The following is a 72,089-nucleotide window of genomic DNA, read 5'->3' on the forward strand; positions in this document are numbered from 1 at the left end:
ATGATCAGTAAGGCTTGCAATTTGACCGCAGATCAGATGGATCATATCGACTCTTTTTACCATCGGCTAAGATTCCTAGCAATCATTCTCAAGGATATGGATGAGAAGCAGCAGCAGCAGCATGAGCTGAACCATGAAGCTGAAAACCTGTCGATTCAAATTTATTATGTGATCTGCAAGACAAGACAACTCATCCGTCTTTTTGATGTTGAAGTTCCAGGGCAGAGGGACAGCAACAACAACGGTGACAGTTTTTTTGATATTTTAATTGGCATAAATATCATGGAAGAGATTAAGACGATTGAGGCAAAAGTGGTGCAGTTTTATGACCAGATAAATCATATCCAACTCTTACAAGATTTCAAGAAAAATGTTTGAGGGCCACAAAAAGTGTGGCTCAAATGGCTTGAATTTGTCGAAACGACTTTTTGTGGCCCTCAACCATTGCCCAGATTTTAATGATGGAGTCCATTCGTCAACGTCAATGTCAATGTCAATGTCACTGGAGAACAGAACCATGGTAGATGAAGACATTACTATTAAAATTGATGTATATATTGATGTATTGAATGTTATATATTACAATTGGTGAGGGGCTCCTTATATAGGAGATGTAGGTGTAGTGGAGTAGGTGAAGTGGAGTAGGTGGAGTAGGTGTAGTGGAGTAGGTTTTAACAGCCCCCCGCAAACTCAAGGAGGAGAGACACAAATCAACTTGAGTTTGGAAAGAGTAACAAAATAAGAAAATAAACTAATACATAAAATAAAAGATGATAGGAGACACTGTATGGTCGTGTCAGACCGTTGGTGAAGACACTGTATGGTTGTGTCAGACCGTTGTAGGAGCTAACCGGAATCAATGTCGGGACAGTTTATGGGGTCATGTCGGACCGTTGTAGAAGCTAACCGGAATCAATGTCGGAACAGTTTATGGGGTCATGCCGGACTGTTGGAGAAGCTAACCGGAATCAATGTCGGGACAATTTATGGGGTCATGCCGGACCGTTGTAAAAGCTAACCGGAATCAATGTCGGGACAGTTTATGGGGTCATGCCAGACCGTTGGAGATGCTAACCGGAATCAATGTCGGGACAGTTTACGGGGTCATGCCGGACCGTTGTAAAAGTTAACCGGAATCAATGTCGGGATAGTTTATGGGATCATGCCGGACCGTTGTAGAATACACTGTATGATTGTGTATATAGGCTGCCCAAATATATATACATGGATATATATATCGAGCCCTCAAAAGTCGCGCCCTCAAAAGGTGCGCCCACTACATCAAAAGGCGTGCCCGACAGAAATCATCGAGCGGCGAGCCATCAAAAGGCGCACCAGACACGCGGCGATGCACGTGATCGACAGAGTGCGTGTCGTCCTCGTCGTCATTGTCAATATAAACCAATGCGGAGGCTGTGTAAACCAAACCAGTCTGAAACCTCTGAACATTTTCATTCTGAAACATCTGAACATTTGCATTCTGAAACACTCTGTAACCCATAACATCATTCTGAAACATCTGAACATTTGCATTCTGAAACACTCTGTAACCCATAACATGGCCTCTTCTTCCCATTCAGCTACCCAGAACATGGCCTCTTCTTCCCGTGGTCTGCTCACTCTCTTTCCCGACCTCAACGAGTCCACAAGAGAGATAACTGGTGCGGTGGCCCTTGAACCTCAACCAAGCGCCTCTGGTTTTGCTCCGTTGAACTTTCCGATGCGGTCTGTGGAGCAAAGAATGGCAGTGCAATCAGATATTGAGGCCAATCAGTATACATTGAAGTCATGTGTGGAGACCATGACTGTGGTCACAAACTTGTCGCACCGGCTTCAGAGTAGGACAAATGAGGTGCAGCAGTTAAACGCCCAACTGGCTCTGCTCCAGCGCATGTATAAGGATGCGCGAGCAGAGATATGTGTGCTAAAAGCGGAAAACAAGGAGCTGAAGCGGAAGGCCACCGTGATGTTCCGATTTGGAGGGCCGCCATATGCTGCGGTTGAGGAGCAGGGGGGGTGAACGTGCTCGGCGGCGTGGGAAACACGGAGGCAGCACCGTCAAGAGCCGCCCAGGACGAAGGCAAAAAGAAGAGACCGGCGGCAAAGTAGAGAAGAAAAATCCCGCCTATGTGGTTGTTTGTGTATTTGTTTGTTTGTTTGTTTTTTTTTTTTTTTTTTTGTGGTGTTGTAGAACTGTGAACGGAGTTGAGCCCCGATATGAATAAAACAATGGTGTTTGGCAAACCGAATGGCATGAATGGTACAAGTTGAGTAGAAAATCTGTTGGCGAGAATGTTTTATATATATATATATATATATATATATATATTAATGTGGAATGGAAAAAAGTAAGAAAAAAAAAAAAAAGGTTGAGCACCTCTGGAAAATCTGAATTTGGACAAAAGTGGGTAGATGGTATGGTGCAGAGTGGCATGTATTGGTGCCTGGCACCCTGTCCGAGAAGCATGCACTGGTGGGGCAAAAGTGGGTGGTGGATGTTTTGGGATAATATTTTATAATAGCATTGGAAGCCTTGTTGTGTTGTGTTTGGTGGTTCAGGGAGAATGTGCATGTGCAGAAAGAGAGAACATGTGGGTGTGAGATGACCGTTCTTTGTCCTCATCATCATGAACTACGATAAGATTTCAAGCTTTGAAGCTCGACCTGAGTGAACTGGTTGTGGAGACATGGATTTGGTTTTAGAGCCATTAATCTGGATCAACAAGGCTACCAATGTAGCCCTACAAATCTGCCACTTTCCACAGACGTAATCTGCCACTTCTCACTCCGGACAATCACGTCGATCTGATCTGATCTGATCTCGTCAACCGTTGATCGACGGAGAGAAACCCTTGGGAGCTCACCAGCTAAAGTATCCACAGATGTAGGTGTTCTTGTAATCATGGTCGCAAATGAAGCTCTTGAACGAGTTGAAACTATTTGGGTTCAAACTCCGAACAGCTTTTGATGGCGATGTTTGATGGCGATGATGTACTGGGATAAAATAAAATAAAATATAAAATCAGTGGGGAATGAGGTTTCCAGCGAGGAAGAGGAAGAGGATTACACCGCAAGACCAGGGGTTGGCCCTTGCGCCGTCGTAGCCGCCGCGACGGAAGGCTTCCGGGGAGGTGTATGCCGGAGTTCCGCAGGCGATTTGGAGCATCTCGCGGTGGAGCTGGTTTTCCGGCAAGGCGGAGAGGCTGAACTCAGAGATTCTGGTCAGAATTTGGTCAGAGTTTGCGGCGGAGCAGACCATAGTGGCACCGATTGTAGCCGTTGTAGGCGACTTCGGCCGCTGTGTGTGGCCACGGTACAAAAAGATCGTACCAAGAGTGGCAAACGAAAAATATATTTTCTCAGAGTTGAATAAGTCCCTCTGGAGCTGGAGCTGGAGCTGCCGTGGGGATGCCGAAGCTGGAGAACTTGGCCTCCGGCGAACAAGTTGTAAAGCTGCCACTGGGAGGGGTTGTTGTGGAGCTGCCGTGGGGATGAGTTTGAGTGCGTGTCAGTGTTGCAAGGGCATACACAAGATGTTGAAATGGTCTAGTGGCATCCATCAATGGATGTGTTGGTCTCGTGTAGCTATGACAACACCATCAAGGATTGAGCAGAAGAGTTCTTCGGTGACTGAGCGAGAGTAGCACGGCGGAGTTCTCCGGCGAGCTTGGTGGCGGCAGAAACAAAGGGGCAGCAACAAAATTGGATTGTCTGATCATGAATCAACGCAGATCGTCAAGTGAGTATGTGTAGAAAACTTTAGCGGGCAGCGAAGGCAAGATTGCCGGCCGACTGCCCGCCGGCGAGAAAGAAATATAGGCCTAAATCTTATAGCTTTGATACCATATTAAAATTGATGTATATATTGATGTATTGAATGTTATATATTACAAATGGTGAGGGGCTCCTTATATAGGAGATGTAGGTGTAGTGGAGTAGGTGAAGTAGAGTAGGTGGAGTAGGTGTAGTGGAGTAGGTTTTAACAATTACAGTGGGCTTTGAGGATCAGGCGTTGACTATAAAAGCGCTACTTGCTAGAGGGAAGCAGCAGCTACAAATGATATCAATTTTTGGGATGCCTGGACTCGGTAAGACTACTTTAGCCACAAAACTGTACAATGATCCTTATATCGCATACTACTTTCATATTCGTGCATGGACCTATGCTTCTCAATTACCCAGGAAAACAGATATGTTGTTGGACATTTTACGTTCTTTTAATGTCATCTTTACCGATGAAATTAAAAACATGACCGATGAGCAGCTAGGCGAAAAGTTGTACAAGCAATTAAAAGGCAAGAGATATCTCATTGTCATTGATGATTTATGGGATGTTGGTGCCTGGGACGATCTTAAAATGTATTTCCCCAATGACAACAATGGAAGTAGAGTTATGTTCACTAGTCGGCTCAAAGAGTTGTCTATGCATGCCTCACCTGATTGCCATCCTCGTTGTCTACGTTTTCTCACTGAAGAAGAGAGTTGGGAGTTATTACAACGGAAGGTGTTTCAAAATGAAAGTTGCCCTCCAAAACTGATTGAAATTGGGAAGCAAATAATGAAAAAATGTGAAGGGCTTCCACTTGCAATTGTTATAATAGCAGGACTTCTTGCAAAGAACATCAAGACACAAGAGTCGTGGATACAAGTTGCCCAAAGTGTAAGCTCATACATTGTTAGTGATCCAAACCAGTACTTGGACACACTAGCACTGAGTTACAATCACTTGCCTCGCCACTTGAAACCATGCTTTCTCTATTTAGGAGCATTTCTAGAAGACCAAGAAATCCCGGTGCAGAAATTAATTTGTTTGTGGCTAGCTGAGGGGTTTATACAAAAAATTGGGCAGAGAAGCTTGGAGGAAGTAGCAGAGGATTACTTAATGGATCTAATTCAGAGAAGTCTGGTAATTGTTGCTCAAAAAAGGTTTGATGGTCGAATTAAAGCATGTCGTATGCATGATTTGTTGCGTGATTTATGCTTGAATAAAACCAGGGAAATTAATTTCCTACAGTGGACTCGCAATTGTAAAGACGCTTCTCCTTCTTCTTCAAGTAATTATGAAACAAATAACCAACGCCGCCTGTGCATCCTTTCTTACTTCGGACCAAGATTTGATCATATTTTCTTACAGTCTTATGCCCCAACAGTTCTTCAGTCATTATTGTGGTTCAGTCATGAGTTTGAGAAAATAATTGGTTATGACGACAATTCGTTTGGTGATATGTGCTCGTTTATTTGTTGTACCTTCAAACTTCTTAGAGTGTTGGAAATATGCTATAACAATGCCTTCTTTCCAAGAGAATTAACACAACTTTTTAATTTGAGGTATTTGGCAATTAATTTGAAATACTCCTGTGAATTACCACCATCAATATCCAATCTCTCAAACCTGGAAACACTTATTATTATTTCTACAAAAAGGAGTGAAGTTATTCTGCCATGTAATGTTTGGAATATTACAAAATTGAGGCATCTTTATGCTAAAGGAGGAGCAAAATATGATGGGTCTTTATGTTCTGAAGAAGCAGTAACAAATCACAACCATCCCTCTATATTAGAAAACCTACGAACCATCGCAAACATAAACCCCTGTGGACATGTTCAGGATTTATTGGCAAGAACTCCTTTTCTTACAAAGCTGGGACTTTGTGGACATCTGTTGTCAGATTCAGGGAATTTGATGTTTCTTAATCTAGAATTTTTAAGACACCTTGAGACTTTGAAGCTACTGAATAAGTTCTTGTACCCAACCAATTTCCGAGAGGTCACGTTTCCTACAAATGTAAAGGCTAACCTTGAAATATACAAATATAGAGTGGGAGGATATTTCAATCCTTGGGATGTTGTTACCCAACCTTGAGCTTCTCAAATTAGAAAATAGTGCTGGTTGGGGACGGCAATGGGCAACAACTGATGGTGGGTTTCCTCGACTCAAATTCTTGAAACTGAAGGACTACAGTGTTAAGCAAAGGATCACCTGCTCTAGTCACTTTCCAAGCCTTCAACACTTGTTGCTGGACGGGTGTATATCTCTCGAGGAAATACCATCTAGTTTGGGGGATATACTCACTCTGCAGATGATTGAGGTAAACTATTGTCGTTCCACTGTTGTGGAATCTGTCAGGAAAATTAAGGAAGAGCAAGAGAGCATTGGACATAATTGGCTCAAAGTGCTGATTAGGAAATCTACGCTGGCCCTTTGAGTCAAAATTGTAATGATACAGCTTGCAAAGGTATGTTCTTTTTTTATATTTATGTTTAATCTTTTCTTTTCTCTGTCATATTTCTCATTTTGGATTCAACCCTACATCAAATAAAAGAAATCTATCTTGTGTATATATAACCTAGCATAAAACTGTACCGTCTTAAATAAATAGTAAAAAAATTATCTTAAAAATTAAAGTAATAATTTTAAATTTTAAAAGAAAAAAATAGTTAAAATTATGTGAATGAGTTGTTTTCATTTGAATTGCACTGAAATCGTGTTTTAATTGTTATTATTCATATTTTATTGTAAGTATTAACTAATAGATATGTATGTCATTATGTGTATCAGTAACATTTTAGATCCAAAAAAATTGAATGAATTATAAAAATTGTGTTTAGCGCACAAGATAAATATATATACTTTTATATTTGATTTTCTCGAACTAGATTTTCTCGAACGATATAACTAAAATTTCTAATTTACAATTACATAAAAATAGTTTCTTTCACTTCATTTTCATTTTTTATTTTTTAATTTAATTGAGCATATAGCATATAGCATTTTATTTTTTTTCATATTTTTTTTTTTATTTTTTAAATTTTTGTAAGCATTTTTGGTATATGTGATATGTAAGTATTAGATAACAATATCAATATGGTCAAGTATGGAAAAAAATTAGGGGAAACTACGTATAGGTGAGAGAAGGGGAAAGAAATTACCAATACATGGAGGCCTCACAACCTTTCATTTGCACCCCATCACAGACACACTTGCACCCCTGTGTGTTTGTAATTTTTTTCCTCTTCTCCCACCTGCATGTAATTCCCCCCAAAAGTTAAGGATCTTGAAAAAGGAAATAAAAAAATTATCAAAAAATAAAATGTATGGAGTGTATGCTAAAATTTGACCACACAACCAATACTCTGATATTTCTTTTGGAATTTTGGAAACACAGCTGTAGAACACGCTGCCTAGATCTATGTCTGCACAATTAGAAGAAAGACTAACCTGGTTGCTCGGGCACCTTGATGATAAAGTCAGTAAACTAATATCTCAAGATATTTCGACAGAGTAACAATACCTCAAATTAACACAAATTCATGTACCTCTCACACATGGGGGTGCCTGCTTTTATACAGAGTTGCCCTCCTCCTAGGCTAGGAAGCATGGATACTGATATGAGATACATATATAATACAATACAGATATGACAATACAACAAAATCTAAAAAAATATAATACGGGTACAATTATGATACGTTTGTGAAAAATATATTTTTTAAAATTATTAGTAGTGAGTTACACAAAAGCTAAAGAATGTTGAGAAACCCCAATGTAATTGTATAATGCAAAACATTAATCTTTAAAAACTAGCTATTAATTTATGCTAGTAGCTTGTTTACCTTTGGCTAAAAATGTAAAACCAATTTGATATATGTTTCAGGATGAAGATTGTCTTGCCATGGCTTCCCTCCTTTGTTCTGAATCAAACAGAAATTGTGTTTTCAAAGGTGCTATCAGAGAAAATATACCAATTAGAGATTGAGTGTTTGATTGTACTAGAAATTGTTAGTTAAGTGTGCTTGTATGTAATATAGCTGTTTGTGAGTGCTTATCTGTAATATATAACTTCTATTTGTGAGCAAATTGTTGGAGTATTATTCCATAACTTGTTTACTGTCAAAATGTAAAATAGGAGTAGAATTTGTGACTCCAAATTTACATGGTTTAAGCAGATGTAGGTGTTTGGTATGGTCAGCCACTTCAACTGGGAGGGACAGGGCATTTGAGTTGACAATATATCCTTCATTTTTTATATACTTTGCATACATGATGCACCACTTATTCACCATGCATTAATAGTTTTGAGTAGTGATATGCAGATAGAAAAATTGTAGAATTTTTTTGTATAGAATGATGTGGCATAGTGTGGTCCCTTTAAAAACATAATTTTCATCATCATGATCATGATTGACAAATAGTAATGATACACAAATAGAAAAATGAGAGGTTCTATTATCCCAAGAGATCAAGCACTATCTGAAAATCAGAGGTATTGTAAAAATTGTTCTATGGCTGTTATGCTTGACATGAGCTAGGCCTATGATAAAGTTGAATGGCCTTCTGGTGGCTATTATGATCAAGTTGGGATTTGCAACGCAATGGATCCGGTTGATTATGTAATTTGTCTCTATTGTATTTCATTCCTTGCTGATTAACGGGCACAAACCTTGGTTTATTGTTCCGACAAGGGAATTTGTTATCACTGTTTCTCTTTTTGATTTGTATTGAAGGTTTGTCAACTATGTTCAAAGATACTTGGGTTTGCCTTCGCATATGGGTGGGTCCAAGATGGAGCTCTTTAAATTTGTCGCAGATGGGGTTAAATAGAGGCATGCAGGATAGAAAGAGAAATGTTTATCTTTTGCAAGGAAGGTGTTATTTGAGTCGGCTGTGTACACTTTTTACCCACACTTTGCAATGCCGTTCTATAAACTACCTGATATCATTGTGGGCATACCTATCTCAATTACGAAAATGTTGTGCAATATACTACCTGATGTCATTGTGAGCATATCTACCTGAACTAAGAATACAAGAGACGATTGGACTCGGCAGTTTTCAGTGAAAAGTGAGTATAATATTTGTTGAGTTGAGGATATGAGGTTATGGTTGGAGCTACGAAGGAAAACAGTTTGTTGAGGCTATGGAAAGCAATTCCAGCAATCAAAGTTCCTGAAATAATTCTGATATTTATGTGGATATGTTGTCTTTGATATCCTACCAGTTTAGACAGATTTTGCAGACGAGGAAAATGGCCATTGAAGAAATGAGTATATAAATAGAAAAAATTATACACACTTTCTGTATAGCACAACGTAGTCAATGTGAACGATTCATTTTCAGTTATACTTGTTTAGATGGCAGACATTATTTAGTTTTAAAACATGAAAAATATTTTCCATTGAGCTTATTTAAGCTGAAAACACTTTCTACTTGAGAAATAAAAAAAACAAAAGCGTTGTAGAGAAAATCTTACCAATGCTTACATAGTACCACCATCTCACCACCACCGCCAACACAACTACTAGCATATTAGTTTCAAAGTCACAATTAGACATAAGAAAACCTAAAAAGACATTTTGACTGAAACCATGGCATAAAACTATATTCTATACCCATCCTGTGTGTCAAAAACAGATGTGTGGCTAAACAGTACAATGTTTATATGGGCCCAAGTTTACTCCAAAGTAAGGTGCATGGCATAGGTTGGTGCCATGAGCAAATTAATACTTTAATTTCTATCTTTCTATTACTAAAAGTACATAACTCAGTACAAAATAACAAAAATTGATACCGACCCTGATAGTAGTCGATTGGCAACTTAAATTACATTGATCTTTGAAACTACAAATTTAAACACAGATTTGATGCTGCTTTAAATTCATTCAACAAGGGATATACAAATCGCAACTGCCATTCCAGATATCAGTGAGGTTAACTGGAGTGCTGTACTTTTTATTGCTAAACTGCTGCCATTGTTCATTTCTGCCAGCACTCCGGCAACTGCAATGTACACAAACCCACCTGCCGTGAATCCCTGAAAACAAAAACAACAAAAACATGATTGGATTATTACTAAAACATATGATACCCTCAGTGCCAAAATGAACTTACTCAGATCATTTGTTGAAGATTCTTTACCTCAATCAAAGATGATTGACCTGGATCTTGGCCCATGACTAAAGCCTGTGTGGCAATAACCATAAAATGTGTTTATTAATTCTTCAATTATTTTGGGACGACTAAAAAAAATGGGGGAGGATTCAACTTGTCATACTAAGACAATACTAACCAATGTTGTTCCTGCTAGTGCCACTAGTGCTGAGAGAAAATTGAAGAAAAGAGCTTTTGAGACACTGAAACCAGATCTTACCAAGATTCCAAAATCTCCTATCTGCACAAGCAGGTTTAATAAGAGATATAGCTCCAAAAGAAATTACATTTTTAACTAAAAAAATGAAAAAAAAAAAAAAAAAAAAAAAAAAAAAAAAAAAAAAACTTGATGAAATACAATATAAGATTTAGTGTTGCCCAAAATATGATTAAATTCTAATGTGGTCTTCATAAGGACAAAACACAACTACACCAACATGGCAAATCTTTAATGACACACAACAAAAATGTCAACAAAATTTTAGATCAAATATTCGCTATTTAGATAAATTATGTTAACATGTTGATGAATATGAGGTCTCCAATATCATGCTAATCACACTATGAATGTCCTAGGTAAAGATCAGAAACTCCACACAAAATGTACCAAGTCCAGTTCATTTTGCACTTGTCATGTACACATAAAAACAAGGAAAAATTACACCAATAGTCCATATACTTTACCCCTGGTGTCATTTTGATCTTGTAATTTCAATTCACTCGATTTGTCTCCTTTCTTTCAAGTTGTGTGTCACACGAGAATGGCACACATATCATGTTTCAAGGGTAAAATAGTCTATTCGCCCATAACCCATCCAGCTTAGTGAATTACACTTGGGTGCCTATAAATGCACCCTAAATTTGTTGTTGGCCATCCCATTTCTTTAAGCACCCTAATCTCTGAATTCAGTTTTGTTCTTTTTCTCTGAGCACCCCAATTAACACCAACTTTATCCCCATCCATTCCAACCCCTCCACCTCCGTCGCCACCACCACCACCGCCCCATCATCTCTGACAGCACCTTTCCGGCAGCACACAGCTGCCTCCCCTTCCTTCCTTGCAGCCCGACGCTACCTCCCCTTCCTTCCCCGTCAAACTGCTACCCTAAACCCCACCTCCCCAATCATGATCTCCCTTTCTCCCAACTCCCCACTCGCGATCTTCCCCTTCTCCCTCCGCCCAAATCCAATGATTTATCCCTTCCCTACCTCCCCTCTCGATTTCCCTCCCCACCACCCGTCATAACCACTATGGCCACTTGTGATCTCCCCAGATCATTGAACCAAGATCTGCATCCTAACCACCACCAATTATTCGATGGTATCCTAACCATCACAATTTGTTCGACATTAGTTGTCCGAATCATGAGCTACAGTCTCAAATGAGGGGGAAGAGAGCAAGGCCGGGGGGAGGGTTTTGGGGTGAGTGGCTAGCAACAGCGGCAGTAACATCTGGGTGAGGAGAGTGGAGAGGTAGAAGTCTGGGTGGGGAAAAGGGATGAGGGATTGCCAGAGTGGGGTGGGGAGGGGCTGCAGGGTGAGAATTGGAGACGGTGGTAAAGGGGGGCCGGTGGCTGTTAGAGTTGCTAGTGGTGCCAACTAGCCAGGGTAGAAGATTGTGGTAAAGTTTAGGGCTTTTTGATAATTTCATTTAGGGGTATAATGGGGTGCATTTAGAGGCACCCATTACACTTAGTTAACTAATTCAAAACTAATATTTTATATATATATATATATAGAGAGAGAGAGAGAGAGAGACAAAGGAGGCAGCTGGTGGGGTTAGGGAAGGAGAAGGGCTTCAAGCAATGGAGAACAAGGGGTTGAGGATGGCCGCGCAACAAAGGAGGAGCACGCCGTGACGAAGAGGTGGCAATCTCTCATTCTGGCAGAGGCGAAGATCTTCAATGATGATATCAAAGGCAATCTCAATCGATCTCCTTCCTCTCATACCTATCTTCTCTTCCCCCTCCTTCCTATCTATCTTCCTACTTTTCTTTTTTCTTGATTTATGGAGGGTAAAATTAATTTGACAAAAGGAGGTGGTTTGCTAAAAGGAGGCCTTGGTGGTGGTTGAGAGGGGGTGATTTGGCAGATAAGGTGCTTCACAGTAATGGGGTAGTGGAAGGGGGGTTGCTGGTGGTTGGGAGGGTTGCTGATGGCTAATGGAGATGGCAGTGGAGGGGGTTGAGATTGCTAAATGATTATTTATCTTTTTTCCTTGCTGATGATTGTTGGATGATATTGATGGGTTGTGTTTCAGGCTGGTAGAAGAAGGTTTGGATGGCAAAAAGGTAGTTTTAGTGATGGTTGATTGGGGTTGGTTGATGGTAGTTGGTGGCAATGACAGTGAAGTGGGTTGAGTGGAAGAGGGTTTGGGTGTCAGAAGTGGTGGTTTGGGAGGGTGGAAGATGGTGGATGCTGGTGATTGCCAGCAGAGCAGTGATGAAAGAAGGCGGTGCATGGTGTTGATAGCCACTATTAATAGCCGATGTTGATGGAAGGTGGTGATGGTTTGCACTGGGTTGTTGGGGAGAAAGGAACAATAACTGTAGAGGGTAGAGAGATAAACAGTTAAATTGACGATTATGCCCCTGAAAATTGGTTCTGTCAAAAATTGTAACGACCGTTTTAGATTGGACTTAAGCGACACGACACAAACACGCCGACATACCAATTTTCAAAAAATGCAAAACACGACACGTGGGGGACACGCATAAAATATATAATTATATATTTATTATATGTTATATATATATGAATATATCATTCAAAAATAATACAAAATGCAATATGACACTAATTTTTATAAATTTATATGATTTTTGTTTTATTAATGTACCTTAAGTTGTTTTGTTCAAGCTTATAATTAGTTTTACCTGTGTCTAATCGATAGACACGTGTATTTAGGTGACAGACAAGTGTGTTCTCTAAGTGTCCAAAGAGTGTTAGGGTCTTTAAAAAAAATTAAAAAATAGGACACGCTTTGAAGAGTGTTGACACGTGTCGAGTAAGTGTCCAAAGAGTATTGATGTCCGACACGGATACGTCACTTTCTTAGAAGTGTATATGCTTCTTAGTTGATGGCTAATGCAGATGACAGTGGAGGGAGTTGAGATTGCTAAATGATTTTTTTTTTCCCCTTGCTGGTGATTGTTGGATGATGTTGATGGGTTGGGTTTCAGGCTGGTAGAAGAAGGTTTGGTGGCAAAAAGGGCGTTTTAGTCATGGTGGATTGTGGCTGGTTGATGGTAGTTCGTGGCAATGGGTTTGGGTGACAGAAGTGGCAGTTTAGGAGGGTGGAAGATGGTGGATGCTGGTGATTGCCAGCAGTGATGAAAGGTGGTGCATGGTGTTGATAGCCACTATTAATAGCCGATGTTGATGATGGAAGGTGGTGATGGTGTGCACTGGGTTGATGGGGAGAAAGAAACAATAATTGTGGAGGGTAGACAGATAAACAGCTGAATTGACCATTATGCCCTTGAAAATTGGTTCTGTAAAAAATTGCAACGACCGTTTTCGATTGGACTTATGCAAGACGACATGAACACGCCAACACGCCAATTTTCAAAAAATGCAAGACACGACACGTGGGGGACACGTATAAAATATATAATTACATATTTATTATATGTTATATATATGAATATATCATTCAAAGATAATACAAAATGCAATATGACACTAATTTCTATAAATTTATATTAAGTTGTTCTGTTCAAACTTATAATTAGTTTTACCTGTGTCTAATCCATAGACACGTGTATTTAAGCGATAGACACGCGTGTTATCCAAATGTCCAGCTCTTTAAAAAAAATTAAATATATAATTACATATTTGTTACATGTTATATATATGAATATATCATTCAAAGATAATACAAAATGCAATATGACACTAATTTCTATAAATTTATATTAAGTTGTTCTGTTCAAACTTATAATTAGTTTTACCTGTGTCTAATCCATAGACACGTGTATTTAAGCGATAGACACGCGTGTTCTCCAAATGTCTAGCTCTTTAAAAAAAATTAAAAAATAGGACACGTTTTGAAGAGTGTCGGACACGTGTCAGGGAAGTGTCCAAAGAATATCCGTGTCCGATACGAACACGACACGGATACATCACCTTCTTAGAAGTGTCCGTACTTTTTAGTTGATGGCTAATGGAGATGACAGTGGAGGGGGTTGAGATTGCTAAATGAATTTTTTTTTTTTTTTTTTTTTTTGTTTCCCCTTGTTGATGATTGTTGGATGATGTTGATGGGTTGGGTTTTGGGCTGGTAGAAAAAGGTTTGGACGGGATGGCAAAAAGGCGGTTTAGTGATGGTTGATTGTGGCTAGTTGATGGTAATTGGTGGCAATGACAGTGAAGTGGGTTGAGTGGAAGAGGGTTCGGGAGGCAGAAGTGGTGGTTTGGGAGGGTGGAAGATGGTGGATGCTGGTGATTGCCAGCAGTGATGAAAGAAGGTGGTGAATGGTGTCAATAGCCACTGTTAATAGCCAATGTCGATGATTGAAGGTGGTGATGGTTTGCACTGGGTGGTTGGGGAGAAAGAAACAATAATTGTAGAGGGTAGAGAGATAAACAGCTGAATTGACCATTATGCCCCTGAAATTTGGTTGTGTCAAAAACTGTAACAACCATTTTCGATTGGACTTAATTAATACAATTTAAAATTAAGAGGCAAAATCGAGTTAATTGAAATTACAATGACCAAAATGACACAAGGGATAAAATATAGAAAGTACTGGCATGATTAGCCCTCGAAACAGTGTCAATTACATTTATCATAAGAAAAGAACCAGAAATGGCGTTCATCTAATAGATCCAATTCATTTTGCACTTTTACCTGTAGTTTAGAATTTTAGCAGATGCTGCCATGCAGAGGGTTTAAGTATCAAGCCTAGCAGAATATATGCAGTTAGTTATGGAGTAAAATAACCCATCAGCTCACACGTTCTTATAGGAAACAGAACAAGGCACCTTACATATGCTTGGATCCTTCTAAAGCCCGGTCAAGAGTGAAGAATTTTAGTAGGGAAAACAATTAAGTGACAACCAAGGTTTTAAAAAGCGGCCGCAACTGTTACGTAACGGTTTTGGCGGTTACCGCCAACCGTTACGGCCGCTTTTGCAGTGTGATTGAGATTCGCAAATGTGTCAGCCGCAGCGGCTGCCGTAGCGGTCGTAACGGTACCGTAACAGCCTGTTACGCACCGTTATGTAACAGTTCCAAACTGTTTCTTTCGAAAAAACACACACAAAAAAGCTAAAAATGAGGGAAGAGGGATAGAGGGAAGAGGGAAGATAAAGAGAGAAAATGGAGGAGCAAGAGATGGAGAGAGAGAAGAGGGAAGATGAAGAACATGTTATTGATTTGTTGAAGCTGTAAGACCTATGCAATTCTATTCAGCTGCTATCACTCAACCATTTTGTTTGTGTGTGTCTATTTATATATTGTTTGAAAATAATAATAATAATAGTAATAAGTGTGGTCATTATCTATTTAGCTTGGTTAAAATATGTATATATATATATATATATTTAGGTTCTTATTTATTCTCTTACTTTTGTCATTGTTTATCTTATATATAATAGTTAGTGATTGATTTTTTGTATAATATAAAGTCATTAATTATTAAAATAAAATGTAAAAACCTCAGTTTATAGTGATTTAAAAATATGAAATATATTGGATCATACTTAAAAATTTACAAAAATTGATCAATATTTATTTTTAACCCAATAAATATGATTATGGAAAAAAAATATGCGTATTGATAAGTTTTTTTCCAATTCTGTGAAAAATAAAAAAATTTATGGTTCCGGTTACTGCAACTGTTACACAACGGCCTTTACACCCCGCAACCGCGCCACCGCCACCATTACGGCGACCGCAACTGCTTTTCAGAACCTTGGTGACAACACAAAATTAACTGATATATATGCACTTATAATAAGCAAATACAACCATGTACAGCATGAAGATCCCTTCTGAATCTTTTGAATCAACTTGCTAAAATAGCTTATTATTATGAAATTGATATCAATATTATGACATAAAATTAGATAGTCATTACTCTTTATTAAAATCTCCATTCAAAATGAAGGAACAATAGGAAGAAAGCGGACCTCTTGAGGAAGCTCATGTGCAAGCAGAAACAGATTTCTCGACCACCCACCAACTGATCCATAAAGAAGGAAAGCACTTCCCAAAGCCATCCCATCAGTAAAATTGTGCTGAAATGTTACACGTTAAATTTGAATGCTTCAGTTTTCAGTCAAATATATCAATTAAAATTGTAAAAATTTTCCCTATAGAATTGTAAAACCCTCACATCCATTAATCTATCTTCACGGACAGTAACACCAATCATAAAGAAACAACATTACCATTGACATTTTAATTTAATAATAATAAAAAATAAAAATAAAACATACTACACCATCGGAGAAGAGGTTAAGGTAACCAAACACAAGATTTGATGGAGAATGAGAAGGTTCTTTTTCGACCACGGATTTTGGCGCTGTTTGGGAAGTGCCTAAAGAGGCTATTATAGCCTAAAAAAAATTTTTAGCCAAAAAGCCACTTTTGCAAGCTTTTTCAAAAAAAAAAAAAAAAAATAGGACTGCACAGCCGGCAGTGTAGGCAGCCTACACTGTCAGCTAGAGAAAATGTTCCATCAATGAACATTTTACGATTTTACCCCTTCATAGCAATTTAAAAAAATATTTTTTTAGGGACAAATTTGTCATTTTAATTTCAAATATCATTTCAACACATTTTTTAATACAACAACTCAAATAAAATCCATCTCATCTTCCTAAATACAAAAACTAAAATAGCCTACTAAAATAGCCAAAAAGCCAAATAGCCTACTAAAATAGCCACTTCCCAAACGAGGCCTTTATATGGTCAGTGGAGCCATTTGGAGCATCTGAAATGTTACCTTCTCCAGCACCACTGCCAGTTTTTCTCTGCAAAAGTGACGATCAAAGGTAAGTTTCAATAACAATCAAGTCACAGTAATAATTTTAATAATAATGAAGACAGTCCTAGCTTTATTGGAACCTTGAATTCAAGCATTTGATATTATTACCACTTTTCTTACCAAGTAAGCTAGTGGGCGTCTTGAATGCCCAGGCAATTTACAGGATAAAGTTTTGTTCAAATATAAGGAATGCTAACCATTCCCAAATACTTGAAAGGGTAATAAATCCATGAATAAATAGATGAGTCTAATGAAAATTGTTTGCATTTTAATAATATTAATACATTGTTATATTCTGGTCAAAAGAGAACCACCCTCATGATTTGAACTACCCAACACATCCGAATCGTGTGACACCATGTTCCCATTCAGGTTCCTCAAACCAAAAGGTAAGATTGGATAATGGATTATGTATCCATGAAATAAGATACTTCATCAAATGTTATAGCATTTCAGTCAACAAAACATGTTTGATATGAAATTGTTGTGCACTAGCACAACAATCCAACTAGATATTTACATTTGTTTCTCAATGTGTTATGTTCTCAACTTTTTTTTGCCACTACTTTGTAACTTATCGAGGTCTGAATCATTATTTTTTATCTTTAACAAACAGAAAACTAAAATTAAAAATAAGAAAAGCAGCAAACCATATTTCATTTCATGCTATTAGAATTTTCTATCACAAGGATATTAGGAACTGTGGAAAAATTATTCTGAATGAAGAAGAAACAATCCCTTTTGCATGTAACAGATACAGATCAGAGATCGATATATGTCGCAAGTGTTTGTATACATTTGTGGCTAGAGACAACTCTCTAAAAAAAACAAAAACAATTCCAGTCTAGCCCGCCCAGCTGCTGCCTGACTATAATTCTCGGTCCACATATGAAGAAATGCCCAGAAACCAACCTAGTTCAAAGTTGATCATAACCTGCCAGGAAAAATCACAATATTGTAACTCATCTTACCTTCCGAAGAGATTCAGGCTGATTTTTCTTTTCAGACCCTCCATCTAAAACCTTCCCTTGAGATGATATTTCTGATATACATTCATTCTTTTCATTGAGAGACTGCTGCTGAATCTTGTCATCATCGTCATTGTCATCCTTCAACATTTTACTGTTCTTATGATGATGGTGGTGGTGAGTATGGTTCCACACATTGGCTCCTTCAGAATTCTCTTCAACATACCTCACAATTTTCTCTACAAGAAGAAAGAGTACAATTCCAGCTGCAACGAGAAAAATATCAATATAAAAGTTCAGGTTGTAGCAAATCCAATCTGCAAAGTGCTTGATGAAAATCATATTAAGAAACAATACCAAAAAACATAAATCGTTAGGAAAGTGAATGAAAAATATTACACTTCATGAAGCCATATTTTAAAATTGAAATGCAATAATTCATTAAATTGCTGTCTCAATGCCCTCTTGAATTTGAATAACCTTCATTCACTTATTTGATACTCCCTCCCGTCCCAAAATATTAGTCTCTTATTCCATTTTTTGTTGTCCTAAAATATTAGTCCGTTTTCAAAAATCAAGCATTAAAATAACATGAATTCCCTATTTTACCCTTTTTTTAAATTCATTAATATTTTTAAAGTGTAATAAGTGTACTACCAAAGGGTAGTTTTGGAAAGTAAAATTTTTTGAAATATAATAATTGTACTACCAAAAAAAGTTGGATTTCCCAAAAAAGACTAATATTTTGGGACGGAGAGAGTAATTTTTTATGTGAAAATTTATTAGATTGAGCCATTGAGAAAAATAGAGTAAAAACACTATCTTTTGCAATCATTGTTAGGTTCCCGAAATATGAAAACTTTAAAATTCAATTGATATAAACTAACTAGCTTATGGGTTATGGAGAAGGCTAGTACTCGAAATTAGTTTAAAAGTGGCTCACAGGCAACAAGCTCAATGACAAGTACGTGAAAAGTGGCTACACATAGCCTCTCAATAACAAGCAAGTGACAAGTGGCTTACATGCAATCATTCAATGACAAACAAGTGCCAAGTACAACCATTTTAGTGACGAGTAGTTGAGAAGATGCTTACAAGCAATCACCTTAACATCAAGTGGTTCATGCACAACCACTTCAACAAGTGGTTTATGCACAAACATCTTCTAAGTATATTACTACCTTAAGGTTAAAGAAACTTACAAACTGATAAAATCAATTCAACTACACAAATCTTCACCAACTACTTGGGGTTGGCTAGATGAATCATAGTTTGCATATTTGATTAAGATCCATAATTTTAGTTGAACAACAAGCTAACATGTGTGCCAAGATCGAAACCTGGCTCTGATACCATGAAAACTAGGTTTAACCTAAACGATGGTATTATTGAATTAATTAGTGAAAGATTACAAGAGAAATATATATAAGAAAACTAAATAAAACCCCAAAGGCTAACAATGACTAAACTACCCTTAATGATATACATATATATATATATATATATATTTTGATTGGTACAGGTTGTTCGGATCAAAGTCCAACTAATCTCTAGGGGTGCACAGTCCCTCGGTAAGGAGTTTCCCGCAAGTGCACCACGATTAATTCAAAGGTTTTCTCCCAGTCTAATGGCCCCAAAGAATTGTTAGCACCAGAGAGGTTTCAATCCCTGAACCTTCAAGTGAGTACACCCCCAAGGCCCAAGGCCTTTCCACCAGCCCAACCCCTTAGGGTTACCCTTAATGATAAAATAAACATATGCTTAACATCACTTTTCTTGAGTCCCATATATCAACTAGGGCCACTTTTTCTCAATTTCACTGTGCATTTACTCTGTCAACCTTTTCATATTCTTAAGGTGATACTCTTTTAATTATCAACAGTGTGTTCAAGGCTTTTGAACCATTCATGCAGTCCAATGTACTCCAGTGACACATTTGGATTATCAATAAATGTCACGACCCAAACCTGCCCCTAAAAGTTTAGGCCATGACTGGCCTGTACTTAGGCCTCAATGACAAAATTTCAAAATATTTAAATGACATCGGGGCCTAAAGCAGAAGCAAATCAAATAGAAATGTCCATTGAGCTTGTGTATACATGATAACTGAAATAATTAAAACAGTGTAAACACACTAATATACATATATACATATATACATCACACACATATACATAAACTTAAGTAAATACAAAATTCTAACAATGCAAGGTTAAAGCCTCAACACGGAGGCGCATTTTGGGTGGTTTGACTTAGCAGGTTCCCAAAAGAAACTCCTGAGGCTGACCTAAGGATGGTCACCAGATTGATCACCTACATACAAATAAAATACAGACTGAGCGAAGCTCAATGAGTAATAATAAAGTGAAGTGAATCAAGTAAATAAGCTAGATTCAAAAGAAGCTTAACACATCCTCTTCCGCTTTTACATCATTCACAACATTAATCGTAATCATGTTCACAAAACGGCCTCGAGCCCAATGTAATACAAAACGGCCTCGGGCCTAATGTAATACAGAACGGCCTCGGACCCAACATATCAACAGCTATTCCGAACATTGGAGGGTAGATGGAACATCGACATGTCTCCACCTCCCGTGGCCTTGGGCCATGAGTCATAAGTAATCCATATCATAACGGCCTCAGGCCCATCAATAGAACAAAACGACCTTAGGTCCATATCAATGCCATTGTTTAATTCTTTCCATCAAAACTTAATTCGCATAACGTACTCCATTACAATAAACGTAATTTGTATCCAACAAACATACATGAACCCTAGTACGACTCATCCAGATATACCATTCACAATCAAAAAAATATCTAAACCATAGCACAATGATTCCAATGTGCCAAGTATAATCAAGGTATGATAATTCGTAAGCAGAAATACAAGAACAAATATATATCATTACACCATTATTACTCATAGTGCTTTGGCCGTGTAGGAGTCTCTTCCAGCAAGCAACCTACACAAGGGGCGCACACACACAACTTATAAATTATTCACTGTTTCCTTAGTCTTTCCTCTTCACTTATTGTTCGATTCGTTAAGTTCCGTTCAATTATAAACATTATAGAAGAATCAAATGGACATTCTAACACATTCAGAGGGTCGAGAAGGGTAAAAGAAACCAACAAATTTTTCCCTCTTCAGCCGCACGTGCGGAAATCCCTCACCGCACCTGCGGGAAGGTGTGCTGCACGTGCAGCCCGCATGTGCCTTTATTTCAATATGCAGTCTTTGGCCTCCCCTGTTTTCCGCACGTGCGGCTGTGAGCCCCGCACATGCGGCTGATCCCCGCACGTGCGGTCATAGGCTCTGTTTGAGCAGTCCAAAACTTCAATAATTTCAAGCTTTCAAAAGTATTCATATGGCCCAAATCAAGCAAAATTCATTTCATAACATAACATATAAACATGACAAACATGAAACCTATACTCAAATGGGTCATAACTCATTTTACTTTGACATTTACAATTCTAATTTCCATAATTCCTTCATCTTCTTCATCTTAATATATACAACATATACATACATATATGTGTGAGTTCAAAACATGCCAAAAAAACAAAGATGAAAAGGTAGTGACCCACACCCTAACTCAAAACAACCCAAAATACAAGAATCAACCCTTAAATTAGTCAAATCCAATGACTACCTCTTCAATTTCATGAAACTGGTTAAGTTGGGATCATAACCCAAAACCCTAACTCCCATACATATAGAAAACTTTGTTTTAAGGTTTGATTCTAACCAATTAAAGAAAGATTTAGGGTATTTAAGACTTACTTTGAGCTATCTTCTTGATTTCCCCTTCCAATTTCTCAAATCTATAAGCTTTAAGGTGAGCTCTCTCCTTCTCTCTCTTTTCTCTTCTTCTCTCTCTTTTCCAGGAGATGGTTTTGGTGTTTGGTTGAGTCTATACAACATATAAGGCTCAAAAATATATATAAACAAGTCTATGTATCTATATGGCCAACCAAACCCAACTTAGCGAATCAGACGAAATTAATTTTCAATTAAACTTCACAGATGACTAAAAATTATACTTATCATAATTATGTATCCCATTTTGGTTTCTGAAGCCTCCAAGACCTTCAATTTGCAGTGCAAAGTTAACCACCCAAACATACTTTAACGAATCAGACAAATCAAATTTTCAACTAACTTTCCCAAATGGTTCTAAAAATTCCCATCAGCATATCCATGTATTCAATTTCGGTTTTTGAACCCACGAAGGTCGGCGATTTCAGTTCTAAAGTCATAGCTCAACAGATAATTCCTCAATTCAAACAGATATCATTAAATTAAAGCACATTAACCCATAATTAAATAAAGATAATTTCTGATATGCATTTTGGGGTCGTTACAATAAATGTGCATATATAATTTGTTTATTACTTTGCTAACCATTAATAATTATTTATTATTCAGAATTATTAATTTTCAAATTTGAGAGATGAGAAAGTAAATTTTTTCTGTACATTATTAGAGGCAAAATTACAGGAATATATAACACAGATAATTGTGCCATGTGCACAATGCATACATATATATTGTAAAACAAGAAGCATCTGACTGAGATTAACAAATAGTGTATGCACGTCGCATGTTTCTCAACTTACCCAAAACGGACAAACCAACAGAAAGATCTTTTAAGGTATGTGCATGTTTAGGAGAATGTGAATGCTCATGTCCAAAATGAGCATGGTCCACATCATGATCGTATGAATGGGAGTGTTCACCACCTGCAAAATATAACATAATCGTAAAACAACATATTATGACCAGCAACAATTAAAACATGCTACAAACTGTAGGTGAAAATCTAAAAAAAGAAAAATATAGAATCTTCTGGAAACTGTAGGTGAAAAACTGAAATCCTATCCCAACCTATCACAAACTTCTCCATTAAACACACCTCCTAAGACCAAACAACCAACCTCCCCAAAACCCTCTATAGTAAATAAAAATAGAGATAAACAATCATCATGCCTAATACCCGTAGTAGTGTAAAAAAGTATCACATGCTTTACTCTTCAATATTACTAGAAAAATTACACGTGGACAAACAACCCTTGATCCACTTTCTCCATCTCTCACCAAATCATTTCTTTGGCATGACCGGAAAAAAAAAAAACAAAAAAACAAAACAAAACAAAACTCCACATAATGATATATTTCTTCAAAATCACCCTTAAAGATAACCCTCTCCATGTTTGTAATGTGTACTCCTCAACCACCTCATTAGCTACCAAAACAACTGTGATGTCCCGGGTCTCAAACCCGACTTGAACTCTCATTTTGGATTCATTTGTTTTGTTTCCAGAGTTCTGGGTGTCCTATGGCATGGCAAGTTAAAATTTTCAAGTCTCAGGCGTAAGGACGGAAAACGGAGACGTGGAATCACCTTGAGGTTTGGGCTAAATTAGGTGGGCCACACGTGCAGGGTACGAGGCCGCACGTGTAGGGTATGAGGCCGCACATGCAGAGTAGGGGGCCGCATGTGCGGGGAAGGGGGCTGAAGGAGATTTTGTGATGTGTGAAACCGCACGTGCGGTGGGGATTCTCACAGGTGCAGAACGAGGCTTTGCATGTGCGACTAAGCACATTTGACAGCCTCGAAATCTGCATTTTCAGCTATTTTTTAGTTAGAACTCATTTTTCCCTCATTTGAATTTTGAACTCACATCTTTCTCTCTCTAAAATTTCTTTTCTTCCTTGCTCGACCTTCTCTCTACACAAACCCACCATCCCACCATCCCTCTTATTTTCTTTGATTTATTAAAATCAAACAACATTTTGATACTAGTCCTTTGGACCAAAATAACGAGCATCTCGAGGGCTACTTTTTGACCAATGGAGATCAAATTCCAACAAGGTCAATTTTGGGTTTTTTCTCCTCTTCTCTTATAAAGGTAGAGATTCTTTGCTTCTTTTCAATACTTTGCTATAGATAGACATGTGGTATTTTCCTATTGCATGAAAACACGATTGTGTAGAGATTTTCGAAATGCATGTGGATTTTGAGTTAGGGTTATGAAATTGGGAGATAATAATATATGTTTATGATGATTGAATATAAAGCCCTCATTTTTAATTGAATATTCATGATGATAGAGAAGAGCTGGTAATTACATAATTATTAAGACTATTATGCAATTAGAATATGAATTGTAGTGATTTAAGTAAAAAGTCCTAATCTTAGTTGTCTACGTAACAACTTCGAGAATGAGGTAAATTGATGGAATCTACGCCTATTTGAGTCGTGTCGATTATTGTAAATTCAATATTGTGAAATTGAAATGGATGGGTTGTCATGTAATGGCAATTAATGAAATCAAAATTATTGAAAGAGTGGATATAAATAGACAAGGGAAAGATAAATGATTTTCTAAGTAACTGTTGTGAAACTTGTATCATGAAATTGGAAGAGGAAGAGAAATATGTAATGGTCTTGAATTTGATTTATGACGAAACTATTGGTGACTGGAAATGATGAAATCAAGTATGAAATTGCTATGAGAATTATTTTGTTTCAATGTGAGAGTTGAGTATTTATTGCATAGAAGTTTTGTCCCTGGCCACCTGTAGAGGATGGTATTGCTTGTTGTAGAATCGATGTGAAATAGGTTGGACGGAAACCTTATGTGTTGGTTAACTGCGTAATTAATTAATCAGACGAGAATGAATGGAAACTCTACTATATAGATGTAATGTGTTCCTTCCAGCTAGCAACCGGTAAAGCAAGCAGGCATGGGGCTTAACAACATCACGGTGGTGATGTGGGGCTTGATGAGACCCCAAGTTTATTTTATCATGAGATTTTTATTGCTAATGTGTGTGTATCTGTAGAGATAATTGTTGATGAAAATAAATATCAATAATATAGTTGGAGTTGTGTTATGAAGTGGATATTAAATTCGGAACAATGTGAGTATGATTTGATGTAAGTGAGTATCACAAAAATACAACGAACAAACCATGGATTGGTTTTGGAAATAAATAATATGATGAAATCATTAGGAGTACAAGAGATGTGATTAGGTTTGGAAATTGTTTAGAATTGAAAATGGCAAACTACCAAGATAATAAAAAATAAAAATAAATAAAAAAGAAGTTTTTTCTAGAAATGATAAAGAATGTTTCTTTTGAGAAAAGATATACTTATGTATGTTAATTTGGGTATAAAAAGTCACATTACATATATAATTATGATTTGCAATGTTCATGATCATAGCTATCCATGTATTGTTATTGTTTAGAATCATTGAGATTCTTACTGGACATTTGTGTTCATCCCACGACGTTGATTATTTTCAGGTGTGAAGTTCGAAAGATTTGTGCAAGACTTAAAAGTCTCCTTGATTGTTAGCCACGGGGCCTATTACCTTAGGCCGAATGGCAATTCATTGTAAAGTGGGTTAATCCCTCCTATTTCGTTCATGTTATTTTCGATGTGAGCCTAAGGGCACTGTTATAATTTAATTGTATTGGACTTGTCGTCATTGTGTAGTCATATGAAAGAGAGAACCTTGATTATTTCATTTATTTTATTCTTGCTCATTAGCTTGGAAATGGACTTAATTAAAGGGACATGGTAATGGATTCGAGTAATAAAATTTGAGAAGGTACAACAACATCTAATATTTAACACCCCTCAACAAAGGCACCTCGAGAAGAGAAGCGAAATCCCCTAAAACCAATCTCGATGACAGATAAAACTTTTGAAAGTTAAATACAAATAAGTAAATAAACAAATAGGTTGAAAATCGCCTATTCTTAAAGAATTCTCTTTATTTGGAATCAAACATATAAATGTAGCATTTGCACAAGCATCAACAACTCCTTTCTCAAAAAATTCATTAAAAACTTTCAACAAATCAAAATTAACAATATCCCAACAAACGTAAAGCGTGGTCATAAAAAAAAAATAATTTAAAAAAGAAAAGAAAAAGAAAACATTAAGCCCTGGGGACCCATCCCTTTTACACTTTAAAACCACCTTCCTATTCCCAAACATCAAAAAGCCTTTCCAACCAAGTAACCTTCTCTGAATCAATGGGGGACAATTCAAACCCTTCTAATCTCATCCTACTCACCCCTCCCTCAAAAGAACACAATCTTGAATAAAAAGGAAATCATCATTAACGATTTGATCTCCATTTGCAACCTTACAAAATAATTTGAAATTCTTATCCCATTCCTCAAGCCAGTCATTAAGCTTTAGATTTTTTAGCCAAAGAAATTTCTTCTCTAAAGACCACGTCCTCAAACTTACTTTCAAAAAGAGATTCAACAAGACCACCACTCGTCTCAAGATGTCCAACTCATTGATCCTAACCAAAATTTTATTTTGTAGTCTCTTTCAAGTCTCCGAAAACTTTTGTTCCAAATTTTCAACTACTATTTAATAAACTTTAGTTTCTTCATGAAGTTGAACGTCCCCCACTCTCTGAGGTCTACAACTTTCCCACCATTCCTGGTAACAGTTCTGTGGGAGCCAGAAAAAAATAGATACTGCCTTATTGGGCCTAACCCAAACAAGGCATACAATAGGTCCACCTCAAACAAATATCACACCCCTCCCCATCTATATAAAGGGGGGGCATCCCAAGAGTAAAGTATGTCTGATCTCTTTGCAGAACACACACACGCACACCCCTTCATTTCTACTTCTTCTTTCCTTGATTTAGGAACTAACTTCATCATCGGAGTGTCCTCGGCCGGCAACCCCAGTTGGGTGGCGCCGACTATGTTCTGATAACAAACATAATAATCTCTTTATTGAATAACTAATCAGAAGGGCTGAATACAATATATATACTAAACTAACAAAACCCTAATATCCTAATTACAAGAGAAAGACTAAACTACCCTTGAGAGAAACAGAGAATAACAGAAATATAAAAAATACATATTCACACCCCCCCTCAAACTGAGGATGCGAGTGCAGAAAGCATCGAAAGTTTGCCAAGAAGAAAACAAAAACGAGCAGCAGTGTGAGTCTTCGTAAAAAAATCGGCCAACTGAAGAAAGGAGGGAACAAAAGGGAGAGTAATAGTGCCAGCCTGAAGATGCTGGCGAACAAAGTGACAACCTATCTCAATATGCTTCGTACGCTCATGAAAAACGGAATTATGGGCAATCTGTACAACACTTTGATTATCACAGTACAACGGAGTAGGGGAAGAGATAGAAACACCCATATCAGAAAGAAGCCAACGAAGCCAAACTATCTCAGAACTAGCATGAGCCATGGCACGGTATTCGGCCTCAGCAGTGGAGCGAGCAACAACAGACTGTTTCTTACTTTTCCAAGAGATAAGAGAATCACCTAGAAAGACACAAAGGCCAGAAGTAGATTTGCGATCGGAGATGTCACCAGCCTAAACAGCATCAACATAGGCACGAAGAACCATGTCTGAAGAGGAAGACAACAAGAGACACTGTAACAAAGTACCACGAAGGTAGAGAAGGATACGAAGCAAGGCAGCCCAATGAGTGGAGCGAGGAGCAGAAACAAATTGACTGAGTATGTGCACAGCATAAGAAAGGTCAGGACGAGTAACAGTGAGACAAACAAGACACCCAATCAGCTCACGATACATAGTAGGATCCTTAAGAGGAACTCCATCAGATGGAGAAAACTTGGCATACAACTCAATAGGAGTGTCGACCGTTTTGTCATTAGTGAGATTGGCACGAGAAAGGATATCATGGGCATACTTAGTCTGAGACAAAAGATACCCAGTAGAAGTAGCAACCTCAATACCAAGAAAATACCGAAGAGACCCCAAATCCTTCATTTCAAACTCCTAAAACAACTGATGCTTAACCGCCTGAATAGTGCCAGAATCAGAGCCAGTGATGATCATATCATCCACATACAAAAGAAGGAGAACAAGGCCAGCAGAAGTATGATAAACAAATAGAGCACAATCATGAAGACTGGGATGAAATCCAAGCTGAAGAGCAACAGAGTGAAAACGCTCATACCAAGCACGAGGAGACTGCTTGAGACCATACAGAGCACGACGAAGACGACAAAAGACACCAGGAGGGTGAGAAAGGCCAGAGGGAGGACGCATATACACTTCTTCAGTAAGATGCCCATTAAGAAAAGCATTCTTAACATCAAACTGAAACAAAGGCCATTGATGTGCAGCAGCAACAGAAATAACAGTGCGAACAGTAGTCATCTTAGCAACGGGGGCAAAAGTCTCGTCATAATCGATACCATATTCCTAAGAAAAACCTTTGGCAACCAAACGAGCTTTGTACCGTTCCAAAGAACCATCAGAAAGAGTTTTGACCTTATAAACCCATTTACATCCCACAATATTCTTGTTAGCAGGTAACGAAACCAAATCCCAAGTCTAAGTCTTAGCCAAAGCAGTTAACTCATCATTCATAGCAGCAATCCAATTCGGATCATGATAGGCTTCCTTGTAGGACCTGGGCTCAAAGTAAGTATGAAGACAAGAAAGAAAAGATTGATACGAAGAGGAGAAACAGGTATTACCAAAACCAAGTCTGTTTGGAGGATGTCGAGCTCGCTTGGGAAAGCGATGTGCAGGAGGAGTGAGATCCATAGAGCCAGTGGAAGGAGCAGTAGAACTAGCAGCAGGTGGGCTCGGAAGTGCTTTGCAACACTTGTAAATAAGAAGAGGAGCAGGGGCAATAGGAGTGGGGGAGGGATCAGGAGTACCAGTAGGAGACAAAGTAGACACCTCAAGATCAGAAACAAATGTGTCGAGAGGAACAACAGAAGGAAATGGATCAATATGAACCAATTCATCCTTGGCAATGGGGATAGGTGGGGAAGGGATAGTGTAATAGGGTAGTTTTTCTAAAAAGGTGACATGTCTAGACACATATAGCTTTTTGGTGACAGGATCATAACACCGATAACCTTTTTGATTAATGCCATACCCTAAAAACACGCATAGGACACAACGAGAACTAAGCTTAGAGCGTTCCCGTTTGGGAAGGAGAACAAAACACGCACAATCAAAAACACGAAAAAGGGAGTAATTGGGAATAGTACCAAGAAGATGCTCATACAGAGATGAACCTGAGAGAAGAGGAGTAGGCATCCGATTGAAAAGATATGCAGCAGTGAACACAGCTTCTCCCCAAAACACAAAGGGGACAGAAGACGAAAGCAACAGAGAGCGAGCTGTATCAAGGAGATGTCGATATTTGCGTTCAGCAAGACCGTTTTACGCAGCAGTGTCAGAAAAAGAGGACTGATGAATAGTACCATTAGCAGCTAGAAACTCAGTAAACTCAGGAAATAATACTCACCCCCCAAATCAGAAAGAAGAATTTTAATGGTGGTAGAAAACTGAGTGCGAATCATGGAGTGAAAGTTGGAATATATTTTGTAAAAATCATATTTGCGTGTCATCAAATAGACCCATGTAAACCTGCTGTAATCATCAATAAAAGACACATAATATGTGGAACCCCCTTTTGTAATGATAGGGGAAGGGCCCCAGACATCAGTGTGAACCAAGTGAAAAGGTGAAGAAGAAATAGAATTACTTTTATTAAAAGGAAAAGCGGACATTTTAGCCAATTTACAACCACTACACTCAGAAATATCAGAAAGAGGGAAATTGCCTAAATATCCAGACTTAACTAACAACTTCAAGCGATCACTCAACAAATGACCTAACTTAGAATGCCATATATAGAATAACGAGGATTTATTGTTTAAACAAAAAGAAGATAAAACAGTAGAAGACACAGCCAGAGGAACATGCAAGCTTTCCAAAATATATAGGTCACCAACTCTACGCCCGATCCCAATCTGCCTCCTGGATACTCGATCCTGCACGACACAATGAGAAGAAGAGAAAACAACATCAAAACTGGAATCAGATAATTGACTAATAGAGATAAGACTGATAGAGAGATGAGGCACATTAAAGACAAGAGAAATAGATATATGAGGAGAGGAAATGAAACCAATAGATTGAACACTCATAGAAGAACCATTAGCTGTGGCAATATTGATAGGAGAAGAGGGAGACACGCGATTACTAAGACGAGATGCAATAGGAGTCATATGATGTGAACAACTAGAATCAAAAATCCATGAAGTGGGTACACTACCTGAGGAGGATGAATTAGGCAAACCTGACTTAGTAGTAGTCATAGCAGAGGCCTGAGATGAGAAATTCGGATTGGCCACCATGAAAGACTTGAATTGCTCAAACATAGGCTGCATAGGATCAGACATGGTAGTAGCATAGGCAGTGGGAGGAGCATGGCGAGATGATTGTTGATGAGATGAGGATGAGGCATAAGGGGGGAGACGACTTTTGGGCTGCAAAAGCTTAGGACAAGCATGCTTCCAGTGACCTTTCTGATGGCAAAAACTATATTCATCCATAGAAACCCGAGGCTGAGGTTTCCCAGTAACTTGAATCAAATTAGAAGTAGCAGGAGTTGGCAAGAGAGTTGCAGAAAAGACAGACTGAAAAGGGGAAGAAACATGTGAGACCTTAAACCGGGTTTCCTCTGCAATAAGCTCGCGAATAGCTCCATCAACAGAAGGCAAAGGAGAGCAATGCAAAATAGCCCCCCCCGGAAGAGGCTCGAACTGATCCCGAAGAGCCATGAGAAACTAGACAAGCCGTTGTTTCTCCCGATATCTCACATAGCTATCAAGTGCCTGGAGCTCCGAAGGTTCCATCAGGGCCAACTGATCCCAATAAGATGTCATCATATTATAGAATTCTTGAGTTGACTTATCAATCTGTGTGGCAGTGCGAATAGACATCTCAAGCTCATATAGTTTGGCAAAATTGGATTCCAGATACATAGTCTTCAAATAATCCCAAACTTTCTGCGATGTATCATATTTAGAAAAATTCTGACCAATGGTGAATGCCACAGCATTGTGAAACCAAGTGAGAATCAGAGCATTCTCTTTATCCCATCGGGCAACTACACCCTCTGTTTCTTTAGTTTCATCAGGTCGTCTTGTAACACCACTGACATAGCCCCACATGCCTTTGCCTACTACAAAATTGTTCATAACATGCGACCAATATGAATAGTTGGACCAATCCAACTTAATGTTAATTGAATTGTGGAACTTATCATCAGACATAGTTGCAAAATAGTAGAAGTATAATATGCAATATCAAGCAGCCCAAAACATATTCTGCACTAATATGAAGCAAATCAAAGTACTCAGCAATGCAAAACAACCAAATAATGAACAGAGAGTTGATCAAACCAAGGAGAAGGCAAAAACAAAGGTTCGACTGCTACCCATATCAACTCGACTGATCCAAATGAGTCGAAAGTGGCTGAAAAGGACTTTCGTAAGAGCTGCAGGTTGCGCTGGGTTGGAACCACTCACCCAAAGGTTGCGAAGTCTAGAGAAAAAACAACTGCGAGTCGATATGCCTGGAACAAAAGCTGCGATGCCTAGAATAGATGTTCTAGAAGGATTCGTAGGTCGTATGTGGGAGGAGACCACCTGCGATGCCTAGAACAGATGTTTCAAAATGATTCGCAAGTCATATGGGATAAGAGAACACCTGCGAAGGACGTATGCAAAGGGAGAAGATGACAAACGAGAGAAGGCTACATCAACGTGCTAAGTCTGCTGCTGTGACCTAGCTCTGATACCATGACAACAAACATAATAATCTCTTTATTGAATAAATAATCAGAAGGGCTGAATACAATATATATACTAAACTAACAAAACCCTAATATCCTAATTACAAGAGAAAGACTAAACTACCCTTGAGAGAAACAGAGAATAACAGAAATATAAAAAATACATATTCACAAAGGTGAAGCTCTTTTCTTCGTTGGATCTCTTCAACAATCCATGTGAGGATTTTTTTGAGTCTCACAACTGGCGCCGTCTGTGGGAATCATTTGCAAGAATTCAACGAAGTAGATGAAAACACCACACTCAAGATGGTAAGATCATCATTACATGTTACTAGAAACAAGACCCACGGTTGATCCTATCCTTTTCCTCTTTGTTTAAATTTATTTTTGAAATTCAATCTTGCTGTCTATATGCATATACATATACACAAATATATATATATATATATATATATGTATACATTTATGCTCATAGATTTGGTCCAATATATGTTGATGCTCATAGATGTGGTCCAAACATTTGTTTAATATCTATCTCGACATTCTCTCTAGAAGAGTAGTCGGCACATATTAGTTGGATTTACTTTAGATTTTCATTTTCTCTCTCTTAAAATGGTTTGGTGAAAGCATCTTTCTGGCATTACTAATGGGGTTTCTAGGCCAAATTCATTCATGGTCTATCCATTTATTTATTTATTCTTTATTTATTTACTTATCTTGAAGTTTATTCTTAACGTGTACACACGTGTACCTATGCTAAAAAAGTTGGTCTTCACTTTTTCTCTCTCTAGACGAAATTGACATAAATAAGGCCATGAGTTATTATAAGTAATTTAAAATTTTTTACTTCAAAATTTGTGAGAGTATGAGGCAATCTATACCGTGACTTTTTCATAATTTTACTTCATAATTTTTTATTTTTTACTGAGGCAATCTATACGGCTCATGTTGATGCCAAAAAAAAAAAAATTGAAGTAAAACTGAGGCAATCTATATGGCTCATGTTGTTCGGCAAACCACAAAGCGTAGTGATGAATTCAAGAGATTGCATAGTGGGTTCTGCAATAGATAACATTTTCGGCAATACTAGCGCAAAATACGTTCGGCAATACTTTTGGCAATCTTTCTATTGCAATACTTTCGGCAATTCTAGCGCAAAATACTTTCGGCAATCTTTCGGCAATACCTTTGGCAATCTTTTTATTACATTACTTTCTATTGCAATACTTTCGGCAATCTTTCAATAAAAATATTACCCTTTCGGCAATCTTTCTATCAACATTTTTGACAATCTTTCTATTGCATAACCCTTCTCGGCACAGTGGGTTATGCTCACCCAAGCTGCCCACTACACTCACCCAAAAGATTCTTAACCGGCTAACATTATTCTGCATTACTCGGCAGTAAAGCAACATTATTCGGCTACCATTATTTAGCAAACATTTTCGGCAACATTATTTGGATCATTGCTTACTCGGCAAGACTACTCAGCCATACATACGCCATACTCCATAGCATTGGACATTCTCGGCAACCAACTACACAATATTGCTCGGCGCTACTATCTCGGCATCGGCACAAAACTAGCATCTCGGCTTGCCAAAATCCACATCTGACAATACCAGAGGATTCGTGTCGACTCAAGGAGTCCAAACCCACCAACCTGATGAGCCAAAAAGTAACCAAAGTCTGCCGAAAGTTGTGATACAGACCACATTTTCCGACAATTGAAATTTCTGAAGCTGTCAAACTCAAATTTTGACCATACCAGTGTGAAGTACTCATTGAGACGAGTCCAATGCAACAAATCGCGTCGAAATCGAAGCTCAAATGAAGTCGTACGAGCCAGTCGAAGTTTGCCCAGAAATTCACCCATTTTGTCGGAGAAGATGACCACAGTTAGCATGGCAAACAAAAGAAATTATTCGGTGCATCGTGGCTAAGTTACATCCCATAATAGCCGAACAATCACATTCAAATATATATCTTGCCGAATATAGACACAAGGCTTTGTCTTGGCACAATGGTTCAGTGCTTTTTCTTTCTTTCAAAGGCAAGTGTTCAAGTCTTGTTGGCACCACCTTTCCTTATTCTTTATTTTTTGCAAAAGCCACCAAGCCAAGCCGAGAAATTATCTAGTGTTTCGCGAAGCTCAATTCTTCACTAATCTGAGCCGTCCGATCCATTTTTGGCTACAATTACGCCCTCAGGATTCCGATTCCAACGATCCAATAGTCGTTTCCAACTATTTGGAGCCTTTTGAACACATCCGTACAGTCTAATTTTGCAAATTCCATATCAAAAATTTGTAGATTTTATATCAATGCCACATATCGCAGCTTAACTAATATTTTTGTTGCCAAGCCCGAAGTTTGATCGACGCCGACTTTAACAACTAAAACATATTTGGCAACTTCCCAACTATATAACCTCCAAAATCATTATGAATTCCTCCGAATAACAAATTTCATTCGACAGCAATGGGGCAAGGAATCCGCTTCAACAATTCGTTCTCGGCTTTCTCGGTTTAACTCCTTGGCACTTTTGGCAAGACTCCATTCTGATTTCCTTCGAGAGCAATGGGGCAAATATACGTTGGACAAGAAACTCAACTTTAATAAATCGGCAATCTACTTCAATATGTTTCCAAACTCTACTCGGCAATCCCTTCCAACACCGCAATGATATTTTTATAATGCTCTACCATTGGTGTACTTTTTTCCACTTTCCACTTATTTGTGATGAGCAAGTCTACCTCATTCGGTACAAGTCATCACTAACACAGGATGCATTATTCAAAATCCTTGCAATATTGGCACTTGATCACCACTTAAAATCAGCAAAAGTCTCTGAATACAATGCAATCTTCACACTTGGCATGAAGTGCCATCAACAAAGGCCTACACCCACGCCCGAAGGTTATAATATCACCGCCTACACCGTCGTCCGGGGGTAATAATACCGCGGCCTAAGGCCCTCACCCAGGAGTAACAATACCGTGGCCCATCATTCATTTAACCTCTCTATACTAGTATTACTCACTGGACTTTAACTCACCTCTCTCCCTTATATATATATAGTTATACATATATTTGCACATACATTCAATCATACATTCATTCATACAGTCATTCATTCCTTCATTTTTATTCATTTACTCAAAGTGTTCTTTATCAAGAAACTCAACATTTATTTGAATAGTGCAACTCGGCAATAAAAACTTTCATTCCTTCTACCTCAGACAATGATAGTTTTGGGGCAATTGTAGGAGCCAAAAAAAAACAGATACTAGTTTATTAGGCCTAACCCAAACAAGGCCTACAATGGGTCCAGCCCAAACAAATATCACACCCCTCCCCATCTATAAAAAGGGGGGGCATCCCAAGAGTAAGATAAGTCTGATCTCTCTGCAGAACACACACACACCCCTTCATTTCTACTTCTTCTTTCCTTGATTCAGGGACTAACTTCATCATCGAAGTGTCCTCGGCCGGCAACCCCGGTTGGATAGCACCAACTATGTTCATCATTGCATATCTACTGGGGTGAAGCTCTTCTCTTCATTGGATCTCTTCAGCAATCCATGTGAGAGGATTTTTTTGGGTCTCACAATTTCTTAAACAAGTGATGCTCTAACATATTCTCAAACCTAAAAGGAATGGGACCCCAATTGACAGGATGACTTTCTAAGACCCCTAGATAATGATCAAACATTGCTCTCAGAAGCACCTCGTCTGACACTAGGGAATCTCTCTTCCCAACCTGAAGAATATAAAAATCTATCCAAACTATTAAACACAAAATTAGCCTACAGGTTTGACCAAGTGAAACTAGCATTTGACAATGGAGGATAGACCTATTCATTTTCTCTCATAAATGCATCAAAGTCCTTTATGCTCCTAGTGAGTCCATCTCCCTTCAGCGTTTTGGAAACTGCTTTGATTACATTAAAGTCGCTACCAACACACAAATTTGGAAATCAAACCCCAAACAAACCAAACAACTCCCGCAAACTCAGTTCTTTTTTCTTTTTTTTTGATAAATAAAACTTTATTGAGAAACTAAAGCATCAAGGAGATGCTAAAAAATACAAGATAAAACCCCCAAACAAAGGGGACACCATAAACAATCACATCAACAAAATCTAAACAAGAACTAGACCCAAACTAGAACACCTCAACCAATCACATCATCTATGAAATCTAAAAAGGTAAACAAATCTAAGTCCACCCGCCCAGACACCCAACCACACAAAACTTGGAGAAACCTCCTCTCTAACCAAGGCACTAACCAAGCAACCTCCTGAAAAATACGACGATTTCACTCCAACCAAAGCAACCACATTAAACACAAAGGAGCCATAGCCCAAGGCCTTCTGACACCTCTTCCCCACCCGAACCCCCTGCCCAACTCCATAGGACCTCCAACACCCCCTTCCACTGCACCCCAAAAGTAGTAAAAATAAAAGCGCACAAACTGGAAGCCACCAGACACTGAACAAGCAGATGATTCACTAACTCCGCATCACCACAGCACATGCAACACTAGATGACCAAAGCATACCAAATTATCAAGAGTGAGAATCTATGATGCACGGACATGGACACGGACACGGGCATGGACACGAGACACGACACGGACACGATATGGACATGCGGACATGCAATTTTTCAAAAAATAAGGGACACGACACGCTGGGGACACGTTTAATATATATAATTTTATTTATTTATTTATTATATATCTAAAATAAAAAGAAAATCATTGATTCTTATACAATTACAATAATAATAAAATTAATAAACACATTTCTTAAAATTTTTTAATAAAAAATGAGTTTTTAAATAAAAATAATTTATTCTATGGATTTTAGGTTTAACAAAAATAAGGATAAAAAAAGAAAAAAAGGAGAGGGGAGAAATCAAGAAAATAAAGGAGAGAAACAAAAGAGAGAGAGAGAGAGAGAGAGAGAGAGAGAGAGAGAGAAAAGGTGAATCAGGAAAGAGAGAACAAAAAAAATAAAAAATAAGAGAAACAAGAGGAGAGACAGTGAAATCAAAAAGGGCAGAGAGAGAGTCAGGAAAAAGAGAGAACAAAAAAAAATAAAAATAAGAGAAACAAAAGAGGAGAGACAGTGAAATCAAAAAAGGCAGAGAGAGAATCAGAGAAGACGAAGACGAAAACGAAAACGGAGGAGGAAAAGAAGAAAATGAAGAGAAGAAGAACAACAAAGAAGGTGAAGGAGACAGAGAAGACGAAGAGAAGAAGAAGAAAAGAGAAGACAAAGAAGAATACCTCAGCTTCTTCGATTGACCTGAACAGATTAGGGCTTCTTCGCCTCCCTTGATCTATTTTTCTCTTTCTTTGTCTCCTCTTCTCTCTCGATCTCTCTTTCTCTGTCTCCTCTCCAACAGTTAGGGCTTCTTCGATCCATCTCACGCGTGTCTAGAAAGTGTCACGGCGTGTCCATGGCATGTCTGACTGGAAAAATTCAAAAAAAAAAATAGGACACATTAGAGAGAGTGTCAAACACGTGTCCACAGCGTGTCCGACGCATGTCCGTGCCCAACACTCGTATGCAGGCCTTGGGGACGTGTCGGTGCTTCATAGGTGAGAATCTTATCATAAACCACTATCCTAAAAAAAAAAAAAGAAGTCACCTTGGATGGAACACCTGTGACCCAAATCCGACACCAAGGGAACTCCCCTACCACACCACACCACACCACACCACACCACCATACAAATTCCGATAGAATGAAGAAACCGAGAAAACACCTTTAGAACCCGGCCCTTCCCAAACCAAAACATCCTCCCCCTTACCTCCAACTTGCACCCCGTAAAGAAAAGTCAATAAGTCTAACAACTACCCAACCTCCCAATTTTGAACCTGCCCACTGCTCACTATTATAATTATTTCTGTATCCTGAACCGACTGGACAGTAAAAACTCCCCAACAACTACTTCACACTCACTAATCACTCTCTCTTCCCAAATTATCAACACCTCTCCCCAAGCAAATCTTTCACAAGAAGGTCAGGAAGCCCAATTCCTGTACGTAAACCCCAAAATGCTCTTAGTCATCTTCCCACTGAATTTTTCTATTTCTGTTTCTTAGAGAATTACAATGTCTACATTATTCCTAATCAAAACCTCCTTTACCACGCTTCTCTTGGATAGTTGTCCATTCACATTTCAACTTATAATATTCATTTTAGAACCACTTTTATCCACGATCTCACTTGCTGGACCATCATATTAATTCCATAAACCAAATTCCTCAATTCCTAATCCCCTTCCTACAATTACCCTTAATTCTCCTATTCTCTCCCCTTATGATATGTTCCCCTTTTAATCCATCCTCTCACCTACTTCACGTAACTTTACCAAAGACAAACCCACTATGTCTAGTACTTGACTTAACAGCACACCCCACCCCACCCCCAACCTCATGAAGAGGAGAAGATGTATTCATCTTTAACTCAATCAACCATTTCATATTTTCATTAACATTCCTACGCTTGGAAAGCTAAACCCCCTCGCTTCCATGATCAGACAAATTTACCATCTCAAACATTTAATTTATGACATACTGCCATAGTATCAGACTCAGAAAAACAAGGATCAATGGCCTTAAAATTCTCACCGGCTATAATAGGTTCATCCCTATAATAGGTTCATCCCTAACACCAAGTCAATCATCTCTCTCAGAAATTGACACCGGGCAAGGGGTTAAAACAAGAGCACCACTCCTAAAAGGAGGAAAGCATGGTTCCTTCATCAATGAAATCAGTCTTATCCCAATAGTAACCATATGTTTTTAAATTTTCTTCTGATATAATAATTAGGGTTGTGCGCGGTGCGGGTCGGTGCGGTTTGAGAGAAAAATAGAAACCGTACGGCGGGTGGCGGATTGATAAAAGTGTCACTAGAATTTGCCATTTTCCTTATCAAAAACCAGCGGTTCGGTTGGCAAATAATGGCGGATTTGCCTTAGCGGTTCGGGCGGATTGGTGGTTTATAAAAAAATATAATTCAAATTACAAAACTTAAATCAAAGAGTAAAAAAAAGACGAGAGATATCGTGATATTAAGCATCTTGTGAAGTTTGCTTCTGATGCAGCAAGTGTAGCAACAACATAATAGTATCAACGACTATGCCATCAGTTCATTACAAGCATCTGTGAAAGTTACAATGGTCAAATACAATACATAAAATTCCCCTCGAGCAGTAATGTAATACTATATTCTAAGGTATGAAACAACAAGCAAACTTAAGTAAAAAAGAATTTTTAGAATCTTATAAAACATGATTTAATAGCGGTGCGGGTCGGTGCAGTTTGGAAGAAAAATAAAAACCGGCGGATTAATAAAAGTGTCACTAGAATTTGCCATTTTTCTTACCAAAAACCGGCGGTTCAATTGGCAAATAATAACGAATTTGCCTTGGCGGTGCGGTTCGGTGCGGTTTTGGCGGTTTCGGCGGTTTTGACGGTATTATGCACACCCCTAATAATAATAGCCAAAGCTGTTTAGTGGTAATGATGATAGATAGAAGTTCAAGAATCAGAACTACATATAAAACATAAATAATATATATATAATAAAAAAAACTTAGCATCATTAAAGTACCAAAGAATGACATCAGACCCATTGCATACCAAAAGCATGTGGCAATTGGTGAAGAAAAGCATCACCTAACATAGCTCCAGCCTGCAAATAGCAAAAAATCATAGAAGGTAAGCAACCTCATAACAAAGAAACTGAAGAAACAAAATCCTACAGATGTGTCATTTCATCCAACAAAAGGCAATGCAATCTTTACTCCTCCATTTGCTCAACAACCTGTGAGAATGTGTTCTCCTTTTTCCTTATAGGATTAGGAATTAGTGTCCTATTAGACTTCTATATATCAGTGATGTATTCATGTAGGATTAGGAATTAGTGTTCTATATAAATGATGTATTCTTTGTCAATCAATTCAATCTAATATACAGTTTCATTCAGAAAACTTACATGGTATCAGAGTCAACTCAGAGTCAGCAAATAGCAAACTGCTTCTAGGTTCCAGCGGTGGCTCTGGTTCGTAGTTCTTCCCCTTGTTTCGTGACTGGTTCTCCTTCACGACTGGGTCTCTGTAGCCTTTGATCCGTGGCTCAGTGTGAGTCGCTGGTTCAGTGTGAGTTGCTGGTCCAGTGTGATCCTGGGTCTTTGGCACATCTCTCTACATTGCTGGATTGTGGTTTTCTAGTTTGTTGTCCCTCTTTGTCTTGCTGGTTCTCCTTAGGGCTTCGACATCGTCACAATCGAGCCCTCTGGTTCTCTCTCTATCTCTCTCGCTCTCTCTCTTGTATTGAGCTCTCTGGTTATCTCTCTCTCTCTCTCTCTCTATGTCTCTCGTATTGTTATTAGTATCTGAGTTCACTAGTATTTGACCCAACTCTGCTAACTTTGGGATTATTACAGTTTGACCCCTCTAATTAAGTTGTTTTATACTTGGACACCTTAAACTTTACTTTATTACAATGTCGGATAATAAAATCCAAGCCATCACATGAAAACTCACTGGTGGCAATTATGCCTATTGAGCCAGTGTTATGAAAAAAAATTTTCTTGGTAAAAAAAAAATGGAGCTATGTTTTTGGTTTTGTTCCTCGTCCATCGGACCCGAAGGCGGAAGGGTATCTGACTTCCTGTGACTATTGGGATTGTGCTAATGCCCAAGTTCTAACCTGGTTTCATAACTCTGTGGATGATCGTATTGGAATGATGTTTACAGTACTGCCAATGAGGTGTGGGATTATTTACCAGGTGTTTATCAGCAATCCAACTTTGCTAAGCGGTATGAGTTGGAAACAGTTATTCAGAATGCTCATCAGCAGGATCAGCCTATTCAAGACTTCTATATTGAGATGACAAGTCTCTGGGATCAGTTGGCTCTTATAGAATCACCTAGTCTCAAGATACTGGACGATTATCTTGAGTTTCGGGAGCAGGGTCGTTTAGTGCAATTCTTAACGGCTCTCTCCCCTCAGTATGAGGCTATCCGAGGTGGTATCCTTCACCGATCTCCTTTTCCATCTGTGGATGCTATTGTTCGTGAGCCCCTCTCCGAGGAAACCTGTCTTAAGATGGCCAGTCAGACTCTGCCTCCTTCTGTCTTCTTGGCTCCTACCAAGCCTCCCTTGTTATCGACCCCATCTCCTCATCAGCTTCAGGCCACCGTGAAACCCAAGAAAGGACCATTAGGGCCAAATGAGTGTGTTTTCTGCCATCAGAGGGGTCATTGGAAGAAGAATTGTCCCAAGAAAGGACGTCGGCCTACTCTATCTTCTCAGACAATTCCGCGGTCCTACCTCGGGTACTTTCCGACCTCCTGCCGCTTATACTACATCTACTCCTACTCCCAATCCTGACTTGGCTTCCTTGAGTCAGGTTGCACAACTTCAACATATTTTGTCCACCTCTCAGTCATCCCCATCTGCCTCCGCTCTTACTTCTCTTCATTCAGGTTTGCTTGGGTCCTCTTCAGGTATCCCTTCTTTTGTCTGGCTTGTTGATTCTGGTGTCTCTCATCATATGACTCCTCACATTTCCTTACTTCAAACCTGTATTTCCCCACCCGTTCCTATTACTATTAATACTGCTAATGGGTTTAGTATGTATGTTTTGTCTATTGGGCCTGTTTTACCCTCTGCCATGTCTGCTGTTACTATTCCTTCTGTTCTTCATGTCCTTTAGTTATCTGTCAATTTATTATCTATCAGTCAACTTGATGCATCTGGTTTTGATGTTATCTTTTCCTCTTCTGTTTGTTGTGTGCAGAATCGGGTGTCCAAAAAGCAGATTGGGACCGGCCGTAGAGTTGGAGATCTCTATGTAGTTGAAAGCTTGCATCTCCCCTTATCCACCTCTCCAGCTGCACTTTCCTCGTTTCAGTTAGATTCTTAGTCAAGTCAGTTTTATTTATGGCATTCTCGTCTTGGTCATTTGTCTGTTGACCGCTTACGGTCTTTAGCTCAATCAGGATTGTTGGGTAAAGTTTCTCCTAGTCAAATTGATGAATGTCGGGGGTGTAAACTTGCCAAAATGTCAGCTTTACCATTTAATAAAATTACATATATTTCTGTTTCTCCTTTTTCTCTTGTGCATACTAATGTCTAGGGACCCTCTCCTGTTTTTTCTAAAGGAGGTTCAGTATACTATGTGTCTTTTGTCGATGATTGCACCCCGTTACACGTGGGTTTATCTTATGACTCATAAGTCTAACTTCTACCAGATATACCGTACTTTCCAGTCTATGGTCACTACACAGTTTGGGTCTACTATTAAATTGTTGTGGTCTGACTAGGGTGGGGAATACTTTAAAACTGAATTCTGTGAATATTTGGCCAACTTGGGTACCATTCACCAAACTGCTTGTACTGATACACCTGCCCAAAATGGTCGAGCTAAGCGTAAACATCGTCATCTCCTTGAGACAGCTAGGTCTCTCCTCTCTACCTCAGTTCTGGCTCCGTTTTGGGGTAAGGCAGTTCTTACTGCTGCTTTTCTTCTCAACCGTATGCCTAACCCCCTTCTTTCTGGTCATCTTCTTATGAGCCTTTGTTTTCTCAACTTCCTAATTACTCCCTCCTTCGTGTGTTTGGGTCTGCTTGTTTTGTCCTTTTACCCCGTAAAGATAGGGTCAAACTTAGTGCCCGATTTGTCCTATGTGTTTTTTTGGGTTATGGTCTCACTCAAAAAGGTTATCGCCGTTAGGGCCCTATTTCTCGTCGCCTTTATGTCTCCCGCCATGTTTCCTTTTTCGAACGTCTATCTTACTTTCAGCTTCCTACTCTCACCGCCCCAGTTTCCAAAGAAGATTTGGTTCATATTGATCTATTTCCTTCTGAGATCCCATCTGATGAGTACATCTCCACAGTTCCTCCTGAGCTTGTTCCATCTTCTCCTCTTACTTCACCTCTGACTGCTTCTCATCCGTTAGTTTATTCTCATCGCAAGGCCCCTCCTCCACAATTGTCTTTGCCCCTGCTACTGATCCTCCTGCTTCTGACGACTCTAATCCTGTTGCACACCGATATCCTCCTCAAGCACGTCATCTTCCAAACAGGTTAGGTTGGTCTAATACTTATTTTTCTGCTTCCTATCGTATCTTTTTGTCTGCTATTCACTCTTTTGCAGAACCTCAGTCTTACAAGGAGGCTTATCAGGATCCTCATTGGGTTCAAGCTATGGAGGATGAGTTATTTGCTCTAAAGAAAACTAGTACTTGGAAGTTGGTTCCTTTGCCTGCTGGTAAGAATCTAGTTGGTTGCAAATGGGTCTACAAAGTCAAGACTCATTCTGATTATTCTCTTGAGCACTACAAAGCTCGTTTAGTGGCCAAAGGTTTTTCTCAGGAGTATGGTATTGATTATGAGGAGACATTTGCTCCTGTTACCAAAATGACTACTGTCCGTACTTTGATCTCTATCGCTGCTATTCGTTCTTGGCCTCTTTATCAAATGGATGTTAAGAATGCTTTTCTTAATGGCCATCTCACTGAGGAGGTTTACATGCGTCCTTCCCCTGGTCTTCACCATTCCTCTGGCCAAGTTTGTCGTCTTCGGCGTGCTCTGTATGGTCTGAAGCAGTCTCCTCGTGCTTGGTATGATTGCTTTCAAACTGCTATTATCGAGCTTGGGTTTCATCCTTCTGCTTCTGACTCTGCTTTATTTCTAAGACATACCTCGGCTAGTTTTGTTGCTCTCTTACTATATGTGGATGATATGATCATCACTGGCTCTGACTCTTCTGCTATCTTTGAGGTCAAGCAGCATCTCTTCCGCACCTTCGAAATGAAGGATCTAGGACCATTACAGTATATTCTTGGTATTGAGGTGGCTTCTTCTCCTAGGAGTTACTTTCTGTCCCAGGCTAAGTATGCCAACGAGGTTATCCATCGTGCCAGACTTACTGACACTAAGCTTTCTGATACCCCCATTGAGCTTAATGTAAAGCTCAACACTACTGATAGTGTTCCTCTAGACGATCCTACATTATATTGCGAGCTTGTGGGTTGCTTAGTTTATCTGACAGTTACTCACCCTAATCTTGCTTACGCTGTCCATGTGGTTAATCAGTTTATTTCTGCTCCTCGCTCTACACATTGGGCTGCTTTGTTTCGGATTCTTCGCTATCTTCGCAGTACTATCTTCCAGTGCTTGCTATTCTCTTCTACTTCTTCCTTAGACTTGGTGGCTTATGCTAATGCTGATTGGGCTGGTGATGTTAATTATCGTAAATCTACTTCTGGTTTCAGTATGTTTCTTGGCGATTCCCCGATTTCTTGGAAAAGCAAGAAACAAACTGTTATTACCTGTTCTACTGCCGAAGCTGAGTATCGTGCTATGGCTCATGCTACTACTGAAATTGTCTGGCTTCGTGGTCTCTTATCTAACTCGGGCGTCCCTCAGTCTTCCCCGACCTCTCTCTATTGTGACAACCGAAGTGCTATTCAAATTGCTCATAACACTGTCTTTCATGAACGGACAAAGCATATTGAGATTGATTGTCACTTCGTCCGTCAGCATCTGCAATCTGGCTTTATCTCGCTTCCTTTTGTCTCTTCAACTCTGTAACTTGCTGACTTCTTCACCAAAACTCACACCACTGCTCGGTTTCGGTTTTTTCTTAACAAACTCTCAGTGTTTTCTGCTAAAACACCTTGAGTTTGAGCGGGGGTGTGAGAATGTGTTCTCCTTTTTCCTTATAGGATTAGGAATTAGTGTCCTATTAGACTTCTCTATATCAGTGATGTATTTATGTAGGATTAGGAATTAGTGTTCTATATAAATGATGTATTCTTTGTCAATTAATTCAATCTAATATACAGTTTCATTTAAAAAACTTATACAACCAACTAGTAACTAAATAAAAATTACATCAGTTAGAAAAGTAAAGGGCATCAACAGCTCGAAGATATCTGAGAGAGAGATGGGGGGGGTCCTGAATTGCCATTGCATTGCCCCCTTGTCGCCAACCAAACTTTCTTGACAAGTAGAAGGCATCAATCCCAACAACAATTAAAATCAGCTCATACATTCAATAATTCTACAGAAGTCAGCCTTCCAAGAAAGTTCAGATTTCTTTTTTCTATTTTTTCTTATTGAAAGGGGAATAATTCAAGAATTTTGGCAGGTATAAGGTCAAATAAAGATGAAAATTCTAAGATAGATTACAAGAGCCAATTAAATGTGCCAAGAGAAAGAATATAAAGGCCAAAAACAAAAACAAAATTCACTTCTTTAGGAACTAACTCAGCTTGCAACCACCTCCACTGGGATACCGACATCTGTACTAATCAATAGTGCATTTCAATCTTTCCACAAGGTTCTTCAAAACAAACACAAAGATTTAAATCATAAGGACACTGATATTGTTGCTTGATGCAACTATGGTGTTATATCCATTGGAATGCTATTCATATCACTTTTATCAAATCACTGGAGGAGATTCTTCTCTGGCTACTAGGTACTGTGACTGGTATTCTTGTGATCAGTTTGATAGGTATTTTCCTTCCAAGGTTCATATTCTAGATAGGGCTCTTCCTTGCAGTCAGGACAACCATATACCCTGCATCTTTATCCAAGTATCAGCCAATTCTAACGTATATTTCCCAAATATGTGCCAAATATAAGCAGGGTCCACTTCAGAAACAGTTGGGTACATTAATTCAAGTAAAAGCAGTGCCTCAAAACAATCATCTAAGTACATGGCGACACCTCTATAAATTGCATCACTAATATATACACCATACTGCACAAATCCAAAAACTTAGCTTGTGAAAACATTAAATATCTTATCCAGTGAAAGTAACATCCTATGGTTCTCCCCAATAAAATAAACAAAAAATAATAAAATTAACAGAAACAAGACTATGTAATAACAACAAATTTTAAACAGATGAAATTAAAAACTAACAATCGAAGTGTAGAAGTCATCCAACCTTTCTGGATTAGCTATGGACAAATTTTGTTGCAACATTGAATACTGGATATCCAAAGCTTACGTAGTAGTATACAACTAATTGAAGCATTAGCGCATTCAGTAATCCAAGTAGTAGTCACAAATTAGAAAGTAATCCATCATCATAATTATTGAAGTGACAAAAAAATCAAGCAATTCAAATAGCTTGTTGACAAAAATAAATAAATAAATCCATGTACTCAACAGATGTAACAGCCAAAAACATAGAAGAAAACAGCAATTCAAATCCATCAACTCAAAGAACATGAAAAAAAATAATAAAAAATTACAACTAAATAAAATAAAATAAAAGGCAGGAAGAATCAGACCCCAAATAAAGCCAATGAGTCCACAACTGTCTTTGATGGTTTTCCTTGTACTGAAACAAACCAGAAAAGTTAAAATTAGTATATGGAGACAGGCATCTTCGATAGAAACCCAGAATGAATTCAGCAAAAACAACTGCTGAAGTCCAGAAAATACGTCAGTGTATACAACTAAACAACTTACTAAATATTATAGGCAAAATTATCAAGCAAATGAGGGAAGCCATGCTCACCAACAGTGAGCATCCCATCGCATGAATCCAAAGACCTATAAAATGCAACAAAAAAATGAAATAGATTAAATTTCATAAAAACATAACTGGTCAGACATGTTATTGCTTTAATGTTTAGAAAATATACATATATAATATTAAACGAGTAAAAAGAAAGGTAGAAACTAATTCTAGAAACCACTTCTAAAAGTCTTTAGCATAATTCTTAGTCTGATTGCATCACAGAATTTCAAACAAGTATATTTTGCTAGAAAAAGCCTCTCCAAAAATGTTCTCTATTAGAAGCAATTACATAATTTTTGTAGACATAAGCAATCCCAAATTAATAGGAATAGGGTTACTCAATGTTATTAAAAGTGCGCCTAGGCCCAAGGCGCAGTCAGTGCACTTCAGAACATCTCAAGCCAGGCGATGTAAAATAGGGCCCATAAAGGCACATGAAGCATGCACTTTGGGCTTAAGCTCAAGGCGCACGACTTGTGAGCTTCTTTGAAAATGTTTGTTTATTACAATTACTACCCTTAATTTCACTTACTCTCATTATTTTTTTGTTTACATGCTACTACAAATAAACCCTTAAACATACATTATAACCCAACACTTTTTGGGCCCTAACTATACAAAGGCGTTGGTTCGATAGAGCTTTCTCTTCGACCAGACTAACAGTTATCGTTATTCTTCTTCTTCATCTCCTCAATCTCCTCTTCTATATTCTTATCTTATAAGACACTTCGTTGCTTTTTTCAAATGTTTATAATTTATGAGTTAAATGACTATGTTTATGTGCAACTTTGAATTATTTGTCTATGATAAAATATTAGTGTTTGTTGGTATTTGTGTTTTAAAAATTCAATATTACATTTTACTTATGTTGAACCTTGAATTATTTTCTCATATTAAATTATCTATTTTTTATTGTCAACATGAGCCTCACTTCGATGAAGCCCATGCCTCGCCTCATGCCTTGCACCTAGGCCCTAAGAAACCTTGGCACTTTAGTGCACCTATTGCCTTTAATAATGCTGGAGTTTCTGAGACAGGAACTTAGTTTTGACTCATAAAACTTATCTAAAATCAAATAATGTTTACAAATAAAAACCCTAAATAGATAACTTGACGCATACCTTGACCCATTGGCAACCCCTACTGTGCATGTCCAACAAATTAAAAAACTAACAAAATACTCCTAAACTAAAAAATGGACCAACAACATATAAAGGCCTCGTTTGGGAAGTTGGCTATTTTAGGAAGTTATTTTAGTTTTTGGCTATTTTAATAGCTAAAATATTTGTTTTTGGGAAAAAGGTTGGATTTTTTTATAGTTGGATCTGATGCTTGTGAAAGAAAAAGTGAAATGATTATGGATTTGATGTAACATTTTGTCTTATTGGCTATTTTAATCTATTTTATCTTTTTGTGAATTTTAACACAAAAAAAAAAAAGCCTAAAATTAGCTTCCCAAACGCCCCAAAATGTAAAAGTAAGATAGGACAACACCCTAACACTTAACATCATTATCCAAAGGTCTCATTTAGATTGTGCATCATCCAATGCATACCAAATGAAAGCAAAGCTCGGGTCATGAAAGCATCTCTTCCACACCCCTTGTACACCTTAAAAGGTTATTGCCACTTGTCTCCATCAACCACATAATTCCCAATTTAGTTCTTATTTAGTAACATGTCAAACTAAAAGAAATAATTTTCCAATGTTTTCCAATCAGTCTAATATATATGAACCCTCTAGTGTTTGAAGCAATGTTTTGAAAACCGGACTGGTGAGCGAACCAGAAAAGGGAGCGGGTGGACGGGTCACCGGTTCAACCGTCGGGTCAAAACGGTTGAACCGTAACATCATAATTAATATTATATAATTAAAAAAAATAATTATAAATTATAAATAAATAAAAATATATATAAATACTCAAATAAAAATAAAAATTGTTGCATAGTATTCATTAATAATATTTAATAAAGTCATAATTGATAAGAAAAAGTCACTTCTTTTAAAGAAAATAATTTTTTTTAACATTCCCTCCAAACAAATTGATTGAATGCTATATTTAATTTTGGAGGAAAATGAAATTTCAACTCTCCCTCCAATCAATATAATTCAAATAATTTGATTGAATCCCACATAGAATTTTGTAGGTTCTCTTTGAAAAATATTTTGCTATAAATAGCAACAGAGTTTCATAATCTCCTCAAGCTTCCAATGAGACTCCTCCTCATGAGAGGAGACTGTAGAAGTAAGAGGTTTTAGTTAAAATTTTGAAATATATATATATATATATAAATATAAGAAAGAAAGAAAAGAAAAAAAGAGAAGAAAAATAAAAAATAAAAGTTAAAATTTTCCAACTGCCAGGCATTCCAAAACCGGTACCGGGTCACCGGTTTTTCCGGTTGAACCGGTGGTTCTTCCAGTTTTGGCAATCTAGGCCGGTTTTCAGCCTAATCCGGGTTTTGGGGTTCTTCTGGACCAGAACTAGGCCCAGGTCCCGGTTTCACCAGTCTGACCGGCCGGTCCGGTCCGAGTTGTAAAACATTTGTTTGAAGATCAAGTCTCTTTTGGCTATTTTCCAGCCCCCATGTTTTCCAATATTTTGACTCACACAACTAAACTATAAATCAAATCTATAAAAAGAAAATATATATATGCACCCATTTTTGCCATATAATTGCTTGATGTCCTATCAACTTTTTCTAAATCTAATAGTTCCAAAAAAGAGGAAGCTACTGAATATATCAAGCAATTTCCTACCATAGATATATAAACATATATAATAAATTCTCCTAACATCAATGCATTGACAGCAGGCAAAATTCTCAATCAACCCAAAACAAAACAAAACAAAAACACTTTTTTTTCAACAGAAACACAAAGTTGAAATGAAAATGTCAACAATTACAGGCACCAGAAAGCTCCGAAGCACCATGCTCGTGATGATAATCATGATCATGGTGGTGATGGTGACTGTGGTGGGACCCAAATCCGTACAGCTTCAGATCCTTCTCCTCAGCCAATTCCTCTGGTAGTAGCCTCTTCGATTCAACCATCCTCTCCTCATGATGATCATCATGATGGTGATGGCGGTGACCGTGTCCGTGATCACAGTGGTGATGAGCATGATCATCACGGACCGCAGATTCACTGGATCCAGAACTATGACCCTCGTGCCCAAAACCCATTTTTGAGAAAAAACCAGTTCCCAAAACCACAAGAACCAACATTGAACAGATCTGGGTACTGTGAATCGCCATTTTGGGGGGTTATTGAAGACTCTAAATGAGTTTTTGAAGGGGCTGTTTGGATTGGGATGCCTTCAATGGTGATGAAGCAAACAGCGCCGAAGAAGAGAACGATTATGCCGATTATGACTCCGAATGTCACTCTATCCATTTCATATATTATATATATATTTGGTAAGTTGCTCCTTCCTCCTTTTAAATAAGAATTTGTGCTCCAATTTTCAGAATCTGAAAGGGAACTAGAGTGAGTGGTGGTGTGTTGGAGCTTATCACTCTTCTACTTGGTGCTAGTGTATAAGAGCATCTCCAACGGTAGTAGGCATTTTACCTATCTAAATATTACTATAAAGTATATATTTTATTTTGCCTATCAACTATTTTATGTTTTTACTCCAACCATGCTCTTCATTTTAGCTATTAATCTAAATACTATTAATTTTATAGAATGCCACGTCAACAACAAAGATGGAGGGAAATGATCTTAATGATTGAATACATTTTGCCTAGCGTTGAAGGCTAGCTACATGTAGCTAGTGAATATGAGTTGAGCCAAAATGCCTAATCATATGCCTAGTGCGTTGGAATTGAAAAAAGTGAATCACACTAGACATTTTAACTAACAAGTATTATATGCCTAGTGCATTGGAGATGCTCTAAGTGCCAAAAATATTTGGGCATAATATAAAAAATAAAATAAATAAATAAAAAATTAAGATTTGATATTTATAACAAAATAAATTTTTAATTTTATTAATTTAAATTTTTTATTTTTTATTTTTAATTTAAATGACAGTTTATTTTTGTTAAGTTAAACTAATTAAAAATTTATATTTTAGTCATTAAATTCAATAGTGTATATAAAATGTCTAAAGTATCCTTTTCCGTTGAGTTTAATAGAAGTAACTAAAATACAAAGTTTTCGTCAATTTTACTTAATAAAAATAGACAAATAATTTAGATAAAAAAATAAATTAAAAGATTAAGATTTAAATTCACAAAATTAAAAATTCAGAGTTTGTTTTAATACAATGGTCAAACCTTGGGGATTTTTTTTGTAATTTCTCCAAAATATTTTTTTCTAAAATTTTTATTGGGTTAATTTCACTTTCTACTCTTTAATTATTATCAAATTATCCATTTAGATTTAATTTGAAAAGTGAATTTTTGTGACTTTTAATTTTTTAATTAAAATATGATGTGAAAAAATTAAAGTGTATAAAAATGATTTTTTGACTTTTTATTTTTTTAAAAAAAATACTTCAGAGAATATATAGAAGGAAATTTTTGATTTTTTTATATGACTTTTTAATTTTTTAGTATTTTTTTTATTTTATTTTTTTTGGCTAAAATTCTAGCTTGTCAAATATCCCCTTAGTTTTTAAACTATCAATTAAGTCTACCAAATCCTAAAATATATAAATTAAAATTACTTAATTCTTAAACTATCAATTCAATTTATTATGTCCCTAAAGTATTTAATTTAAACATATTTAGTTTCTGAAAGAATTATAAAACAAATGCATAAGTTTATAATTATTATAAATCAGTAAAAAAACCTTACCTAATTAAGATTTTATTTAAGTTTGTCTTTAAAAATTGGGTAAATTATAATTTAACTCCCTATGGTTTACCCAAAAAATACGAAACTCCCCTATAATTTCATTTGTAACACTTAAATCCCCTAAACTTTATACCAAAGTATAATTTTGGCCGGACGTAACAAAAGTTATAAAAAGTCTAAATTACCCTTATTTCTTTTCCTAATTTTCTTCTTAATGCCATTATAAACCAAAATATTCTCTCATTGTATTCTTTTCCTCTTCTTCTCTTATTTCTTTCTCATCCACGACAAACCACACATTTCTCATACCATCATCAAATACATATCTCTCTCTCTAGAATTTAGACTTAAACAAACACTCATCTCTCTCTCTAGAATTTAGACCCAAACGAATACTCATCTCTCACTCTCTAGAATTTAGATCTAAACAAACACTCATCTCTCTCTCTAGAATTTAGACCCATACCATAACTTTTTGCACCAAATCTAAATAGAAAAGTGAAGTCAGTTTTCAAAAACTTCAATGAACATCAAACAATGCTAGGAAAAGGCAATGCATTTTCAATAACAAAATCATAACTTTTTGTAAATAGTCCATAGTTGCAAACATCTACCATGCTCATACCATCTCCTCCACTCAACCAATACCCACCACCCACCACCTTTCCCTCTCACGGCACCCATGTTAGTAGCCACCATTACAATTTGGGTCTTGGCTTAGTTAATTGGGTATACTGTATATAATATGTGTGTGTCTATAATGATAAAGAGAAGATGAAAGATGATGGTGGTTGCCATGGTAAAGAATGATAGACATAGACTTTAGAAGAATAATGAAACAAAAATGAAAATGAAAGATGGAGAAATGAGGGAGATAAGCTAGAGAGAGAGAGAGAAGCATTTTAGAGAGAAAAGCAATGTTATATAACAATTATAGAAAAAAAAAAAAAGGATAAATTACATTTACCACCCCTGAGATTTTTGACAAATACAGGGACCTCCCCTGTGATTTTAATAATTACAGAAACTTCCTCTACTTTATCTGACAATATCAAGATTCCCCTATTTTTTGACTTCCATTTACACAACTAACGGAAGCGGCTGATGTCATCAAAGATAAACGCCAAATGTCCATATTGCCCTCAAATATCTTGAACCCATCTATATATACCAAATAGTAGACCTTGCAACACCTAATCCAATCTCCTTAAGTGTTATCTCTTCCATTTGCTTTCTCTGCACAAAAGAAAAAAAACCTTGCAACACCTAATCCAATCTCCTTAAGTGTTATCTCTTCCCTTTGCTTTCTTTGCGCGCACACACACACACACACACACACACAAAAAAAAAAACTCATAATTATCACTGCTGTAGAAGCAGCAACACAACACCCATAACATGGCCATCATTGTTATTAGCTTAACTACGCCACAGTCAAACCCAAGCTCTAGTAGCTCTGCAACCCCCAAACCACCACTACCACTACACACACTCACCACTGAAACACCTCCAAATTTTTTTTTAAAAAAAAAAAAAAGAAAAAAAAAAGCACCAACACTACAAAGCTCTACAACCTCCAAAAACAAAAAAGTGAATAGGTGAAGATGTAAATATTCATACTCAACTGAAGCCTTAATCCACAATTACTCAGTTGAGAAGTTGGATAGCCACCATTAACACCACCTCCCCAAAAAAATTAGTGCAAAATCAAACCCAATAAAAATCAAAATCAAACCATAGCCATTACCTCCCAAAGAAAATAAGGTACTGGATTAGTGCAAAAATTGGGCTCTCTGAATCCACCACCCCTTCCAGCCTCCTCCTCTCCTTCTTCCCCTTTCTTTCTCTAGCCATTCGTCCCTCTTCTCTCCTCATCTTTCTTCTCCTCCTCTTCTTCTTCTTATTCTCCCGATTGCGACCTAGATCGCAACCAACCACCACAAACCTAGATTGCAACCCAACGTTGCTGCCATCACTGCTTACCATCGCTCTAAAAACTATAGATCTAGGGTTAGGGTTTCAGAAGAGGAAGAGGAGGATGAAGAAAAAGTGAGTGGCGGACGGTGGAGGAAAGGGAGTAGAGGAAGACTTGTGGGTAGAGGGAGAAATAAAGGGAGGCGGTGGTGTGTCCTCAACGAAGACCATCGTTTCGGCGTCGATGTCGGAGGAGAGGAGTGGCGGCGGAAGGGTTGTCGTCGTTGGAGAAGTTGATGTCGGTCTCCCATAGGGGTCAATTGTTGCCGGAGAGGTCTTTAGGGAGCCAGGCGGACTCTCAAGCTTTGTTCCACTCGTCGCCACTGCTCTTGCCGGTGGTGGACAGTGGCGGAGGAGGTGGTAGTAGTGGAGAAGGATGGTGGTCATGATCGGATTGAAAAGGAAGTTAAGAATACAGATATTGAAACAAGATATATACTTCTGTGTAGATTAACATAGTAACCCAGAAGATGTAACGTGGACCAGTATTTGCACATAAAGCATACAAGAACAGAGAGAGAACAAAAAAAAAAAAAAAATCATTTTGTATATGGTGGGGTTAACAAAACTCACAATATCAATAGGTATTTTCGTCTTTTTGCCCTCAAATAAAAGGGTGATATAGTCATTTTGTATAAGTAAGCAACGTCGTTTGTATAAAATTGACGGATTGGGGGAATCTTGATATTGTCAGATAAAATAGGGAAGGTTTCTGTAATTATTAAAACCAGTCCCTGTATTTGTCAGAAATCTCAGGGGAGGTAAATGTAATTTACCCAAAAAAAAAAAGAAAATTTAAATAATTACTCTATCCTTATAAAGGAATATTACATGAAGAAGCTCTCGAGTAAATTCCACCAGGAAAAAACGTAAACAAGATAAAATTTTAAAATTTTTCTATAATAAAATATTAATTAAGTGTAATCACTTTTGGCCATGACTTTGCACTGCCCACAAATCACTTGTTTTCAAAATTGAAATTACATGTGTTGTACCAAATGTGTTTTGCTTTCGTTTTTACTATTTTCTATTATAAAAATAAAATAAAAAAAAAAGTAAAAAACTTACCAAACGGCACTGAAACTTTTTTTTTTTTAATTTATGATAAAAACAATAAAACATACTTTTCGTTATATGTAAACTAGAAAAATAAGAAATTGACAACATTATCCAACGATGACTAAAATAATAACTCGAAGACTGACTTTTTCAAATTTTGACAGTCAACCCAACAATAAAGTGAGATAATTGGAAATAAAAATAATTTTATACAAATAGAATTTATGTAAAAATTTCATATAAATTGTGATTCATTTATATCCATTTATTTATTGAAAGTAAAAAAATCCCATCACTATGATTCATAATTAAAAAAATATCATTGTCATATTATTCTATATAAAGTTTTTGTATATTTAGTATTTTTTTCGAAAGTAATGATGAAAAAACATAACACCACAACTTTATCCAAAAGGATAAACTTGTAAACATAAATTTCAGAACATAAACCTTACACTTTGGATCATTTACCATGTGTATTATCAAGAAATCAAGACAAAATGACATACCTGAATCCATTGATGAACGGTTAAACGGAAGCGTGATTATCAATGAACTCTTTGTTATTGATTATGTTATTGCCTTCTAATCCTTTCCCCTTTAGTGCCTTATGTTTCTCCTTGAGAGGATTTAGGAAAAAAATGGCAGTGTTCTTATTTCCACCTGGGAAGGAATAGGGACCATAACCTTTTAAAGGTTGTAATTGGTTTTCAAAACTGAAAGGTTGTGGAAATTCAAAAGGAATGAAAACCAACTTTAACCATTATTGGTTTTAATTTCTATTTATTGGTTTTCAAAACTGAAAGGTTGTGGAAGTTCAAAAGGAATGAAAACCAACTTTAACCAATATGTTTTAATTTCTATTTCTGCCCCTCATAGAAATAGAAATTATACAACTAGTATCTACACATTAGGTCCATAACACATATACCCTTAAGCCTATTAACTAAATTGAATCACTTAAATTGTAGGCTTCTTATAAATGATAACACCACATTTAATTATGTGGTCCCATTGAGACATTATCTAACAATCTCCCACTGGACCACATATGTATCCTGAAAAATGTGCTTAACTTTAGTGAGCTCAGAAATTTGTTATCATAACTTGAGGGTATCCAAACAATCTTGTCCATTAACTATATTAATATAGGATCAAAGTGGTCTTCGTTACATCAATCGTAACTCGACCCGCCAATGGTCACGTATACTAATACAGCTAAATGGCATAGATCAATCATGGATGCGTAGCATGGAAATTACATGTGATGTGATCCATACATGCCTATTTCCAACTGGTCCTACTTAACTTTATTAAGATCAATACTTCACAATACGTAACAGAGCGTAATAAACTGAATATTTCATTTCTGCAGAAATTAATCTAATTACATAGATAAAACTCAAGACTGACATAAAGCAGTAATATAAATACAAACTCCCACTAAACCAGAATATTCTCAAATAGAACAACACCCATCTGAGCAGTGTGCTCATGAAAGACCTTGGGTGGTAGTCCCTTCGTAAGTGGATCCGCTATCATGGAGTTTGTCCCAATGTGCTCTATGAAAATCTGTCCACTCTGCACTCTTTCTTTTACAACTAGGAACTTGATATCAATATACTTTGATTTTGTCGAGCTCCTGTTGTTATTGGAATATAAAACTGCAGACTTATTGTCACAATATAACTTAAGTGGTCTTGCAGTGCTTATAGTCTTCATTCATGGCTTCTATCCACTTATGAGAGTTGGAACTTTTCATGGCTTGACGAAAGTTGATTGGATCATCTTTCGACATTCCATTTTCTACCTCATGTTCCTGGAGATATACAATATAATCATCTGAAAATGCAAATCTCCTTTCTCTGGTGGATCGCCTTAATGGCACAGATTCTTGAGGTTGAGGTTGTAGAGTTTGTTCCTCAGGAACAATTACCTCATCTTGAATAAGTTACCAAACAGATAATCTCTAAATAAATTAATTTAATGACAACATCTCAAGATACCTAGCACAACATTAATACCAAGCCTTTGGGTAGTGATATTAACTGTAAGTGGTATTCTTGTTGTAATGATCAAACATTGACAATAAGTTATGTCAAATAACAAATCTATCTTTTGATGGATTTATTATTCACATTAGGTTTTCTTGATAATTGGCACATGTTTATCACCACAAAATGTGTGTGTAATTCTGCCAAGTCTTAATCATGTCTTTGGACCGATAAATACCCGCATGAGATACACAGACATGAACTTCAAAACATTCCATATAAAACAATCTAGACAAGAGAGATCACTTTTGTGACATCTTATTTGAATTGACTTATATTGAGAATGTTAGAAAATTAAATTTCTGTAGACGTTGTATGAAATTACATTAAATTTAAAGATTTCTAAATTTGTGACCCCGTATATGTTATATAATCTGCAACAATTCCAATTATATATATACATATATAAATAGAATTGACGGGTCTAAAAACAAATAGTTTTTTTTTTATGATGTTCAAAATTAAACCGATCAAATCGCAAGATATATATATATATATATAAATACATGATGTTCATCCATTTGAGAGAAAAAAAAAACTGCCCACCGAATCATTTTACAATTCCAGAAAACAGATTGCCATTTTCACAGAACAAAACAGGAAAAAACAGAATTTACATCCATAAGAAAATTCAAAATCTGATTCCAGGAAACTAAATAGAATGAATAAAGCATATCAATTCTGATAAGACACATGATATGCTGGCTCTGATACCAATTGTAAACATAAATTTCAGAACATAAACCTTACACTTTGGATCATTTACTATGTGTATTATCAAGAAATCAAGACAAAATGACATACCTGAATCCATTGATGAACGGTTAAACGGAAGCGTGATTATCAATGAACTCTTTGTTATTGATTATGTTATTGCCTTCTAATCCTTTCCCCTTTGGTGCCTTATGTTTCTCCTTGAGAGGATTTAGGAAAAAAATGGCAATGTTCTTATTTCCACCTGGGAAGGAATAGGGACCATAACCTTTTAAAGGTTGTAATTGGTTTTCAAAACTGAAAGGTTGTGGAAGTTCAAAAAGAATGAAAACCAACTTTAACCATTATTGGTTTTAATTTCTATTTATTGGTTTTCAAAACTGAAAGGTTGTGGAAGTTCAAAAGGAATGAAAACCAACTTTAACCAATATGTTTTAATTTCTATTTCTGCCCCTCATAGAAATAGAAATTATACAACTAGTATCTACACATTAGGTCCATAACACATATACCCTTAAGCCTATTAACTAAATTGAATCACTTAAATTGTAGGCTTCTTATAAATGATAACACCACATTTAATTATGTGGTCCCATTGAGACATTATCTAACAAAACTCCCTTCCATATCTCATCTCTCCATGTTCTTTTTGTGGACCTCAATCCGAGCACACACATATAATATGAGCAGTCTGTATCATAGGTCTCGCAATAATTGTTATCCATATTGAAAATTAGTTTTATTGGATAACTATAAACACAAAACAAATCGCATTTTGTTTTATAAAATAAATTATCCATAGATTGTAAATTTAAACCATCCATTTTATAACTAAAATATGCGCTTTGTTTCCATATTTAAAGTTATTTGATGAAACTAATTTTTCGCATAGATAACTTTTACTGCGAGGTCTATCAAATAGACTGTGCAAATCATTTGTGTGTGCTCAAGTTGAGGCCCACAGGAGAGATCTGAAAAGGTATGTAGAGATGAGATATAGGAATAAACTTCTCCCTCATCGAAAAACATAGCAAATTTTTAATTTCAATATTTGCCAAAAGACACTTAATCAAGGTTTTAAAAAGCGGTCGCAATCATTTCGTAATGCCGTTACGTAACGATTGTAATTGTTATCGCTATTCGTTACGGCCGCTATAGCACTGTGACAAAATTCACGATCGTAACGGCCGTTACATTGCCACTATAGCACCGTTATAGACCATTACGCTTCTATTTTTAATTTTTTTTTTGAATTTTGTATATATTGCTTTTTTCCTTTTTGTTTTCTAGTTATATAGATCTTAAGTAAAAATCTTATCTATACATGTTTTGAATGTCCAATTTTCAAGTTCTTCAAGATTTCATTACTTTTTTACTTAATTATATTTGAATATGAATTTATATCTATCTCTTATGTCAAATATATTGAACAAAATTTAGATTTTATGTTATGTACTTTTACATTATTATGTTGGCATTTTGTATTTTGAATTTTTTGTTTATGAGACTATTGTTTTTAATATTAAACGTACTTCATTTTTTTTTTCTTAACAAATTGGAAAAGTTATCTATAATTATATTAGCAAAGTAAAAAAAATTAAATAAATCTAACAATAGGAAAATTCTCCATAACCACTTAAAACTAGTATAAAAATTAGTACATGTATTAGATCATGTTTTAAAACTAAACAAAAACACTAAAAATCATTTTGAACCTCACTAAATATGATTCTGAAATAAAAACATGCGTATCGGTATGTTTTCCTAAAGTTGTGCAAAGAATTAAAAAATTCACGGCTCCAATTGCCGCTACCGTTATATTAAGGCCGTTACACCCTGCAACCCCGTCAACATTACCAATACCATTACAATAACCGCTACTATTATTTAAAACCTTGCACTCGATAAATTCTGTTGGACAATCTTCACTGTATTTATTAGATTAAATTATGTTGTGTACAAAACAACAACAAGAATAAAAGAAATAGAGAAATGGAGAGAATATGTTTGATTACAAAAATCAAACTCGAAATAAAAATAAATAAATAAAACCACAGATTTTATTTTGTTACAAAAACAAAATTTAAATCTGATTTTAATAAATAAAAACAACACTGAAAATAAATTAAATAACTTACTTGATTTAATTTGTTCGAATTATTTTCTGATCAAGTCCAGTGTTTGACACTGTGTCCTTAAGACAGATTCGTCCTCTCCACGGTGCTTTCAGAATTTGGACGTCTATCTCCCAGGATGAAATGATCTACCACAAACAATAGCAGCACTACAAATTGTTTGCCTTACGAACACACTAAGTGTTTACACTCTTTCTTTCGGAAATAAAATGCAGCAAGATGAAGAATATAATTTGCAGAGTATGGAGTACGAAAATCGGAATCTCAAAACATCAAATGAGGGTGGTCCTATTTATAGATGTGAAGGTGGCTGTTGGTTTTGAATTGAATAGGTATGTGGCTCTTGGTTTTGAATTGAACAGGTATGATACCTGTTGGTTTTGAATTTAAATTCAAACAGATAGCAAAACGGGAAGGGCCCTGTTTGGGTGTGCACTAATTCCAAACTAGTTTATTTCTGTTTGAAAACGGGAAGGGCCCTGTTTGGATGAACAAAAAATCCAAACCAGTTTAATTTGAATTCTGGATTTTATTTTAATAAAAAATTAAATTAAATTCAAATGTTTTTGGCCCAAAAAGATTAGAAGCCCAACCCAACCACACACCCGCGCCCAAGCCCAGCCCGCCTGACCGGACGGACGGCGGCGGCGGCGCGCGCGCGTGTGTGGTGATTTTTGGGTCCAATGGGTCTAGCCCATTTTGCCCATAACCTCTCCCTCTAAAACACTTGGGTACCCCTTGGGGCACACCCCAAGTAGCTCACCCTAAGCCTTATAAACCCTTTCAAAACTTCCCACCAAATCAATGTGGGACAAGCCAATTTACAACCTTGAGGAATTTTCACCAAAACTCCATTTCCATGGAGCACACTTTGGCTTCAATTTCCCATTCACTCGGTAATGGTTTTGAGCAACCAAATATACCACGTGAATCACAACGCGGCATAGAACGCGTTACCACTTTGACCCGAGTAAATCGACACTCGAGGCCCACCTAAAAAATAGACCGAACTTAGGAAAAAATTCTGGTTTTATCCAGAATTTTATAACCATTTCTAACAATCCCCCACATGAATGGAATTTGATGACAACGGAAATGCAACAATATGCAGACTTTAACGAAAGAGTATAAGTCGAAAATATCTTGCATCAGGATAGGTAGTTTTCGGCTTTGAACCTTCCCTAGTGATAACCTATCGGACTTACTGGCTAACCAGTGGACGCGATGCCTTGAATTGTTCAGCCGTTTGTGTAAGCCAAGACAATAGATTTCACACAAAATATCTTCTAACACATCGTGGTTCTCACTGTTGTGTTCATTTTGGCCTTGAACGCGCCTGGTTTTCATAAGTGTTTCTAGAGAATTTAGCCTTTGCATTCTCATAGAACCGGCCCCAGTTCAACACTCATATAGGTGATTCTTATTGTGAGTATCTCTTTATACTCGTCTTGATTTTATGCCTTAATCAAGATATAAGTAATCATTAAAAGCAAAGCTTATCCTTATACCCCTGCATACAACATATGTTGCAGATATCACTCTCACCATAGGAATGGGTAGGAATTTTAATCCCTTGGTGATTTCTGGCGAGCCATACATAACTTAGTTGTCCCTTTGAACTTAGTTCTTGGGATCTCCAGTCATATAAGTAGGGTTACCATTATGACGACTCTTATGTAATAGGCTTTAATCCCATCCCCTTCGATGAACTATACACTAGCTCTTTTGTCAAACCTTTTGTTAACGGATCCGCAATATTCTCTTTAGATTTTATATAATCTATTGAGATTATTCCGTTTGACAACAATTGCCTTACGGTATTATGTCGACGACGTATATGTCGTGACTTACCGTTATACATGTGATTCTGTGCCCTGCCTATTGCAGATTGACTATCACAATGAATGCAAATAGCTGGCACAGGTTTTGGCCACATTGGAATGTCTTCTAAGAAGTGACGAAGCCATTCTGCTTCTTCACCTGCTTTGTCTAAAGCAATGAACTCAGATTCCATTGTGGATCGTGCGATGCACGTTTGTTTCGTGGACTTCCAAGAAACAGCAGCGCCTCCTAGAGTAAAGACATATCTACTAGTGGATTTTGAATCTTTAGTATCCGATATCCAATTGGCATCACAATAACCTTCGAGTACTGCTGGATATCGAGTAAAGTTCAAACCATGATCACGAGTAAATCTTAGATATCTAAGAACTCGAATGATCGCTTTCCAATGGTCTTCTCCAGGGTTACTAGTGTACCTACTCAATTTACTTATAGCATAAGCTATATCAGGACGAGTACAATTCATTAGGTACATTAGGCTTCCAATGATTTGGGAGTATTCTAACTGAGACACTGCATCACCTTTATTTTTCGATAAATAAAGACTGACGTCTACAGGTGTTCTAGCTAAATTCAAATCATCCTTGATAAATTTATCAAGAATTTTCTCAATATAATGAGATTGAGATAATGCATATCCGTCAGATGTTTTAGTAATTTTCATTCCTAATATAACATCTGCGACCCCCATATCTTTCATATCAAATCTTTTGTTAAGCATCTGCTTAGTTGATTTGATCATGTTTTGACTACTTCCAATGATAAGTATGTCATCTACATAAAGACAAACTATGACATATCCTTGGTCAGTGTTTTTAACATAGACGCATTTGTCACATTCGTTTATCTTAAACCCATTAGTAAGCATTGCATGATCAAATTTTTCATGCCATTGCTTAGGTGCTTGTTTTAATCCATAAAGAGATTTTACAAGTCGACAAACTTTCTTTTGTTGCCCTGATACTACAAACCCTTGGGGTTGTTCCATATAGATCTCTTCATTTAGATCACTGTTTAAGAAAGCTGTCTTAACATCCATTTGATGTATTTCTAAATTAAACAACGCTGCTATAGAAATAAGCATGCGAATGGATGTTATTCTTGTCACAGGGGAATATGTGTCAAAATAGTCCAGACCTTCTTTTTGTCTGTAACCTTTAACAACAAGTCTTGCTTTATACTTGTCAATTGAACCATCTGCTTTCATTTTTCTCTTGAATATCCATTTATATCCAAGAGGTTTAGAACCTGGTGGAAGATCCACCAATTCCCAAGTATGATTTTGCATAATGGATTCAATTTCATTATTAACAGCCTCTTTCCACAAAGGTGCTTCAGGACCTGTCATTGCTGCCTTAAAGCTTTGAGGTTCATTTTCTAACAAGTATGTCAGAAAATCTGGACCAAAGGATTTTGATGTTCTCGCTCTCTTACTTCGTCTTGGTTCATCATTAGTTAAATCCTGTTGGTCGAGACTATTACTAGTCTCTTGTGTTTGATTGTCATTAGTCTCTTGACTTTGTGTACAATCATAAGTTCTTTTCTGTGAACTTAATTCCTGTCCTTTCTTGTAAGGAAAGACATGTTCAAAAAACACAGCATTCCTTGACTTTATAATAGTGTTCACATTTATATCAGGTATTTCTGATTCATAAGTCAGAAACCGATATGCACTACTATTCTGAGCATAACCAATAAACACACAGTCTATTGTTTTTGGTCCAATCTTAGTCTTTTTAGGAACAGGAACTTCAACTTTTGCCAAACACCCCCACACTTTTAAGTATTTGTAGGAAGGCGATCGACCTTTCCACAATTCATAAGGAGTGCTGTTGGTTTTCTTGTGGGGTATTCTATTAAGAACATAATTAGCAGACAATATTGCTTCCCCCCACAAGTTCTGTGGTAAGCCTGAACTTAGTAACATGGCATTCATCATTTCTTTTAGGGTTCTATTCTTCCTTTTAGCAATTTCATTTTGCTGTGGAGAATAAGGGGCTGTAGTTTGGTGAATAATGCCATGTTGTGCACAAAATTCATTTAATGGTGCATCATATTCACCACCCCTATCACTTCTAATATAAATCAATGAATTTTAAAACAAATTCAAGAAAAGACCAAAATAACTATGACTACTCAAGTCAGAATTAATGTTTTGACAAAATTATATCCTTATAAAAATTTTGCCTAAGAATCAAACAATTCAAAAACTCATTTGATTGTATACATTCTTGCAACTCAATAACAAATAAATGTCACTGTCATAAAAATATTTGTGACAGAAGAAAATTAAATTATCTCAACTAATGCAAGAGATAAAGTCCCATATTAATAAAATGGTTCATGATTTAACAAATTCTACTACGCAAGTAAAATAATTATTAATGACATCTTATGTCACATAATTCAATAAACAATATAAAAGATTTCTTAAATTACTTCCCAATTAAATGGACCGATATAACTACATACATCTTTATGTTTAAATTTCTCTGGTATTTAAACACCCATTCAAAATTGATTAGAAAAATTCAAATTAACATGCTTATGTCCAAAGTCGACATAACAAATTTATCATTCAAAATCACTTGAAATTATTGTTAAGAAATAACTTGAGTTGATATCATACATGCATATCAAACGCATCAACTAAAAATAATGAATTAACAAAATAAATTAATCATGCACAATCCCATTACTTGCATCATGAAATAAAAGGATTCTCAACTCATAAATAAAATCCAACGCATTTAAACTTTAAACTTCAAAATGACAAAACATACCTTCATTTAATAAGTTTGATTTGTACATAAATAAACAAATTAAATATGCATTAAAAAGTTCTTGTGAATATATATATATATATATATATTTTCCGATTCAAGTACAGAAACAATTCAAGACTATGAATCCACATTGTAATAAAAATAAAATTAGTTTGTAAAACTAATATTTTACTCTAGAAACAAATTCTTCCATGTATACTCACAATGAATTATGATAAAGTCAAAATAATTAACACATTTTCACAAAAGGTTCAAAAATAAGTGGTCTACCAAACGAAACCATAAGTTACTTACAAAATTAACAGATTGTGACCGAATCACAAAGTTACATGATAGATTAACAAAATTAATTTTCTAGTTACTAAAACTAGAAAATAAATTACAATACAAAATAATTTTATTTTCCTTGTTACTAAAACTAGTAAAATAAAATACCGAAATAATATCTGATTACAAAAATCAGAAAACCAAACCATAAATTAATTTTCTAGTTACTAAAACCAGAAAATAAATTATAACAACAAAATAATTTTATTTTCCTTGTTACTAAAACTAGAAAAATAAAATATCACAAGAATTTTCTGTAATACCAAATAATATTCTGAATTGTTAATGACACCAGTATCGTACTACTAGTTGTTGTCAAAGAAAAGAGACAGTATATTACTACTATCTGTCAAATAGCATAAATCACTATTTGTTTTTCCAACCAGAATATTAATTTGAAAACACAGAAAATTAAATACAATGAAGATATCCAAAAAGGGGTCTGTCTTAAGATTGTTGGACAATCTTCACTGTATTTATTAGATTAAATTCTGTTGTGTACAAAACAACAACAAGAATAAAAGAAATAGAGAAATGGAGAGAATATGTTTGATTACAAAAATCAAACTCGAAATAAAAATAAATAAATAAAACCACAGATTTTATTTTGTTACAAAAACAAAATTTAAATCTGATTTTAATAAATAAAAACAACACTGAAAATAAATTAAATAACTTACTTGATTTAATTTGTTCGAATTATTTTCTGATCAAGTCCAGTGTTTGACACTGTGTCCTTAAGACAGATTCGTCCTCTCCACGGTGCTTTCAGAATTTGGACGTCTATCTCCCAGGATGAAATGATCTACCACAAACAATAGCAGCACTACAAATTGTTTGCCTTACGAACACACTAAGTGTTTACACTCTTTCTGAAGGTGGCTGTTGGTTTTGAATTGAATAGGTATGTGGCTCTTGGTTTTGAATTGAACAGGTATGATACCTGTTGGTTTTGAATTTAAATTCAAACAGATAGCAAAACGGGAAGGGCCCTGTTTGGGTGTGCACTAATTCCAAACTAGTTTATTTCTGTTTGAAAACGGGAAGGGCCCTGTTTGGATGAACAAAAAATCCAAACCAGTTTAATTTGAATTCTGGATTTTATTTTAATAAAAAATTAAATTAAATTCAAATGTTTTTGGCCCAAAAAGATTAGAAGCCCAACCCAACCACACACCCGCCCGACCGGACGGACGGCGGCGCGCGCGTGTGGTGATTTTTGGGTCCAATGGGTCTAGCCCATAACCTCTCCCTCTAAAACACTTGGGTACCCCTTGGGGCACACCCCAAGTAGCTCACCCTAAGCCTTATAAACCCTTTCAAAACTTCCCACCAAATCAATGTGGGACAAGCCAATTTACAACCTTGAGGAATTTTCACCAAAACTCCATTTCCATGGAGCACACTTTGGCTTCAATTTCCCATTCACTCGGTAATGGTTTTGAGCAACCAAATATACCATGTGAATCACAACGCGGCATAGAACGTGTTACCACTTTGACCCGAGTAAATCGACACTCGGGGCCCACCTAAAAAATAGACCGAACTTATGAAAAAATTCTGGTTTTATCCAGAATTTTATAACCATTTCCAACAACTTCTACATCAATACAAGTTGAACAAAAAGAAATGCAATTTAGCACAAAATTGCTTCGTCATTTTTCTTCTACCCTTTTTCGGTGCTTTCTTCTGGCTCTGTTTCCATGTTTCTGTGCTTCCATTTTGATCTCTTTCTTCTGAACTTTTGACACTTTCTATTACATCTAATGCAACATAAAAAATAAAAAATAAAAGTAAGAAAATATTTAAGACTCAAAAAACTTTCACAATTCAATCCACAATGATATGATTTGATAAGTGTCAGTTTTTTATTGATTATACACTTAATTATATGGGATCCACTATCTTTGCTACATTATTGTGGATGCATTTGTGGGTGTAAAATGTAGGTCTCTAAAATTATTCAAAAAAGTAATGGCAAATGCAAAAGAAAATACTTATATATATTTCATTTTTAAATTATTAATTTCATTTATTTAGTTTTTAAATTTCCTAATATAAGCTAATGTAAGCCTAATTGCAAACAATTGTTTAGTTACTGTTAAAATCTAATTTAATGGGTAAAAAAGTTATTTCAAAATTTGAACAACTTAAATTATAAAATTAAACCTTTTTTTTATTCACTATTTTAAAATGAAGGGTAGAGAAGAATATTAGTGTTTAGTTGTAAGTGTCTAATATTAGTATGAGTAAGAAGATGTGTGTTTAGTTATATGTTTTAGATTGTCCAAATTGTAAAATTACATTTTTTTAAGAAGATGAGTGTTAGGTTTATATCATTAGTGATTTGGATAGACAATCCCCATTTGGACCATATAAATTGAAATAAAAAACCTCAGAGATGAAATTGAGGAATTTATGGTATAAGAATGAAATAGAAAAAAAATGACAATAATTTAGCAATAAAAGTGAAATGGACCAAAAATAATTTGATAGCAAACACTTCAAATACCCAAAAACCTTCTCATAACAGTAAATTCCAAACATTGATTCCAGTAAAATACATGGTAAAAATAGAGACGAAGATCACACTTTGCCACCAGCAATTTTTATTCTGTCCTCCATTGTCCAAGACCAGAGTACAAGTAATATTAGCAAAATGTATTTCCAATTGTACTGAGTAGTGAATTTCATTTCTCAACGCTTTTTCTGCTTTGTGCACTAACCTATTAGTTATTTTAGTTATTTTTTAACTTTTTATGAAAAGACGTACAGAAGGGAGATTTATTAGAAAATCATTTTTCAAGTGTTTGTATCCCAATTAGTCTATAAGATATTCTTGTATTCCGATAAGTCCTATTATTTGGACATTTGATCCACCGAATCTTAATTCTCATATTTAAGGTATTTTATGGACATTTCTACCCTTACAAATATTTTTTGAAAGGTTAGCAATTTGGTAATGTGAACATTCATATTTTACAACGTGAATATTCACATTGTTGGTGTAAACATTCACATTGAGGATGTGAACATTCGCACTATAAATGTGAATATTATTATTAGGGATATTTTGGTAACTATATCACTCATGTAACTTATTAGAACATAAGAAAATAATGTAGACTAAATAAAGTAGATGAAAAGGGAATTATGAAAAAGTGCCCCAGAACAGAATAGAGACAATAATTGACTTTTTCGTAGTGACTTTTTAGCTATTTTACCTTGTTCCTAAACTTGCCCTCATATTCCATTAATTGGTTGTAGTTTTTGTTATCTCGATTACCTTTAGGAGAAATTACCGGTAAATCCCAAATTAGGGAATGATGATCCATTTAATCCTGTGTTTTTTCTTATGAACCATTTGGTCCTATTTAGTTGGTAAGGAATATTTTCCTTTGATTTGACATGGGCGGAGTTTACACATTTACCCTTGTTATAATTTTGGTGAATTTTTTTTGCTCATCTGTGTGTAATGATTGAGATGGTAACGTTTTACATTTCCATTTTTATGTGTTTGATTTTTATAGAGTGATATATGGTAGATGAGTTTCAATTGCTGATGTTGTTTTCTTTATTAACATCGATACGGTTAACATTACATTTTTACTACCACAAATGTTACTAACATTCCATATCACCACCAACATCCATACACTTAAAAAACAGGGGAATGGGTGATACATTACAACACAACAAATCAAAAAAATGATACTGGCACTACACTTCATTAACATCGATACAGTTAACATTCTATTTTTTATTACCACAAATGTTATTAACATTCCAAAGCTGTGACGTTGATGCACTCACACCAGAACTCTGTGTCCTTTCAGCAGACAATCTACGTGGGGTCTGCTGCATACGTGGGGTCTACTTCATACTGTCACCTGGAACAAAATTCAACCATTACATTAGCATAGTCTACATCAACACTTTATACGATTACACACATGGCTACCACAAACATATGACATGTTGATTAGCGCACACCAAACAAATTACGACAGTACACCACAATTTGGGCAAATTGTCGACACACATGTTCATCACACAATTGCTTATCAAACACGTTAAACGGCCATTGTCAAACAAAAATACTCATGGCATCTTCAACTGACCCTTTACTGCGTGCACATAACATTTCGTTAACACACTGTTTACGGTTAAATGGCGCGCTAAATCACTAACAAAACTAAAAACAAATAACATTACAACTTAAAATGTCGAGCTTAAAACCACTCATACAACCTTCAAATGTAAATTACATGCAGCAAAACAGTTGAACATTACCATAACAACAACCATACAAACTTCAAGAATCATTACCCCTCCCTCCAAAATAACAAATCAAAACCCAACCAATTAGTAGGCATTACATGCGCTGTTAAGGCAAATGCACCTGATCTCGGAGTAATGCAAACTCACGTGCTAACTGTGTAAGTGTTCTCATGATCGCAAAACCACATGTACACTGACGAATACATTTTCCAAAGTACAACACAAATCGCGTGATGCATGTTCCGGGTAATGCAATTTCATATTCAACGTACCACTAATGGCTAACAAGTCCGCAATGATGTCTCTCGCAGACACATTGCATTTTTATTATTTATTACTTTACCCAAATTCATATGCAAGAAAACCGTTGAAACACATTTCCAAGCAGCACGTCCGTTGAACCAATTTTTCAAGACAATATGTGACCACATATTACAAAAGTAACACAACACTTTGTGGTAACGTACTTCATGTACCAAGACTACAGCACCTATGAACAAATATTCACATATGTCCCAGTATGATGCATACATCGCACAATAATCGTCACACATGGCAGCGTAACACAACACTTTCGACAACATAATTCATGTATTACAATTATGGGAACTTTATCAAATCAATGTATTACAACCGCATAAGAGTTTATGATTTGGACCATGGTGGACAACCAAGCCCAAACTAGGCATGTGTCCCAACGTACATTTTTAAGAATACAATAGGACATTAGTCCATTCAATGTCAATAAACATGACCACCTACCAACCAACCCACAATACCATAACAAATAGTTAAAAGCAGAGGATTTCCCAACCCAAAACAGGCCATGTGTCCCAACATACATTCGGAAACATCAAGTAAGACCGTATTCCATTCAAACTCCAGAACCATGCATAATTAACATCCAACCCAAACCACAATAACAACAGTCACATAAACAACGGCAGTCTACGATTACAAAATACTAATTTCTGGTAGATGGCCAAATGTAATGTTGACATATATATCAATTCCCCAAATCCCACAATGCAAACGTATATCACACAAAAAACCCCCAAAATGCCCAATACCAAAACCAAACCCCAAAAACAAACAATCAAAACCACAAACATTGGTCTACCACATAGACGATTAACGTGTAAAACATTACGTACCTTTGCGTTTCATTGTCATCATATGGAACTCTGGAAGTTTCGGGATCACCGTACACCAACGGGGACACTGGTAATGACTCTCAAAATCGTCTAAACAGGCGACTACGAAGTGACGTCCTCACCGGCGCAAATTACACCGTCGACGACGAGTCGGGAAATGAACGAGGTGTCATCCTGGTGTGGATTGATCCAGTTAGGGTTCGAAGCCGAAACCTAGATGTGGAATTTGCTAAGAACCCTATTCGGTAGTCTCTCAAACACATTTATGGTTTCATTACACTAACATGGTAATGTTATCAATGTAGGAACATTGATTGCCAACAACGCCTTACACATACCATAAGATTCTATGGAAAACGATGGAAACTAAAAAAAGCCTATAGTGCACTCGAAGCCTCCAAATGCAATTTGACATTACCCAAAACCCACATCTATCCCTTCTGTGAATATCAAATATGCGCGTTGATGAGGACAAAAATGCCATAATCTTTGACCAAAGACTTTCTGGTTCAAAAGAAAATATGCAGATCTAATTAGTGCACAAATTCACAACTTGAAATTTATTGGTGTTTCACCTTAAATTTTAATGGACATCTTATCTAACAAAATTTACAAATCTTTTACAATTTTGATTGGGCATATTGTAGTATAGGATTGAAATTTTTGGAGAATTTGGTCAAAGTCTCGTCATAATAAAATTTTAATGCATTAAGGATAAATATAAAAAAAAAATTCTTAAAAAGTCTAGCACATACCACTATTACCAAAATATCCTTAGTAAGTAATTTAATATTTTAAACTTTAAAATGATATAACTTTTTATCTAAATGCCGATTTTTAATAAAATTGGTATTTTTAGAATTCTTTCATCAAGATCTATCAAATAAGATTTAGGTTGAATATGAAATTCTTTATAATAATAAAAAACAATTACCGTTAAGTAAATAGTAACATCTTACTTTGTTTAACAGTAATATTTTACTTTAATTCATAGTAACATGTTACTGGCTACCAGAGTAAAACTTTACTGTCTTCTTAAATAGGGCATCAATAATAAAAAAATATAGTATGACCTAAAGGAAGCTCTACAAGTTCTTTCGCTATGAGTTCACAAATAAATCAACAACAATTCAGCATACCTAAAGTAAGCTCTACAAACAACAATCAACAAACTCAGCAAATTCCGTCCAATCCCACAAAATTTTCAATCAATAAGCCCAATCATTCAACCAAACTTTCCTTAATTACACTGGGTCTCTACACCCACCACTACTTTCATCTAAACCCAACCAAGACCCAAATCCAGACCCACTTTCACTGCAACAACCGACATGAAAGTTTTCTCCTCTCAAAACTCTTCTTCTTCTTCGTTTTAGTTTATGCATTTTTGGAATTGAATTTTGATTTCTTAGGGTCTTGATTTCCATGAGATGAACAATGTTGGGGATCAACTTGTTTCTACTCTCTCACTAATCAGCTTTTAGAAAAATTGAGTTCGTCAATGCATTTAATTTGTAATTTGCATTACTACCTTGTTTACTTCTTTAGTATGTTGTATATGTCATGACCCAACCTCAATACCTGGGGGCTGGATGTTGTAATTAGTTGATTTCTAAAGTTATCAATGATTAATTCTAAATTATCAGTTGATTTCTAAAGTTATCAAAGATTAATTCTAAATTAAAAGGAATTAACAATGCAGCGGAGTAAAATAAAAGGTATAAATAAATGTTACTCATATTGTTTAATTTTGATGATATCTAAAATATTAATTAAAAATTTGTAAATGATATACATATTTTATATTATTGGACACAAAATAGTATCTGTTTAAAATATATATTTGTTAAAGATTATTTAAATAAACATATTTTTAAAAACTCTACTATTCACTTTTTGAAAAATTAGGCTGATCACTATTCATATTTTGACAAATTTGATATTGATTGGTTGTATTATTTTGATAAATTTGATATTGATGAGTTGTCTTTTTTTTGACAAAAGTGATATATCCACATGGAGTGGTAGGTTATATATATTTTAAAATCTCTACAGCATATATAGAAATTTAAAAAGGGTATATATATTCAGATCTATCATAAATATTACTTAAAGAGATTTGACTGTATATGCAAATATTTGATTAGAATATTATATATAATGCATATAATATAAGTAGAATACATCACCTGAGCAATTAGATTTGTTTTACACTACATCATGTCACACACACACACAAACACACACACACATATATATATATATATATATATATATATATATATATATATTATAACTAGCGGTAACCCGTGCTATGTACTGGATTTCATAAATTTTAAAAAATATTTATTATGATTATTTTGAAATAATTTAATACTTTATCTTGCAATATACATGAAATTTATAAGTTAACTTTTATGTTTATAACTTTTCAAATTATTAGTTTAAAAAAATTAAAATATATATATATATATATATATATATATATATATTTAGTGTAATTTTGATAATTTGTATTAAAAAAATGTTAAACTTAATTAAATGAGATTAACTGAGTTATGACATACATCTTCGTGTTATGAAAATATACAAATTTAAAAGTTATAATTAAAACAAATATATAATTTTATTACCTATTAAATATGAAGTGAAGTGATATTTAACAATAATTAATATGATGTTTCTATTATTAATCCAATAATTTAAGTTACATTTCTTTTGATTTCAATTTTATAACTAAAAATACAATATAAATATAATATACCTACGAATTTCCAGTCTTTATGATAAGAAGGTTTCAAAATATTTTCAAACTTTCATCGTTTTCTTTTAAATTTTTT

General features: G+C 36.2%; 2 protein-coding genes across 12 annotated transcripts; one reads left to right on the forward strand and one right to left on the reverse strand.

Annotated features, from left to right (window-relative positions):
* Positions 1-4,044: 4,044 nt before the first annotated feature.
* On the forward strand, positions 4,045-7,929 carry LOC145801911 (putative late blight resistance protein homolog R1A-10). The gene is made up of 2 exons (XM_082893734.1): positions 4,045-6,236; positions 7,656-7,929. Exon 1 carries the CDS (start codon positions 4,058-4,060, stop codon positions 5,861-5,863), a length of 1,806 nt encoding a protein of 601 aa, XP_082749860.1. The 5' UTR covers positions 4,045-4,057; the 3' UTR covers positions 5,864-6,236; positions 7,656-7,929.
* Positions 7,930-9,352: 1,423 nt separating this feature from the next.
* LOC114269777 (IAA-alanine resistance protein 1-like) lies at positions 9,353-49,633 on the reverse strand. 11 transcript variants are annotated; one of them, XM_082893736.1, is made up of 13 exons: positions 49,029-49,630; positions 46,063-46,146; positions 45,882-45,931; positions 39,204-39,255; positions 38,947-39,051; positions 22,521-22,643; positions 17,895-18,157; positions 16,839-16,909; positions 16,373-16,451; positions 16,064-16,171; positions 10,068-10,169; positions 9,917-9,961; positions 9,353-9,812 (listed from the first exon to the last, which is right to left on the reverse strand). In XM_082893736.1, exons 1-13 carry the CDS (start codon positions 49,372-49,374, stop codon positions 9,657-9,659), a joined length of 1,584 nt encoding a protein of 527 aa, XP_082749862.1. In that variant the 5' UTR covers positions 49,375-49,630; the 3' UTR covers positions 9,353-9,656. The 11 variants fall into 11 exon arrangements, with proteins under 11 accessions (XP_082749862.1, XP_082749861.1, XP_082749864.1 ...); XM_082893735.1 differs by having other exon boundaries at positions 49,023-49,630; XM_082893739.1 differs by having other exon boundaries at positions 9,574-9,812; positions 9,890-9,961; positions 49,023-49,630.
* Between the last annotated feature and the right edge of the window lie 22,456 nt (positions 49,634-72,089).

The sequence above is a fragment of the Camellia sinensis genome, chromosome 11, assembly GCF_055761805.1.
Source record: "Camellia sinensis isolate YWXY chromosome 11, ASM5576180v1, whole genome shotgun sequence".
Lineage (NCBI taxonomy): Eukaryota > Viridiplantae > Streptophyta > Magnoliopsida > Ericales > Theaceae > Camellia > Camellia sinensis.

Coding starts and splice junctions, on each gene's coding strand:
- LOC145801911 (XM_082893734.1), top strand. CDS start 4,058: ATGATATCAATTTTTGGGATGCCTGGACTCGGTAAGACTACTTTAGCC.
- LOC114269777 (XM_082893735.1), bottom strand. CDS start 49,374: ATGGCGATTCACAGTACCCAGATCTGTTCAATGTTGGTTCTTGTGGTT. Junction 45,932..46,062: donor AATTTTGCCTATAATATTTA/GTAAGTTGTTTA, acceptor GGTTTGTTTCAG/TACAAGGAAAACCATCAAAG. Junction 10,170..16,063: donor CACATGAGCTTCCTCAAGAG/GTCCGCTTTCTT, acceptor CTGCTTGTGCAG/ATAGGAGATTTTGGAATCTT.